The sequence below is a fragment of the Tauraco erythrolophus genome, chromosome 29 (assembly GCF_009769465.1).
Source record: "Tauraco erythrolophus isolate bTauEry1 chromosome 29, bTauEry1.pri, whole genome shotgun sequence".
NCBI classification, from domain to species: Eukaryota; Metazoa; Chordata; class Aves; order Musophagiformes; family Musophagidae; genus Tauraco; species Tauraco erythrolophus.
Window position 1 is genome coordinate 3,324,602 of NC_141493.1, and position 57,640 is coordinate 3,382,241.

The window sequence follows — 57,640 nt, forward strand, 5'->3', positions numbered from 1 at the left end:
TTGAAATGTACTTTTTTTACAGTGTAGTGAAAAAAAGGCCTTTCAAAACCCTTTTGTTGTTGTTTGGCAAACTACAGAGGAAAAAAGAAAGAGACAGCCTTTGCTGATGATAGCCAGCAACAAATTTAACTAGGGCACTGGTTTGCAATGTGACACACCAAGTTCAAGATCTTGGACAGAATCAAGCAGAACAAGAACTTAAATTGAGTCTCCTGTGGGAAACGTTTACTAGGAAAAATCAAATTAAAGCATTGTACCTTATCTTAGATCATTACATGCAGATTACATCCTTTCTTTAAATAAAATGTTATAATTAGCTGTGTCTCTAGGTGTGGTACAATACAATTGCCATCAATGTGTTTGAATAAACTCACTATTGTGTTCATGATATTGATAACAACTGCTGAAACATACTCTCAGAAACCAAATGCCATTTTGCTGAGAGCAAACGTTCTGTTTGAAGCATTGGCTGCAACTCCATATACTTTCATGCTTGGCCTGTAACTGATTTATTGTTCCTGCACCCTTCCTTTTTGTGTGCCCATGTAACTACAGGACTCTTTTGTGAAACAGAGTGCTGAACTCTGCTACTGTCAGAAGCATCCATGCAATCACAGCCTCCCTGCTGCTGAATCTGGACTGCCCAGGACTGGTCAGCAGAACCAGAGTGGTGTTTCTGCAGAGTCTGTGGAGGAAGAAGTATCTTCAAGCCTTTGGCATGGAAGCCAGGGCCTTGCTCAGTTTGGTTTAGAGACACGGATCATAAAGGCTTACGGTGTTTAGCAGCAAGATAGTGATCCTGGTGGTTTCACGGGAAGTGGGATGTAATGGGAGCCCCCTGTAGTTGCTCAGTGGATTGATGTTCTTAGCAATATCCTGCCTGCTATTGGAAGCATGGCGGATAAGCTTGTTGATTCTGCAGAGCCCCTGCAGAGTCCAGGGAGCTTCCAGTTTGTGAGAAATATTTCTAGTTGCTGTCCAGTTTGGGCTGTAACCAAGTTTTGTAGAGATGAAGTTTCTCTCCAACCAGAAAACTTTTCTCTTTTTGTGTGCAGGGTAGTTTTCTAGCGCTGATTATTTATGTGCACTATTTTGTAGCTCAGATTTGCCTGGAGAATAGCCGTGTTTTCAAAGGGTTATGTCTCATTTGCCTTCCACTTTCTTCCAACTTTCTGCAATTATGGTAAAACACAGAATGTGACAAATTAACTTCAACCTTGTGGTTCTCTGCCTTAGAGCTAAGCAGCTTTGGTTTCAATGTCAGCTTGGGTTCAGTGTCACATCCTCTGCTTGCCTTGTGGAGGAAGCTCTGCACGCCTTTGTAAGCAGGAAAATTTGTCTGGTCTCCACGGCAGATCTGCCTCAGTTGGATTCTCCGCTGTCTAGTAGGATGCAAACTTTGGTTAAGGCATTTCCCACAGATGGAACGTTACAATACTACTTTTCCAGTGTGGATTCTCTGGAGTTTTAATAAGGCTCAAACTCAGTGTACAGCATCTGTCAGAGCAGGCAAAAATTCAAGCTCTGTCACGTTTTTTTGAAGTTGTAAGCACTTGAATATCCTTCAAACATCCCGTAATACAAATCCTAATTGGAATTGGTCACTGAGTCACAAGCTACTACGGGGAAGCGGACAGACACAGAGCATGAATACGTAAGCCTCATTTTGGTCTAAGCAATGAGGATGGGAGAAGATTCCTTTTTGCTTCAGTGACCATAAAGGAAAAACAAAGAAACAGCAGAAACAGAGCATTACCCCGTGGTCTGGCTCAGTGCTAGGAGTAATACTTGTAGCTCCATGCAAGCTCTCAATCTGCTGTTAAGCCAAGGAAAAGGAGTCAGCCTGCACCACTTTTTAATAATTAAACCTTCCACTGGTGGCTCAGCTGAACTCATTTCACTTTGCATGCAACACACCAGGCAAGCGTGATGTGACTAATTGTTGCACCTCGGTGTAGTGGCTTGTTAGACCCATCAAGTTGATCTCATGTCCCCGTGACCACGCTCTAAATTCCACACGGTTTGGACAGATGGCTCTTTTCAAAGACACCTGGACACCTTTTGGATCTGTCTGTCCCTGTTCACTATGCTTCGCATTGTTACACAGATACACCATGCACATATTAAAACATCTATAGTTCTTCAAACACATGGTAATACTTACACCTAGCGATGTATGTGTGAATCGTGACCAAGATTTCCTTCAGCAAAGCGTCCTGCTTACCTGTCAACACCTGATTTTAGAGTTATCAGCACCGTCTGTGCCTGAAGCCTCATGTAGATGTCACTGAAACTATTGGAGATTGGTCTATATTGACTTCTGGGAGAGTGGGCGAAAGGCACAACATGCTTTTTGTGCTGGAATAACATTTCTAGTTCTGAACTTATTGCATAGTCGCATTTAAATGCACACTACAGCAGTGATTATATCAAGAAAATGTCAAGTTCATGTGCCCAGTCTTTGCTTGTGTCAGAGAAGGCACCAGCTCCCCTCTCCAAGGACTCCAGAATCAGTGTTTGATGACAGAGTGACGAGAAGGTAGAAGTCTAATTATACATCATAAATGGCTGGCGTGCCCCAGTGCCAGAAGGCCCTGGGGTTGTGCATCCTCATCCTCGGCGATGTGACCTGGAGGAGGGGATGAGCAGTATCTCCTGTGTTTGTGCAGCTGGGGCAACCAACAGCTGAACAAGGAGTGGGGAGACAAGCAGAGAGGTTTTTGGTGGAGCTAAAGAAAATACCGGTGCCCTATGGGAGCGGGACTGAAAATCCATATTTCTGCTTTTTTCTCCTGCTTATTATTTAAGCATGCCAGGAAAGATGAGCTTGAAGTCTAAACCCGAGGGTTAGAACTGTGGTTTTTGGAAGGGCTCGCTATCAGCCAGAACTATCAGCATTTCTACCTCATGTTTACGATACCCTTTTTAGACTATATTGGTTTTAAAACAACAGAGAATAGAAAAACGATAATAAAAATTGACAATTTTATGATTTAGAAGCAGGAAGCTCTAGTATTCTTCTGCATACTTATGTTTGCCCAAGAACAGAATTCATGTAGTTTAAATGAGCGATCATCAAGTATCAGTAAAGGAGTTGTTCAGTATTTTAATTCTCCATCCCTCTTGGAGACTTTTACAAAGTAGCTTCTGGTTTAAAAAATAAATGCTTTTTTTTTTTTTTTTACCCCTGGGATAGAAGTACCCAGATCTCTCTGTTTACTGACGGAAAAAGCAAGAAACTGGATCACATCAAAACCAGTATATACAGGGAACCTCAAAGGAAAATTTGTTCTATTCCAGGTAGTGAGGCAAGAGGATAAAGGCACTGAAAGGGAGGAAGGTCAATGAGCAGAGTGATTCAGGGCTTACTGTTCGGGATTTTTAAACAGTCTCTAGGGTAGGCCAATTAAGTATCACTATTAAACGACTTTCACTTTTCCTGTTTCTCAGGGGTTCTCTGCACAGCTACTGTAAGCCATGTCTTCTGCTGCAGACCTTGAGTGCATTGCAGTTCTGGGGTCTTTGGAGAAGGTTATACGCTTTCCTGCTGGATGGCAGCAGTTGTCTGGGACAGGAATCTCGGGATACATTGGCAGGCTTCATTCCAATAACGGCCTCTTTCATTGGTGTCTCGTAAACAGCTTCACATTTGCCAAGCTGAGAATGATTTTGTCTGAAGCATGAGCATGTGATTTAGTGATTGGAGTTCTGATCCATGAGAGTCACTCAGTCATCTGCGTGCACCGGCACTGCCACGCAGAGGCTTGCACCGGAGAGCCAAAGGGAAGAGAAAACGGCTGGGCCTGCTTGCACTTTTGGTGTGGTTTTGCTTCTCCGAGGATCAAAGATATGGGTTGGATTTTGAAGGGGAAGGGGAGAGATGAAGGAAACAGTGGGAGGAAAGGGAGGAAGTGAAGTAGGGAAATATGTGGAAAAATACATAAGAAGGAATGGAGAAGCATGGGAAAAACAGATCCTGCAAATATTGGAAGATGTCTTTGAACTAAATAGGGAGATTTCCACAGGTCAGGTGGCTTCCTTAAGCAACAGAAGAGAAGAGACTTCTACACATGTAAAACTTCACGGCTAGATTCAGGATAGCATATCAAGCTCAGGACAAATGTCGTGCAAACCAGGACCAAGTTTCTTTAGGTTCTCAAAGTAAGATGTCTTTCAAACTAAGCCTAGTTTACAAAGCTTTTCAGGGCCAGGATTAAATGGGTTTTAAATAAAAGTAGTTACAAATAAGAATACTGAGAAAGTTCTCTGAATTTAAGCAACAGTTTCAACAACTCCAAATGCTTGCAGCTAAGTGAAAAGCCAAGAAGGTTTGGTAGGTAACAGACAACTGTTTAATGAGTTTTCCTTCTCTAATTAAGTGATGGAAGAACATTGTCTCTCATTTCTAGAAACGTTTCCATGGGCTCCTCTGGACTAGCCTGAGTTGTGTGCACTCAGTTAACTCTGAAACTGTAGCTGTAAGCACTAGTTACAGAAAAAGTGAGAAACCTGAGGGAAGCATGCTTTTTAGGAGTCTGGACTTTCGCCTTTGCATGCGGCTATTAGTAGATCCTGTTACCAAAGATTCTCCCTCGTTAAAATAGAGTGATAAAAGTGTGATTCATCACTTACGTGGTGGTTTTACATCAATACAGAGAATCCGCACTAAAAAAATCAGAATCTCTGCCCTGGCTCCACACTCCGCGCAGGGCTGTCACGCCTCCAGTCTCTATGCTTCTTCAATATTCCCAGCCCAGCACCATCATCTGCTGGTTCCAGGACCCTTCCCGTCAGACACAGCTGAACAGCTTGCCAGACAGCTGCCTCTGGTATGGGGGGTCTGGGGGCACGAGTGACTGCCACCCTGCTCAGCAACCAGAGTGTGTGGCTTCTAGTGAGGGCCTGACACGCAGCGGAGTCCTCCTAAAGAACATCCTCTCCTCAGCCGTACCCCGTCTCACGCATCTTCACTTGCAGGCGATGGAACTCCAGGGAAAAAAGTGAAGACATCTATTTACCACAGGCCTAAAGGCAGCCACAGCGTGTGCTGAGGATGGCAGAGCAGGCTGCCCGACCACAGATCACACCAGACCATGGCTGTTGGTTGTGAGGCTGCATTTCCTTATATCCCTGTTAAAGCATCTGCTTTGCATGGTTGTAAGTGAGGAAAACAAAGCCTGTAGGTCTGCACTGGTGGCTTGGGCCCTAAGGGTCCCTGGGCCTCAGAGCAGGGTGGAGAAATAACCTTAGACAAGCAGCTAAGTTGATCTCAAGCCTGTGTGCCAGGAGTTGGTTTTAAAGAATGTTATAAATGTTTTAGCTGAAAGACTGCACCTATGAGCTAGATGAGTGCTATCATCCCCAGTTCATTCCCAGTTAACAAAATAGGAACAGAAAGCGTTTGCTCAAGGTCTCCAAGGGAATCAACAACACAGCAAGGATTAGAACTGAGGATTTCCTGTCCGATGTGCAAACCACACCTCTCTCCTGTTTACAGTGGTAACTTATTCCCTAGCAGAAAGCCGTGTGAATGGAACAATTCATCCTGCTGTTTCGGCCTCCCTTCCTTCCCCTCCCAGTTCAGCTCAGGCGTTACCCCCAGACCCGTACAGACCTGTTACCAGGAGGGCTGTGGAACCAAGCAAAGCAAGCAGAGAACCTTTCAGAACAGTTGCAGCTGCAAATACTTGAATAATGTTTCGTATATTAAAGAAAGTTTGAAACACTGAAAAAGTAGCCCAGAAATGCCGTGCTCTTGTGAATGGAAAACGAAAGCAGAAGGTAAATGAATTCATACATCAAGTTCATGAATGACTAAAGCAAATCCTGCTGGTTACCTGCACACATCGTTTTTTGCACGCATGACTTGAGCGATAGTGTTACTACTCGGAGTAAGTTACTACTAATACTTCCACTTACAGTCTGGCGTAAGAATCAAGAGAGTTTTAATGACATGGTATCATTAGGCTCTATATTTGCTTTCCTTTTTTTTTGGTTTTATTTTAGAAGTCACATTTTCACGTTTCTCTCTGGAGTTAAAAGCTAAAAACTTGAAAAATACCAGCTGAATTTCTTATGTCTTTCTCTGATTCCAGGGCTTAGGATGTCAGTCTGCTCACACCCTTTCAATACTGTGAGAAGTTAGCAACACCAGGCTGACGGAAGGTACAAGACTAGAGCCCAGGATCAAGAGCAAGAACGCTGGAGTTCAAAGACTGCAGTGGCGTTAATCATCGCTTCCTACAATCCATGGTTTTTAAGGAATGTTTCTCCTGGCAAAGTCAGATCATTGATGTGATAAGTTCAGACACTCTGCTAGCACCACACAGAGCTAGCAATTAACTTCTTACTGCAAACTGCTAGTAAAATTACAGGCTTCTTCAGAGTACAAACCATGATTCCAAAGAGCTAATCGTGCTTTTGAGCTCCGCTGGCTTTGCGTGTGTGTTGTAGTAACAACGGCTTCAGAGATACATCCAAGATAACTACAGGGCTTGAGCCAAGACTTGGATTTACGTCTCCCTTTTGAAACGAACCTGAGCAGGTGTAATTCTTCCAGCTAATAGTGAAGGATAATAGCTTGTTAACTTAATTAATGCATACAAGTACTTTGTCCTATTAAGAATCTAAAATAGAAGATGCTAAACCCCACTATTAAAAAGAAGATGGAAATCCTATAGACAGCAGTGTTTTTAACACACTGACTTTCAAGTTCCTGCTTTGTGAAGCAAAATTGTTTAAGAAAATCTCTGAGGCTTCTCTTTCACTTATTTAGATCACCTATGTAGGTTTATTAGTAGAGAAAAATGAACACCCATTCCCTCAATAACACTGCAAAAAGAAGTTTTTCCCCAAAAAGAAACATTTGTGTGTTCAGGCTATGGCAGTTTGGAGGTTTAAAAAATTCCCAGACAACCTCAAAGGAAAACTATTCCAGACCCTTTGCAGTTCTGTATCCTAACCCCTCCCCTTCCTGCAAAGTGCCCCATAAAGGTGGTGACAACTTAGGCTCTTATACCTGGGAGTTACTCTGTGCCTCTTAGAGATGCAGCATGTTAGCAGTTAAGTCTGTGCACGAAGTGCTGGTTTTTTTTCCCCAAAAAATAACTTTTTGTTGTAATTGTTGGTATTGCTGTTATGTTCCTTTCATTGATCTCTGTGTTTGAAAAGACTGAGTAATGTTAATTATCCCCTTTCTGAAAACTAATAGGAGAAGGAAATCTTAATACTTTTAGAAGTATTCTCTGAGTATGGATTTATTGGGTTTGGTGTATTTTGGGTTTGTCACTAGTGCAAAGAACTTGTGTTTTCAAGCTGAAGAACTTGGTTCCTCTGTAGAATGGTGACAACTGGGGCTAGAAAGGACTGAGGCATCTCTTGCCCTCAGGCATGGAGCAGCTCTACTTAGACCATTCCCAGTAGGTGGTTATCTAATCTGCCCTTAAAAGTGCCTGGTAGTGGGTGTGCTGTAGATTTTTTTGGAATGTAGTTCAGTGTTTAATCATTCTTGTTAGAATACAACTGCTTTCTGCGTACCTTGGCTTGTGTTCATGGGGCTTACTTTAGGATGACTGTTCTTATTTTGTTTCGTGTTTTTTTTATTTTCCCTACTGTTAGTAGGTTTCAGAGTTTTAAGTTATGTCCGAATTATCCCAAGTTGGAAGATTCAAAGTGCCAGGTTATCCTGAATGATAGGCTTTTTTAATTTGTTAATTGCAGCTACTAAATTACTGGAAGGGCTAAATCTAGGTCTTGTGAATCTCCTATTTCCTCCTGTGGCTGCAGCTTTAGTTTCAATAGGATTGTTAGCTTCCCATGACAGTTCTCTTATTTTTTTGGTTTGACTCATCCTCCAATAGAACTAACTACAGTTTGGGGGAAAAAAAAAAGTAGCAAGAGACTTGACAATAAGAACATAATTCTTCTATGCATCTCAAGTTATTCCTCTTTTCTTAACTTCTAACCTTAAATTACTGGGACACCTCCTACCCTCTCAAACAAGCCCTCCTACTTGAAAAATCCTTGTTTTCCTCCCTGCAAACAGGTGCTTCCTGTCTACCTCTAAGACCTTTTTTTCTTCTTTTCCAGAAGCCTTGTTTTCCCTCTATCCTCAAATGTATTTTTGCACTTGCTTTAAAATAAAACTCTTGCCAAAATTCAGGTGCATGTCTCTTGTACAAATTGTGCTTAAATAATCCATTAAACTAATATTTTGCAAATTGTGGTTTCAATCATTGTAATTTAGACCTGCCCTAAACAAGTGAACTCTGGAGCTGGTTCTAAACCTGTCTTGCAAACTACTACTTTAATGAACAAATGAAATTATTTCCAAGCCTAATTAGGTTTTCTATGTGCTTGCAGCAGGCTAAAGTGAAGGAAAAAAGCCGTAGTAATTTCTGAAAGAAAATGCTGAGGCTTCCCCTTGCAATAGCAGAGCTTTAATGCGATGAACTTCACACTTCTGAGATAGCACGAGCTGCTCGTTCAGCAGAACTAGTGAGCTGTCGTTGCCTCAGTTTGCTCAGTGATGAGTAGTTTGGGGCACTTGGTTACAGAATCATTAGATAGTAATTGTTTGGGAAAAATGGTTTTGTCTGGGAAATTGCTTTCTAGAACATCACTGGCAGAGCAAAGTGAACTGGAAGTTGTGTACCATTCTCTTCTGCTTTCTATAATTGTTAATACGTAAACTGCCCGGTGACTGCTCAGGGGAGGATGGCGTTTTACACCACTCTGAGTGTTTCCCCAACAGTAAAGATGCTCAGAACTGCTAGAAACTTTAATTTCATTTTTTCTTTTTCTGAAAATAAAATCCAGTGACTTCAGTGGAACTGCTCTAGCAAAGCAGGGTGCAACATCAGTCTTTGTAGTGCTCAAGTTTATGACAGTGAGGCAAGAGCTGGAAATGCTTAAACCTTTGTGTAAACCTTGGATTTAGCTGAAAGTCTCTGGCCACTGGCAGCTGGAGCTTTACAGGAGGGACCTGGTGAAAGTGAACTTGGGCCAAGTCAAGTCTGGCTGTCAGAAAAAGCAAAGGGAAGTCCTGCATGGCCACAGAAGACTTCCTGGCGTGGAAGCTGGCACTGCCTGCTTGAGTGAGGTCGGCGTTGATGTCCCGTGATGAGGTCTGATGGGTTGGGACTCGCGCCACGCGCCGTTTGCCTGAAACTCGCTGCGGAAGCAGGGTCTGCCTGACCTTGGTGGGCATGAACTGCCGTGCGGCAGGCTTAAGACGTGACTCAGCACTGTTTTGATAATGATTGTTAATTAAGCGGTGACATACGTAGAGACAATTGTGTGAAATTAAGAATGGGGAAACACGGGTGAATGTTAGCAACCGTTTTCTAAGAGCAGAGGCTGTTAGGCTGTGAAACGCGCTCCCAAAAAGCAACGGAAGCCTCTTGCTGAAACGCTGCAAGGTAGACAGGCTGAAATACAGGAGAGCAGGCTGTAGGGAATGACACTGCCCTGATGTGAACCTGCACGTCACCTCAGGTGGCTCAGCTATTACTAAATTCCAGATAATTTTGGTGATGATTATTCCCTTTATTTCTAAACCGAGTTGTTGTAATTCATTATAGTCTTGTCTAATGGGTCAAATTATGGGGAAACTAACGCAGATACGAAATGAGTTGCTGATAAAGGAGTTCTCTGGGGCTTTAGTTATTTGATCAGTGATTTTTTATATATATTTCTATCAACTGCCAGTCACATTTTACACCTTGATTTCTGTTTTCTATAGCTCCTGATTTCTGCTGCTGTGAACTGACCACTCTGCATGTAGTTCCCTGGCCCTTAAAAACAACCAGAAACGCTTTTGAGTGGACCCCTGTCCCTGAGTGTCTCTCCTATTTCCTGGAGATGTTCCTCAGTCTGGGCTGAAGGGGTTTGTCTGTAGAGTAAGAATTAGTCATTAAAGCATGATTGGAATAGATAAATGTTCAGTAAAGCTTCGTGCTGCTGGTGGTTGTGTATGAATTTAACCCAATAGTTTCTGTCTCCCCAGAGCACCTGAACAAAGGCTCGAACACTGGTGAAATCCAAGGGGCCCGAGTACGTGCTCACAGACCTGGGATCAGAGCTGTGAAACACGCTCTTGCTGATTTGCACTAACCAGCAACACCAGTGTGAATACTTGTGCTGCCTCAATTAACAAGCAAGCGAACACCCAAGCAAAGGTGGTGATTCCTAAGATGCCTTACTAATTACCCTGGCTGTGATTTAATGTCGATTATTTATTATACTTCATTATATTCTGTAGCTCAGTTAGTTCAAAACAAAAACCTGAAATGTTGGAGTTGTGATCCATCCTTCTGGCACCACGATATTAAACCTTTTCTAAGAGGGATTTTGTTTTAATTAAAAGGTATGTGCTAAAGCTTCATTAATTTATATTACAGAGCTAATTGCAGGTCTTTTTCCTTCTTTTTTTAGCAACAGAAGTTCTTGAAACAATCCTTACTCTACTCTGAGGGCCAAATTCTGCAGGAATTGTACAGAGGCAATGGACAAATTGGACTTTATTTGCAATTTTTCCTGATAAATGGTTGCAGGACAATTCTATTTAGGGCTGAAAGGATGTTTTTAAGGAATCCTGAAAAAGAGGAATGTCAGCTTTGATTCTGAATTTGATACTGACTAAACATGGCCATGAATTTGTAGAGTTGAGTTAATTTGTCCTTGAGCTCTGGGAAACGTGGACCTGGGTGTTAGGAGAAGTTATCTGTAGTTCTGCAGAAAGAGCCTGTCTTGATTGTGCATGTTTTCAAACTTGCCGTGTGTTTGGTTTTAGATTTTTGGATTGCTCTCAAAATGGACTAAGCAAAACACTTGGTTCCAGATATTCCCAAACTTAGGTGAGTTGCAGTTCTTTAGAAGGCCCTGTAAGTGTTGAGTGCTCTTTCAAGCATTCCTGTATTGTTCTTGCCAAGGCTGATTTTATTTGCGTGTGCAATCTTCATCAGAGATGTACAGATAAAGCTGCATCTGTCCAAAGCAGTCGATAGGCTGGGCCAGCTGTGGGCTTCTGGAGTTTACTCTGGAGCACTGGGAGCCTGGTTGGTTTGTTCAGAGGTGTTCAGCTCCCACAGTTCTGTACTTTGTGCTTTTCCTCCACTGGGAATTGAGTGGTCCTGTGTTTAGAAGCAGCCTCTTAGGTGTTTGAGCTGGAAATGCACAATTAGCGCAGGACTTAGGAGACGTGTTCCAAGGCACACTGCGAGTCTGCGGCACAGCTGGGTTTGCAGGATGAGCTCATGAATCTCCGAGTGAAATCTGGATTAGCAAGCTCTACCCGGCCCGAGAAGAGAGGAACGTTTGCACAAACATCTGTGAAGGGAAACTGATGACTTACACAAGATCTTAAATAGATTGTCCTGAGTCAATTATCCAAGTCCTGTGTGTTCACTACAGCTGAGACGTTACCTGAGACCCAGAGAGCTTCAAGAGGAGCCTTCATCCTTCTTAGCCAGCAGGAGTTGTGCCAAGCTGGGCTCGGCTGGGAGTCGTCTGTGTAGAGCTTGTTGGCTGCGGGTGTGAAGGTGGAGGAAGGCTAAAAATGGCTCGGGAGCACGGCTGGGTGCGCGGGGAATAGCGGTGAGAGTGGCCAAGAGGCGCTGGGTTCTCCAGCGAAACCAGAGACCGAGGCTATGGACGTGATGGAAAACATCGGGCGGGTGGAAAACGCACATGGAACAGGTGCTGTGAGGAGCTGCTGCACCAGGAAACGGCACAGCAGCGAGGGCGTGGGGGAGCGGGAAGGAAACGAAACCGAACGGCGGCGGCAGGCGAGGGGGAGCTCGGGGAAGGAGCAACACGCCGGTGAGCCCGTGAAGCGCCCTGCCGCGCGGGTGAGGGCGGCGGGCACCGTGATGGCGGCCCCGGCGGGAGCGCTCCCTGCCGGGGACGACCCCCCGGGCGAGGCCCGGCCCGCGGCTGCCGGCAACCCGAGCGCGGGGCGGGCCTGCGGCCCGGGGCGCGGAGCGGCTCCGGCCGTGCCCCCTCCGCCCGCCGTGCCCCCTCCGCCCGCCGTGCCCCCTCCGCCCGCCGTGCCCCCGGGGGTGGCGAGCGCCCCGCCGCGCCGCCCCGCCCTCGCGGAGCACCGCCCCCCGCCGGGTGACGTCACCCCCAGCTCTGCCGGCGCCATTTTGAAAGTGGAGCGTTCCGGGGGGGCCGGAGCGCGGCGCGGAGCGGGGGCAGCCCCGGGAGCGGAGCCGGCCGCACCGCCGCCGCCATCCGCCGCCATCCGCCCCCCGCCGCCGCCCCCCGCCCGCCACCGGCGGCCCCGCCGCGCAGCGCCCGGACCGCCCGACCCGCCGCGGCCGCTCTCGCGAGCCCAACATGGCAGGTAAGGGGCGGCCGCCCCGCGGGGCACCGGCCCCGCCGCCGGGCACAGGTGCGGGGGCGGCAGCGGCCCTGCCGGCCGGGCGGGGGTGGCGGGGGCTGCGGCCGGGGGCAGCGGGCAGCGCCGCCTCCGCTCCGCGCCCGCTGGGCTCTCCCCGCGGCGGGCGGAGCGCCTCGCAGCCCCCGCCGGTGCCCGAGCCGCGGCTCCCGGCCGCCCCTCCCGGCCCCCGGCCCCGCGCTCCCGTTCCGCCTCGCCTGCGCCTTCCCCGTTTCTATTTATTTTTTTTTTCCCCTTCTGGGAAATCGCGCTTTCCTCCCACCCACCCCTTCCTTTCCCTCCCGTACCGGGGGAGGGAAAAGAAAGGCACGAAGGCGGCGAGGCGGGGGGGAAGCGGGGCGTTCGGAAGTTCGTGTGCGGGAGGCTTGCGGGCAGCGTGGCCCTCTGCTTTTTGTGGTTTTTTCCCTTTTTCCCCCCTTACAGGCTTTTCGTCTTGTATACGCGGTCGTACGTTGCGTTTCTTTCCCAGGCGGAGTTCGTGGGGACCGTGCAGGGAAGTGCTGCTGTGCACGGAGAGGTGTGCCAGGGTGCAGGTGTGCCAGGGTGCAGGTGTGCAGTTGCACCCTTCTGTGGGGTGCAGCTTTTGAGCATCGACAAATGAGAGTAAAATTTGGCCCAGGTCTCTCGGTGTCTTCTTTCTCGTTCCTTCCTGTGCTTGCTCCCCATTTTGCATCCTAAAGTGCTCTTGGTAGGCTGGAAGCGTGTGTGCATAAGGTGTCTCTTCCTCCTTACTTTTCCTTGCAATTTCTTAATTTGGAAATATATTCATCCTCCTCCTCTGCAAATGAATTGTCTTTTCAGCAATTTGCATTTGGAGGAGCAGCGTCAGAGGCCGCATCAGGCTTCTGCTTTGCCTTTTTCCCCTCCGCCACACGCCCGTGCTCCACCCTCCTCTTTTTGTTCCAGTCGGGGAGGGGGAATTGCCGACTTGGTTCAAGTAAATTGGATGAAAAATAGAGTTTCAGCCTTAAGCAGGAAGAGCTGAGATTTTTTTTCTTACAAGCCGTCCCCTTTAAATGCTGCCATGGTGGCAGCTGCTGAATGACAAATGAAGAGGTTGGAGAGAGGAGAGGAAGTGGGTTGTACAGGTTTTGGGGAATGGTGGACGTGTGTGGCAGACCTTCCAGCGTATCTATAAAAAGCGTTTTGACCTCCCTTGCCTAGATGGATGCTTGCACTCGCCTCCACCGTGTCAGGGTCTGTGGCTTGCGTGTCTGTGATCCTTCAGGAAAGAAATGAAGGCCAGCAAAAAGTGCAAACTGGACTCTTGATTGTATTCCAGCACTTAACACTCTGAGACACTTGGTCTTTTTTGGAGAGATTATTTTGGAGCTTCTGATTTCCATGTCTTTGACTTTTCCCCCCCTTAGTGTGGAAGAGGGAAGAAGTCCCTCCTGTATCCTTGGTTATCCCAAAAGCCATAGCTTAATGTGTAAATGCCATCTGTTGCTCTGTGTTAGGGAAAAGTTCCATTTTGACAGTGGCTTTCCAAAAAAAAAAAAAAGGGGGCAAGCCCATTTGAGTCTCTTCCTGTACGTCCTCAGCCCTGCAGTGATTTGCTTGGAACGAAATGCAAAAGAAATGGGTGGTGGTTTTTGTGTGTGTTTTGGTGGCAGGGTTCAAATGAATCACTGCCTTCCGCCGGGGCGGTAATGTTCCTGAAGTTTTCTCTTCGATCCGTTTTCTACGGTAGTAGAACTTGTTAACGTCCGATTCCTTTGTTTGCTTTTCTGCTCGGATTTGCTGCTTTCAGGCTGATAATTGCTTTTATTACTGCTGTGAAGAGACTCTAAAGTTGTGGTAAAATTCTTTTTCTTTAGCCTTTGGTATGTAGGTTCGATTTGATGTTTTTTGTAAAAGAAGGAAAGGAATGGTGGTTTATATGGAATGAAGGATTGAAACTTTCTGGAAGTGTACAGCTTTTTCTGATTGTTTCTGTTGAAGTTGTTTGTGTGTGTTCGTGGAGAATCCTGGCTTCTCAAGTGGGAAGTCGTCTTACGTGGGGTGAAGTTAAGATCTTCTGGTTTGAGACGCGCGGTCGAAGTTGGCACCAGCACGGTGAGTTGGTGCAGTCGGCTGGCAGTGCTGGAGCGTTCGGCGCTGCCGACACTGGTTTTGACAAACAATACCACAAAAACAACATCTGTAAAGGAACAAGGTGGGGAGGGGCGATTCCTAACGGTGCCGACGGCGAGGCGGAGGAAGCAGGCGTGCGCCGTGTCCGAAATGTTCGTTTGGCAACTGTTGTGTGCTCTTTGTGTTGCTGTGGGGGGGGGTGTCTCATTTTTCCAATTGTGTTTTTTAGGAGCTGGAGGAGGAAATGACATTCAGTGGTGTTTTTCTCAGGTGAAAGGCGCTGTAGACGACGATGTAGCAGAAGGTAAGAGCGATATTTTTTTATTGAATGTTTTCTGACTTTTTAGCTGCCCCTCAGGTAGGGAGATGTGAACAGAATCGTACTGAGATATCCCAGTGTTGCTGTGTGCAGCTTGAGCAAAGCAAACAGACTTTTAACGTGTGTTCAGATACCCAGCTTCAGGATTAAACTGTGGTTTCAGAGTACTCTTCAGCACGCTTTTAAGGAGGGCTGAATTCAGGCTTCTGAAGTATTTTGCTGGAATTGTTTTCCAAGATTGCTAAGATTTTTCCGTCACTCAGTTCTTGATTTGTGTTTTTGCTTAATCTACAAAATGAGGAATGCGATTCTTGCATTCCACAGGCAGGTGTTGTGAGAATTAATTAATGTTTGTACTCTTTGAAGATCTAAATACTAGATAAAGATCAAGTAATTGTCCCCATCTTTCCAGCTTCTGTTATCCAGAAGAGGAAGAAATCTGAATATTTGTGCATGGTTACTTATTAAGTAAGGAGGTGTTTTGTGTTTGAAATAATACTGGGTATTGCCTAAAACTTTTCCAAGCTGGCAGTGACAAATGTCATCTTATACTAAGATGGCTGCCGGATTGTGACTGCACAAAATGTTATTTTCTTTGATTTGGATTGGGGATCATTAGGGTAATGGTGCTTTCTCTGTGCTGGAGAGCAGCATTTCTGCTCTCTTCTGAGGAAAGTCCCACTGACTTCTGAATTTCTTTGGCCATAAAGTTCTGTTTGCACAACACAGCCTGTAAGATCACGAGTTAAACTTTCTATTTTGTAAGCAGTTGGCCTTGTCACTTATGTAATTCCTGGAGCTTTTTCTTTTTTTAATGTATCTTGAATGCTCTGACTTACAAGTGAGATTAATGTTGTATTTAGAAAAGCAGTAACTATAGTTTCCATTATTTCCCCGTTTGACGTGTGGTTCAAATTAGCTTCCAAAGGCCAAAAAATCAGTATAAACACAAGTGACTTGTTTTAATTTATTAGCTGCAACATGTGGCAGATGATGCACTTTCAGACTCCTGTCATTTACAAGCTGAAAGATGACTTTTGGAAACAAGAAAGCTCTAACAATTTTTTTTTTAAACTCTAATTTGAAGTTCTTCAGGAAGCATGTTTAGAGCTTGAACTCAAAACTACTGTTAAATGTAGTATTGTTTTTTTTCCCCAGCAGACTTTAAATTCTGTAACTTTAATTGCATATCAAACGAAATCCTTAATTAAGTACAAATATTGAAGAAGTTGCGGTTTTGTGGCTGGTGCTTGCAAATAATTCTTCACTAAAACAGACATGTTGACATGTGTGTAATAGTAATGAACTTTCTATCTATAGATATGGTAAAGTGGCTTTTCTGGGGATCTGGCAATGCAGAAGTGAGGAAGTTGCCTGTCCTGAACTTCCTTCGCTGTTCTGAGGTGGTGTACCTCATGTTGCAAAGATGACTCCATAGCCTGGTGCTTCCCAATGGGTTGGCAGCTGCGCTCTGTGTTGCTGGAACCACAGTGGGTGGGGTTGGGGGAAGCCTTTACTGTAACTGTGTTCATTAGCTTCAGTTTCAGCTCTGAAAGCCAACCAGGATGGCTTCCAAAAAATTGTAAGAGTGTCCATTTTTGTCATGGAAGATGTGGCCGCCTGATTTTTGTGACCCAGAGGGAAGTTTTGTCTCATTGTCAGCTGTAGCTGATGTAGGATGTGTGAAGGTGCAAACCCCAGAGCCTTGACACACTGCAGGACATGCTGAAATGTAAATGCCTAGATCCTGGACAGAGGTCCCGAGGTTGGTATTATTACACTTGGTTGTAATGGATTTGTCAAGCTGAAATTCTCTCCTCTTCCTGTGTGTTCGGCTCCCACCATTCATGCTGGGCAGCGTTGAAAGCCAGCTGTCTAATCACAGTGCAAGTTGAGCTTCCATGCCATCCTTGGGGTTCTTGTTCTGCTTAGTGACGTTTCCCTGTGATGCTGTTGGAAGGATTAATAATGAATCAGCCTGGTCATGTTTTTCCTTTTATTAGCCGTGTTTCTGGCTTTAAGGTTCACTTTAATAAAGCGGAGCCTGGAGTGGTTCTGCGGAAACGGGAACAGCAGCTTCGCATGCCTCTGGTCCTGCTTCAGAACACCCAAGGACAAGTCGACAGTGGCTCCAAGTGTGGTCCGAGGACATTTTTTCCTCTCTGCCTGCTTTCTTGTGGCAGGCACGGTGGTGAAAGCTAAAGAAAATGTTGCTGTCTGACCCTTAATGATTGTTGAACCCTGTGGTTTGCGAGCTGACAAGTAGGGACTCTAATCACGCCTGTGACTGAGGACAGTATTTGTGCATGGTAGTACCTAGGGGGTGGATTTTTGGTTTTTGAGTGGCTTTAGAGCTCAGATCTTAAAAACTAACTTTTGTCGTGAGTGCTGGATCTTGACTAAAAACAAAGTGAAGAGAACAAACCTGGAAGAAACGGGAGGTTTTGTTTTCTGTTTTCTTCCTGTTCCTAATGCAGTGTTGCAATGCTCATATGAGACACTGGCTTAAACAAAACTAACAGAAGCATTAACCAAAAAACCTGCATCCATTTAATTGTGTTAAGCAGCAGAAAGCAAAACCAGTGGTGTCTCTGCAGCGTTGCCTACAAAACTGGCCAATGCAGGGTGACGTTTTTAATACAGTAATAGTGGCAGCAACTTTCAAAAGCTTGCGAAGAATGCGAGTACACAGCTTCCAGTGTGTCTGAGGTCAGAGCTGACCTCGGAACCTTCCCCTAATGTGCACAACCTGTAATTCTTTAGATACTTGGGCTAGAATGGCTATTACAGAGTCAATATTTGGTGGCTTCGATGGCTGAAACATGAACTCTGATACTTAATTTTCTGGCTTGCGAAGCACTGTGTGATAGACGGACGTGACGATGACGATGGTTCTTTTAGAACTAACGAGGCTGGAAGGGAAAGCAGGGAAAGCTGTCACAGAAGCTCGAGGAAAGAAGATGGCAATGAGTTTATATCTGGGGCTTGCCTATGTTGTTCTGCTGTGGCAACGTTTTTCCAGCTTGAGGAATATGAATGTGTGAAGAGCAGAGAACTGGCTTCTCTCCTTTTGGTATGTATGGAATGTATCCTTGGTCGTAAGCTGTGGCCTGGCCCTGTCAGGTCACAAAGTTGAGCACGGAAGTCAGGTTATAAGTTGAAATTTGATTATCAGCTGCATTGTAATTGAGTTCCTTAATGTTAACCGGTGGTAGAAGTTTGCCTTTTTGTGATTTAGCAGTCCATTGCGTAAGAGCAAGGGTGGTGTCGCTTGTGCTGCCTCTGCTTCCAAAACAGCCGATTCTTTGCTCAACAGAAGTCTTCCTCCCTTCTGAATTTTGTGTTTGTCTTGCTGGAGTCCAGTCCTGCAGCATATCTGTGTCCAGCTTGTTGTGTGTGCTCTGGAGAAACCAGAGCCAGAACATTAGATCAGCAGGACCTCTCCAGTGGAGAACACAGAGTCGGTGTCCTTGGTGAGTTCAGTGATCAGGTTATCAAAAGCACCTGTAATCCATGGATTTTTTTTTTCTTTTGCACCTTCACTGTTTCAGTGCAAGTAGGACTTAAGTGCCCAGAAACACTTGAGCAGACATTGCCGTGTTTTCTCAGTGGAAGTTTCCTTTATGGGAATGACTCTAGAAAAGGATTACAAAGATTTTCTGCAGCAGTTTCGTTGTTTTGAGACTTGCTTTTACACTTCTCCTGTTATGTTCTCCAAGATGTGGCATAATGGCAACTCCGGTTGGAAACAACTAAGAACTGCGAGTTTAAACTGTCTCTGAAAACTAGACGGTGTCTTAATGGAATGAGTCGTACTTCAGAACAAATTAAGTCAAATTTGTTTAATTACTTGGCAGAAGGAAAACAGTCAAGCTGCTGTATCTAAATGTTCTTTCAAGTGTAATCCAAAGATATGTAAAAGTCTGATAGTCTGGGTCCAAGGCTGGAAGCCAGGGACTTAAGTCCTAAGCTTTAACCCTGAGTGATTACTGCTCATCTTTGACAAGTTGTTTAACTATTTCGTGCCTGATTGTCTCTGAAAGAAGCCCGGGAATATCTGCTGTGGGTGCTGATTACTGACTTAATTTTGAAGTCTGATGCTTAACCATTCCATGCTGCTTGGTTAATAGTCTATGACTTGTTTCATATTTCATCTCTTAGAGCCAAAACACTGCTGTAGTCTGTTTCAGCTTGTGCAGATGATGAACAGATGAAGTCTCTTATGTTTTTGTACCTACCTGACTCGGATCTGTGGTCAGAGGCATAAGAAGAATTTAACTTTTCTCTTGTTCAGGAATGCTTTCTGTATTTGATTCTAGGTGTGTTGTATCTTTCAAGTGTAGTTTCATGTTTATTTTTGGCAGGCTTCAAAATTGCAGAGCAGCTATGGGAACTGTTGTTGCTTCAGTAATGGTAGTTTGTCTTAAATGCACAAAAATAGTTACCTCAGAGTAAGGAAAAACTGAAGCCAGGAACGCAGACTGCTGGAAAAAGCAGTTTACCACCATCTGGAGTTCACCATCTTCTCTTGCCTTACCAGGAAGCTTTCTCTGTGCCAGGTAACATCTATCTGTAGCAGTGGATGAAAGCTGCTGAGCCTTCTTCAGAAAGCTGGTTAGCTCTGACCTACCAGTCTTACTCCTGGTGGCACACCAGGTTCTGTGGGCTTACCAACCACTAACAGGGGCCTGTACCTTGTAGGTGGAGGGATGTTGCCAGGATCAGTTGGGAAGAAGGGCTTCTACCGAGCTCTGTTTGTGGGCAGGAGTCACAGAAGAGAAACAGTTGCAGAGAAACAACTACAGAAGTCACTGATGGGCTTTTTTAATGGGAGTGGATGGAACAGGAGGGAAGAAAAGTTTGCAGGGGAAAGTAGCAAAGGTGTGAGAGGTTGCCATAATAATGCTGAAGGGGTGTAGTTGTGGGAGGGAGCTTAATTTGGGTTTTTGAGGGCTGTGGTTATGTTCTGTGTGCTCACAAGGTAACACCAGTTAGAAGGAGCAAGGACTAGTAATAGGTTTGGTTTTAAGGGGTAGTTTGAAATACGTTGTAGATAAATAAAAAGACCCATGATTTTAGTCTTATTCTGTATTCCTAAATCTGCCTCTGTATTTTAGCTCTTATTTTCAGCCGTTTGTAGAATGACTGTCTGTATCTAGAGAGAGAAATAGGCTACTGTGTTCTAGGAACTGCTGGTCTAGATTGTCTAAATGATGCATTTCAAGTGTGAAGTTCCCCAAACAAAGAGCGTTCAGCAAACAGCTAAATAGTAAGTGGCTGTTTAGCTCCCTAGGAGCTATTCAGTCCTCTCTCTTGACAGGGGTTTGCTAGCTGGGGCACTTGAGCTTGGCAGTCATGCTGATCAGTATTGTTCTGTTACTTCTGTGGTGCTTTGCTGTTCTTGGAATCTTTTTTGCTTGAATTACAAATTAGTTGGAAAAAAAAGGTTTTTTTTCTCGTAAATACGGCAGTTACAGTGATGGAGCTGTCACACTGCAACACCACGAATGAATGCAACTTGGCTACCAGTGGCAATCCTGGTGGATTACAATTCTTGACCAGCTTTGTGGAACTTCATAGCTTTCAATGTTAAAGGTGTTACCTAAACAATTCTGGTTTGGGTGTTTCCACCCTAGAAATGGGGTTCTGTGGTAGCTGTAGCTTCATAGAACATGTTTTGGGAGAACTAAAATGAAGAAAACAACTCCTAGTGGATGGATGCTGAAGTGAGAGGTAAGAGCTGGGTGTTCCTAGCTGTACTGTCTATTTTTTTTTTCCCTCTTTCTGTTCTCTTCTGGCTTGCCTATTTAGGCCATGGCTACATGTTTGGCAGCATTTCTGCTTAAAGAGGCACTCCTTCCCACTTTGCTGGCACAAGTGTTCATGTAATTGCGCAGTGAACTAGTCTGGGAAGCTGATCCAGCTGAAAAATATTCAAAATTGTGGTTTTGACTGGATTGTTTTCATCTGAATTGAACCCTGATCTGGTTCTCAGTGCTCTGTGTGTGCTTGTGCCAGCATAGTGTGGAGAGTGATCAAGTGGCTCAAAGGAACACGAGGAACTCTGGAAGAGGATCGGTCTTTTTATAAGACTTTATGTACAGTCAGCACAAGACCCTGGTATCTAAGTGCTATGCTACTACAAATAGTAAAATCAATTGATAAAAAGGACTTTAAACCTTTGCTGCTCAAGATCTATACTTTGAACATCTGAAGGCCAGCAATAGAGTATATCTAATACTGATACTGTAATGGTAATCTTAAGAGACTGAACTAAAATACTGGACAAATAAAATAGCTGAAGCTTTGGTCTAGTGCACTAATGCTCGACAGAATTCCTGCAGAACTACCTAGGGAGCAGCACAGATTTAGGTAGGTACAAGCCAGTCGTGCAGTTTGACAGTTATAGATATTTTTTTTTTGAATTAAAACCCACGTACACATGTGCAAACACACATGCAGGGACACACACACATTGGCATTTATCACTATGTTGTAAATAACGTTTTGACTTTGTTTTTTCAGCAAAACTAGTACACATGGGATAGGTTTTCCTCCTTCAGTGTCCTCACAAGTGCCATGTGGAAATGCGATTTGTTCAGAACTGTTACTAGCTCTGGTAGTAAAAAGAGCTGTGGTGTTATCAGTACAGTTTAGATTCTCAGGAGTTGTAGAAAAGCATACCACTTAACTGGGAGACGGATTACTTACTGATTGCTTTACTGTAAAGCACTTTGAAAAGATAATCTGACAGATGGTAATCTTCTCTTATCGTGTCTTATCACTCTTAATATGATTTGAAAAATGGATCCCTTGTTTGGGGTTTTGACTTCACCTACTGTATTGTCTCAGATTGAGGTGCTGTAGAATTAGGCCTCCTTTGCTTTAGGTGCTGTTTAAGTGTGCATATAGTTAAATCTGCTTTGTACTGTAAAACCAGGACTTACTGATGGTACTAAATTAAGGCTGCCATTTGTTCTTTCCTCTTTAGGCAACACCGTACTCCCAAAGCAATGTCATTAGTATTAGATGCTTTTATAACTGCCTTAAGGGTGTTCTCCAGACTTTTTTTTCATATTTTCAGTGCTCTGTGATATGCAATACCATAACTGTGTCTACAGCTTTTTTGGTGTGGAGCACAAAGTTTTGCAGAATAAGTCAGTGTTTGGTAATTATGTGAAACCCAAGCTTACCCTTCTAAAAAATGAAAGTGACTGAAATGAATGAGAAGTCCTGGCATAGGTAGGCACTTACGTTGTGAATGTGAATAGAGACAACGAGAGAAAGTTGCCATCTTTCTGTGAAAATAAAAGGAGAAAAATGCAGGAAGCGTGATACTTCATCCAAAGCGGTTTAGAATGATCTCTTTCAAGAAGCAGTGGTAAGTCTTATAGTCAAAATTACTACATCTGGACGTTTTTCTAGATTTTAAACTTGAGTGGAAGATCTGTAATGACAGCTTTGCTGTATTGCTTTATCGCTCAGTTGTGCTCTGAAAGGATGCACGAGCTAAATGCTGCTGTCGTGTGCTTAGTATGGAAGGAGGTTGTCATTCTTTGATGCTGTTGCATGAGCCTTTGACAAAGAGAGGGAAGCCTAAAAAGGCATCTTGAGAGGTAAAGTACTGCTGCTTTGTGCATGTGTGCACTTGTTAATGATCTCCTATAGCAGCACTTCCTTACCGAGTATCCTGCTGCTGGCCTCTGGCTCCCCGGGCAGGACTGTGTCAGGACAGTGCTCTGGGCAGCAGGCCATGTTGGATGAGGGTGGTCTCACCTTGTTCTGTGTGACTGGAAGGTTTGGCGTTGTTGCCTTTGCCTTTAAAATGAAGGTGACAGCTAACGAGAGGTCAGGTAGGGTGATGCTACTGTGAGCTGTTAATATTACTGAAAATAATTAATTATTTGAGGCTTCCGTGCTTGACTGTGATGTGGTTACAGAAACAGAAGTGGCTGTGAGCTTCTCCCTTACAACTTACCATGCCTTTGTTAAGCACTGGAGGAGAAATTATTAATTTGGTCAGCCATTCTTTATAAAAATGTATTTTCCTCTTAGTGATCCACAAGTGATGGTGCCATTAAGAAAAGCAGCATATTTAGGTCACATGTTAAACCCCTTAGGGGCAGTTATGCTTGCGTCTAATTTTGGAAGAAAATTTTAGGGTCAGGAAAGGAGGGTTTAAAAGACTTGTGTTGTGAGAAGGATTGATTTCCCAGGTATATAGAACGCATTTTCTGTGGAAATGTTTCTCTCTGCGTTTTCAATTGCAGTTCTTAAATTAATGCTCTGTGAATAATGTGATCTCCAAACAAACACAGTTGGCACTCTGTTTTTTGAGAAGTTGATAAAAGATAATTGCATATATTCAGGAACAGTTAAGGTAATTGAGACTTCAGACTATAGCTGCTTATTTAAAATCTGGAATAATTTATAATACGTTATTGTCTGTTAAATGCTAGTAGCTGTATTTTCCTTTTTCCCTGATGAATATAAGAAGTATTCCAGGGACCATTCTTTGATTCTTAAAAGTAGTGGTTTCAGCTGACCTTTCTGCTGTTGGTAGGTTGGAAGATGATTTGCAGAATTTATGACCTATGTGTGTTCGTGTATAGTGCTTATAAATGTAGTCTGAAGGAGTTCTTTTTTCCAGATAACTTCAAATTTTGAAGTGAATTGGTCCAACAGACTAGAGATATATAGTGAAATAAATATTCAGCTTCAACTCTCATAAATACATGGTGACTCTCAAAGACACTTGAGATTTATGGAACAAAACCACCCGAACTTCTCAGGTACTCTTCTTGGCACATTGTGTAAGGATTCATTTCTAGAAATACTGGAGATAATTTAAACAAACCCTTGGATTATCTTTTAATAATAGCCCTGTTCAGTTTGTTTGGAGTGAAGTGTGGCCTTAGCACGGAGAGAAGAATTAGAATTAAAATTACATCCTGACTGGCCTGTAGGTTCATTGTCACTTCAAGTAGCTGCAGCGTCTGGAAGAGATGGTCCTTCCTGGTGCCTTCACCAGTTCCTGCTGTGAGCTGACACAGATGTTCATTTAGCTGCAGAGTCATCACTGGGGGAAGCTGACCTGAAAAAAAATTATGCATCTTGGATTATTTGTTGTCAGATGAATTTTATTGTTAGTTTCCCCAGAGGGATTTGTCAAACGGTAACAAATGTTTGTGATGGAACAGGTTGTGGTGCTATAGGAACGGAATGAGAGATGGGAGGTGAATGGATGGATTGCTTCTCTTGGACATGCGATAACGGTTTTAAGGCAACGTGAAACTGTGGCATTGGGAATGACTTGCTCAGCCTTTTCGTGCTCCCAGTTGATGCGTGCTTGTTCAGGGACTGCCTTTCATATGGAAAACTACTTTCAGTGGATTGAGATCCATGTTTGAGGGCACCTCTTCTAGAACATCAATATGAACAAACAGCAATTGAAGTTGTAGCTCACAAACTTTTTCATTATATAGTCTAGCAGTAAAAAATGGCACTGCTTTATGAAGATAATAGTGAGGCATTTGTAAGTTGTTTTAGTGGAATGTGGCAGGAATGGCTTTTGACCAAAATTAAAAAAACTTTCTGTATAGGCCTTCTGCCTTTTCTTAGTCTGTTCTCATGCTTCATGTTTTTATTTTGGAGTTTTGTTTGTTTCGTTTTGTTTTTCTTTTGCTGAACCTTTCTTTGTTTTCAAGAAATATCCAGAATCTTTGATTTTACTTGAGACCCTTTTCCTGAGTGGGTTATCACTTCCAAAGGGATGGGGGCTGGTAATGTACCAATTTCTGTTATTGGAGCAGAGCACACGCTGTGCTTAACCCAGCAGTTTTGTCTCTAACGATAATTAGATGCCTCACAGGAAGGTGCAGCAGGAAGACAGAGCATTTCAACCAAACCAAACCACTCATAGATTCTGCACGTCAGGTTGCTGGCTCCCTGGAGCTCGTGGATTCTTTTCCTCGATTTGACCTGAAGAAACTCATACCAAACCTGGGAATAAGACATCTACATGTTTTTGTAGCGTTCCCATCTTCCTGCTGTTTCTGAAAATCAGAAGTACGTTCTAAATCGTCGCCTACAGCTGTGCTGCGAGGTCATCTCTGTGGCTCTGTCCCTGCACAAGGGTGTGAAGCAGGTATGTTGTTAGAAAAAACGACATGGTTGAGTGGTTGCATCCTGTGTAGGAGCACTCTGGCTTAATCCTTCCTTCTTGCTGGTTGCTGTTATTTTGAAGAAGTCAAGAGAAGATTGTGTGCGCAGCCCTCTGTGGTCTTGGAAGCTCCTTTACATTATATGTTCAAGTTGTTTTTCCAGAAGTTTTGCAATTATGTAACATTCAACTGGAAGTTGTTTGGCACCTTCCAATTCATGCTCTTTCAGATCAGTGTCTTTTGACTGAGGCTCAAGTTTCTTAGAGCTGTTATTACTCTTTTACTTTTTAGCAAGTTTAAAGTTTAGATTTAAATTTAATTATCTGGGGAGGTGGGAGTGGTGGGTGCAAGATTGACAGAAAAGAGAAGACTAGAAATGGAGATAACTGAAAGTAATCATCCAGAGTTGTTTCATCTGGAAGATCACTAAGTTATTTTAACCCCTCCATGCTTTGTCTTTCCTGTCTGTAAGACTAGTGTGCCTATTTCCCAAAATAAAGTTCCAAAACTTTAAAAAGCTATTGCAAGGAACTTACAAGTTCCTTGCAGGACAATAACACTACTAAATACTCTCTATCTTGTTTTCAGCTATTATACAACTCTTCCAAAATCCAAAGAAAAGGTCCTAATCTATAAAAAGAGAAAGTGAGAGATGTAAAATAATTAACTTAAAAATAAAGGTCAATATTTTGCTCAGATTAGTAGACTCTGTATTTATTTTTAAGATGTCCTAAAAATATAAGCGTCTGGCTTACAGAGTTGTCAAGATTTGTAGATCCATTTTGCATCATTTAGAGAAGTGAATGTTAAGAATCTCTGAAAGTCCAGGCCAGAAACTAGTATTGGCCTCTGTTTAATAAAAATTTTTTTTAAGAAGCTGAGGCATGTATGCTCAGGCCAGAATAGAAACACAGGAAAATACTTGCCAAGTATGAGCCGGGGAACAGAAGAGGCAACTGGCAAAGGGAAGACCATTTTTTCAGGTTCCAAGTGCCACTAAATATGCACTAAGTATTAAAATGAACCGATAAAGGAGGGAATGGCCACAGTGAGTGAAATAATCAGGATTTTTTTTATTCCACGGGCACTTGGTAGTCAGAGCTGTGCATTCATCTCTGCTGGAAACTTCAGTTGTGCTTGTGACCTTCACGGGCACCGTGCTCTCCAGCAAGCTGCCTGGAATTCATCCCTGGTGAGTGTGCCTCCCTCCCTCCCTTCCATTATGGTAGGTAAGAGGGATTTTTGCTTTCATTTTCCTTCCTCAGGAGGAGGCACTTTACATGTTGTCTGAGGTACAATGGTCTCTTGCCTTCTACACATGAAGATTAAAAGCCTTAGAAATTCTTGGCCTTCGCTTTTGCACCCGAAATAAAAGCTTTGGTCAAAGAATGCATGAAAAGAGCCTAAAACAGCACGATAGTTTCTAGGAGTTGTTTTTTTTTTAAATATCTACAGCAGAAATGCACAACAAATCACTGAATTCTAGTAGCTGATTTTGAAAGGCATTGCCAAACTATTGTATTTTTCTAAAATACTGCTACCGATTTTTAACTCACAGTGTATGTTTTGGGCTGGCTTCAGCAAAAAGAGGAAAATCAAGATATTCCATTGCTCTTACTCTGTAGCATTCTCAGTGGCAAAGGCATCGCCTAAAGGCTTCTGTTCTGTACGTGCAAAACAATAGCACAGTATGTTATTTCCAAATATATTGTTTTTTGCAAACAGAAAACTAACCCCTGGCTTTTCTGTGCTGTGCAGCCTATTGAAATTCTGGCTGTGATTCCAGCAGAGATTTTTCCATAAATAGCTCTGTGCTACTTCGGAACACAAACAAGCCCCTGCTAAGATCTGAAGTGAGGTCTTAGAGGGGACTGTTTAGCCTGTTACTAGTGTGTACTTCGGGGTGGGTACTATGGGGGGGAGAGGAATGTTTCTATAGGTTGAGGTGGGGGGGCTGTCAGCAGGAATTGAGAAGTAAATATTCAAATTAGTTTCAAGGACTTGTGAATCACTGGGCTTGAGCATAGTTAAAAAAAAAGGATAATAAAAATGAACAAATGTAAGCAGAAGCAGGTATGTTTTCCTTATAGTATTGATTATTTTTTTAAATGAAAGCCATTAGATAATGACTGTAGGCATTAGGTCGTAGTTCAAGTAAATCCAACGTGAAACAAATAATTCTTTCAATGAGCAGATATCCAAATTAAGCATCCTTTTAAAATTTTTACTGATTGGATGTGAGGTTATGCGAATTAATACACAGCTGATTTTGTAGTGCAGGTTTTCCAGTGCTATGTAGGTGAATGTCCTCTTGAGTAAGTAAGATGAGGAGTAAGATGAGGCAACTTTTGTGTAGATACGTTCAGTTGTGATTGGTGTCAAGTAGACTAATCTTGAGAAGCAGCTTGTAAACTTTCTGTGAATTAGAAGAAGAGGTGAGCAAATACTTCCATGTTTTGCCTAGGTCACAGGGCTGATTTTTCTGCTAGTCTTGTTGCACATAAGTATTCTTTTTAACAAAGCAGAAATCCCCTTTTAAAGGGAATCAAAGGGCACGGAAATAACTTTGACATTTGTGAAATCCATGCTGAATGGTAAACTCTTCGTTGTCCTTCTCAGCCCCTGGTTATCGAGCAAACGTGTTTATCAGCTGTCACAACAGTGAGGCTGGTCAGAGAATAGGGCTGACAGGACCTCGGGAGCTCGTTAGTGAGCTCTCTAAATGCAAATCTTTCAGCTATACCTATTAATCCCATTGGACATTTATTAAAACACCTTCATCTGTGGAGATTCTACAGTCTCAGAAGCATATATTTGAGAACTTAGCTGCTCACAGTCTTGAATTACTTTTATTTTGTAATGTCTAAAATAACTTTTGGTGAAGGAACACCTAGAATTTCTGTGTGGGAATTGCTGACTGGTCTTGAATGGAAATGAGTCCCAATACCCATCCAAGGCAGTGACTTCGTGCTATTAACAGGATATAACTTAGTGGGAAGACAGCTTAACTGTTGACACTTTTTTCTTTTTTAAGGCCTAGATGGTATTTCTGAGCTTGTTGAGATGTTTTTTTTCCTCCAAGAATATTCTTTTTCGTTCCTCGTGGGCATATTGAGAACAGTTCCCTAAGAAAATGGAAGTCTAAATAAAACAGCTAGGCAATACAGCAAAGCACTTAGCTACAAGGGGTAATTAGCCTGTTTTTGGAAAATAGATAAATTGCGAACATGTTTATCACAGTAAGAAGAAATAAAGCTTGACTAAAACTTAGTCCAATTCTTTTAATCCATTTTGGGGGATCCTCGTACTATGTATAACTTGCATTTCATAGCGTGTCTTATGAGAATTACGGAGCACTTCCTGAGCATTATGTATGAGTCCTGAAGGGGCCCAGTGAGTACGTAGTACTGCGACGTAGCTCGGAGAATACAGCTTTTCCAGAGAGCAGTGGCCTGAGATGGAGTTCTGGTCTCCTGAGTCTTCGCTCTGCATATGGTGAATAGGATGTCCTTTTATCTGCAGGTCAGCAGGAACGTTTCAGAGAGGTAGATTTCAGAAATGGCAGTGCTGTTCTCGCTGAATAAAGGCTATTTTGTTTCTCTGTTCCAGCATAAAGTTTATTCTGGAAAATGCGTAAACCTGGATTTTTGTCCTTTTTTTCTTTCTTGTGATTTAGTCAGTTATCACTGTCTGCAGCAGTACTTCACGTGCTTCCTCTGTGGTATCAACTGCAGAAGAGAGCACTGATACCACCAGTTTCCCCCTTCAAGCAAACCACAGGCTTCATATTCTACTGGGCGTATGTTTTAGCAAAGATTTCACTTGGGGTGTAAAAAAAATAAAATGTTGTTTTTAGCTAGTTTTATTGCTGCAGCACCAAAGAACATGTGTGTTCCAATTTTTTTAGCGTATTTTAAACCAGTCAAGGAAGGCTTGGTTATCTGACTGTTCTGGGCTGTTGTGGACTTTGCTGGTGGCCAGAATTCTGTGGCACTTGATAGAAGCCTGAGGTTTTGGGCTTCTTTATTTGCATCTAAACAGGGACACTTAATTTTTCCAGGTTAGATGTGACTGATGCATGCCGTGACAAGAGTGGGGCACAAACATACCTAGGCCAGCTATCTAAGATGGCAGAGGGCTTTTTATTTAGTAGATGATACTTTCAAAAGGAGGAAGTTAAGAACTATAAGGCATTTAGGCTTTTAAACACAGATGTTGCATAGGTAGTATGTTTTCTCTACTTCATGTTTCTGTTGTTTTTGTTTATATTTCACATCAAAAACTTCCTTTCTGACAGTGACAGACAGCAACTTACTTTAGGAGTGTGTGTCCTCTGAAGGTGATGCCAGCCAGAGGCTGGAAACTACTGTGCAGTCTTTTTTGATGCTCCTAACCTTGAGTGAGGAGGAGTTTTTATTGCAATTGAAAGGAGATGGAGGCAAAACTAGGTGTGACGCATCCTCAGTGGGAGGGCCGCTCTTCTTTTCCCCTTTCCCCCCCTCAAAATAGATCTGAGCTTCACAGGTTGGAAGCACTCTGCAGCTGAATTTTGCGATATTCGGAAAACTGAACCCCATGATAGCTTTCACACTGAACAGCTGGCTGGTATTTAAAAATGCTGAAACGCTGGATTTGCTGTCGATTACCTTTTTGTTGAAAAGCAGAACAATTCTGCTGCTTGGAGAGAGGAAAGCTTGTGGGCAGACTTGAGCCTTTTTTTTTTGTTACATAGTATTGGAGTGGCTGCAAATAACAGGCTGAAGGAGAAGCTGTGACCTTTAACTGCTTGTTCGTAGTTGTGAATAAATGTTGTAGTTCCACAACCTGTGAGATTATTCACCCGCCTTTCTAAGGTTATTCAAGACGGATACCAGGAGTGGCTCTGGATTTCTGCCACTTATGCCTCTTATGTTTATGATATTAATAAACTGGTGTCAAATGTCCTGGGAACGGGTGATGCAGGTTGAAAGACCTTTGTTTCAGCCAACAATAGACCTGAATTAGTGTGAATAGGAAAAGCAAATAGGCACTTCCTGTCGTATTTTTAAGGAATACTTGAGTTTGGGGAAGCATGGGTATTAAGAGATTTGAACTAAATGCTCATCATTGGCTTTTTTCTCCCTGGTAAAATGTTCCCTGTGTTTGTATGCATATCTATTAGTCTTTCTAAATATGCTTGCAGTACTAATAAAGTAAGGTAGAACACCATTTGTTTGGATAGATTCTTGAGAGTATTCCTCAGGGGGAAGAACTCTAAACTTTGTAATGAAAATCTAAAGAGGGGATTTGCCTTAGTTATTGGTTTGCTGACCAGGTTTGTTCCTTAACTTAAGACATAGAGGCCTCTTGCAAAGAGTAGAAACTATTTGAATTAAAAATGCATGGGTGGTGCTTGAGACCACCTCGAGGTTCAGTTACTTTTCACAGGGTACTGTAAAAGTCCAGAACAATGCTATTTGTGGTTCCAAGGCAGAGGATGCCTTTAGATACTCAAGGGAATTCTTGTCAGGTATTAGATAATCCCTTCTTACTGATTTTGAGATATTTTCAAGCTGATCTAGCTTGTGCTGAGTTGAAAAATGGCTCTGTCTTGAACTGGCAGCGTCTCTGCTTTGCAGTAACGTGCGGATTGAAGTATTTGGATAGTGGTGGTCTTCCAGAGTTGCAAAGGACTGTGAGAAGTTTCACATGCCCCTCACCCCCCTGATCCAGGATGGCAAGGATCACAGGGTAGATCAGCGTAGGTGTACGTGTGAAATACACCCTCAGAGGTCCTAGTAATACATAGGTGAAGGCAGTTCCCGGAGGAGCTGGGAACTGTACCGACAGGGCTACAACTCATGTTTTGCTAGTTCTGTGTGTTACGTGTTTTACTCGGCGAATGCTGAAGCTAAGTGAACGTTACTAGTTAAATACACAGTGCCTAAGCGTGGGCAGCCAAGTCAGCAATGTTTTTTTTGTGGTGTTTGCATCTGGACTGATCTGTTGTAAATGTATTTAGTTTCCTGCTCCTTTGAATATGCTCTTTGCTCTGTTCTCCCAACTAGATGATGTCTAGCTTAGGGGCCAGACAAGGTACTGGGAACTCCTGTTAGTTTGCAGCTTCTTGTGAACTAAAGACACTGCTGTGCTCAGTTTATTTTCTTGCACCTGATGGAAGAAGGGGATTTGCCTATTGGTTTCCTAAGCACAGTGTTCTGAAAGAAACTACAGTAATGTCTTGTCTTAAGGTTTAAAATAGAAAGCAATTAGTCAAGGTGATGAGGGTTAATGATTTCTATCCAGAAACCAAACAGCTTTGTGTTTGTTTATGTAGAGAGAACGTTCTTCTATCTGCTGTTACAAGTTTAATATAAGAGGATTTCTCATAGTAATTTTTGAAGTGCTTTACTAACTAATTTGGTGTTAAAAAAAACCAACCAAAACTATTTAATTATCTCATCAGAGAAAGTGTTTTCAAGGCACCAGTTCAAGATTGGTTTTAGGTAACATATACTAGCATTATAGGTTTTTTTCCTCTGTAGGTTTATAATGAAGTTTGCATGAAAGGATTTACAGAATGCAGCATTGGATTTGGTGGGCAGATGTGAAAGCCCAGTGGTTACAGTGGTTGTGGTGCAGGTAATAGCTTCACCAATTTCATGGTGGATCACAGTTTTAAATCAGTTTAAAGTGTAAAAGTTCTTTCCCAAAGCTCACGCTGATTTTTAACGTGAATGCTTTAACTCCTTTCACAAAGATCAAACTTTAAAGCAATTTTATGTCATTTTAAGTGGTAGGAAGCACGGACCAACCAGTTCACGTGAGTCTGACACATCTGTTTTCAGAGTGCTTTGACTTGCTGCTGTTTGTCATCTCTTTTCTCTATGCCACCACAGGTGTCTTGGAGTCATGGATACTGGAGACTGAATTTCCTACTATAGATGGAGACAGGAAGCCAGTGGTCTAAATCAATTTCCTTTCTCTTTTAGCAATGCCAAATTCTGACCTTGTTTAGGAAACCATTGTAAGTGTAAGCTTGTGCAGACTGTGCATATAGACAGAAATGCACTTAATTGTCATTTTGCTTGTGGGCTCGATAGCCTTTTGCAGATACCACTGAGCTGTCTGGAGATGTGGTTGCCCCTGAGCATGTTCCTTTCCCCCACCCCCCACCGCCAGAAAATTTGCTCGTATAATGCCTTCAGGTTAGTCTTAATGAACTCCGTTAGCTTAGCAAAAACCAAACTGCTTAATGTAACTGAAATGTGTTAGAGATCTGAGGTGGTGGAAGCATCTCTTGGAGATGGTGATTATAGTATTCTCTGTAGTGATTTCTGCCACTTCTGAAAGTTGCTGTTGTCTTAGTGTGCTGGTTTGTTGACATCTTGCCTTGGTCCGAAAATGGACCATGGGGGAAACTGATGATAAATTTGGTGGTGGAAACTTGACCTGAATAGAGATGTTGAAGCTTATTAACGTTGACCCATAAATAGCAGTTGCCCAGTGAGGCACAACAATTGTTTACCAAACACAGGAATTAAAATATTTAATATGCTCCCTGTATTACTTAGATTGTAATATTGTGTGCTTTCTGTGAATCGTGTTTAAATGAGGAAGTTGCTTTGATATCACAGTGAGCTTATTAAGATCACTTAAAGATTTCTGAGTGTGTAAGGAGCTGCTTTTCCAGACGAGAGGCAGTATATTCTGGTGGATGGTGATTCTGTTCCCTGCTTCGCTATTACCTTGGTAAAATACTTCATCTCCATGTTTAGTATTCCAACTTGTAAAGGGCTTTGTTAGTCACTTCTGTTTCAGTTCTGTTCTCTGCAGTTCTAACGCTGTCTTCTCACTATTGCTTTGCAAACAGGAGCAGCTTCTGTTGCGTAGGGCGCATGGATTTGGAGTTGCATTCTTCTCTGAGCATTGGGCCTAGTAAGTTATTTAGGAGAACTACTAGCCTTACATAAAACCAAAGGCAATGAGATTAAGGCTGGCATCGCTGTATTATTTCAGTGGGAGGGAATGGAAGTTTGCTGCTCAGTAACTGTTGTGTTTTCTAAGAGGGCTTAACAAAAAGTTGTTTGCATAAAGTTGAAAACCACAGAATAACATTGTTTTGAGGTTAGTACTTAAGTTGCATTATCTCTAGGCTATCTAAGAACGTGTCATAAATAGATCTCTAAATTCAAAGCCCTCTTAATACGTGTATGTCCCATAAAATAGCTGTCTTACAGTTCTAGTTCCTTCCCTTAGCTTGTATTGTTCCTGCTTCCGTTAAAAAAAGTGACTGAATTCAAGCTCCTACTTCTGACGGCTGGTGATAACAGGGTTCTTGGTGTCACTGCTAGTATGTAGATTTGACAGCACAGAGTAATCTCAGAGGGCCCTGTCATACTTAAGGATACTCTGTGAGCCATGCTTTGCCACCTATTGGCCCACTGTGAACTGAATCAGAGTTGCGAGGTAGGCATCGGTCACGTTCATGTAACTTAGGAAGCTACAGGAAAAAGCTTTATCAGGAGGGGTCTCGCCTTTGTTTTAGGGAACTGAATAGAAAGTTGAAAATAAGATGTGTAATAATGAGTAAATCGCTCCGGCTTTCAAATTCCATGCTGAACTCCTAGTTGAACTAGGACTTGTCTTTCTAGAAAAGTGATTTTTTTTTTTTTTCTCAAAGATGGCAAAGGAGGGCAGAAGAAAGGGTGAATAAAAGAAAATGGAATATAGGAAAGTCCAAGAAATGGAGAGAAAGTACAGGGTTTTGGGACAGCTTGGTAAGATTTATATTTGGTTATGTTACTTAGGGCGAGTAGTTTATGCAGTGAACTTCAGATGTGAAGTATTCACGATTTGGAGACTGGTATCCTGTGTGTGTATATTACACACAGATACCTGTGTAAATAGTACTGAGAGAGTCTCAACATTTAAATACATCTTTACCAAACAGGACTAGAGTGCTTTCAAACTGAGCATCACAGGGCCTGGAGCATTTGGAATGACCATGGATGCTAGAGAATACTCCATAAATCTTTCTCCTTGCGTGTAGATTTCCCAGATTTGCACAATCTAATAAAACCTAAAAATTAATTACTGTCTGCTGCTTGAACTGCGTTTTGGCCTGCCGCATGTGTGTGCTGCAGCACTGGCGGGGCCAGCAGCAGTGTGAAGCTGGCTGGCCATCCTGCAAATTCCTCTCCCCTCCCTGTTCCTGCGCTCTTTGTGTGCAGCAGCATGGCAGGACTGGGACTTGGGAGCGAACAAGTCACCAGCAGGTTCTTGCAGTGCTTCACGGCACAGGAGTGAGAATCTTTGCCACAAGGCTTATCCCTTTCTGTACTTGTGTTGTATGGATTTCATCCTGTCCCCATATTTCTAAGGAATTAATATCTTTTTAATGCCCTTTCCTAGTAAATGAGATCTATTTAAAGGAGTTCTGGAATGACTCTTGAGAAGTACGTTGAACAGTAGGAATGCCTTATCCCAGCTGCCTTTGGATTTGTTGCCTAGTCACTTCTGAGAGACGGAATGAATGCAGAGAATTGCTCTTGAAAGTGAACGAAGAAAAGGGAAATGAAGTCAATAGTAAAACCGGTCATGGTAACTTTAAAGTATACAATTCTTGTGTTCCCTTCCCCCTCCCTGCATACATAAATTAGGGATGAGGCTGGAATGCAGAGGATGTTTTCTTTTATACCATCGGTGCTAAATAGTGCTTGCTGTTTTGCTCTCTTATTCCTTCCCTGGTGCACACAGTTGTGATGTCCTGTGCTGGGAGCTCTCTTCTCTTTGGACAGACACGCACAGTCACTCTTTCTTAATATTAATGTAAACGGCCTTCCTGTTCACTTTGAGGTTAACTCTTCACCATCTAGCTTCAGAGGCTTAATACACAATGTATTAGGACTCTTGATGAGTGTGGTAAATCAAAATCATGCAAACAATGGGGTGATGTTGGCATGACTCAGACATTCAGAGTTCATTGTGTAGCTTCTTAAAATATTTGAAGCCTTGGAGGAGCTTTTGTTTTCTCTCTAGTGTTTTTGGTTGGTTGTTGTTTGTGGTTCCCTCCCTGCCTCCCCCAGCAATGAAGTACATAACTCCAAAACAAAATCATTACTGGAACAAGAAAGTCCAATAAAAAAAAAAATCACAATTTGCTGTCATTAGCTGTGACTTGAGCTTGATTTGTTGGAAGTTGCATCTGTTCAGTAGTCTGAAGCAGAAAGGTTTTGCTTCACCCTGGATTAGAAAGGACCAAACGATTCACGAGTGATTTCCAGACACTTAAGGTCTGCAAATTCTACTGGACAGATATTTTTGCTCAGTTTTGAGCGTGTTGACTTTATGTTTAGAGATCATCTAGGAAGACCGGCTCAGGTCTGCACAGTAATTGTGCATTGAATTCAAATATTTCACTGTCTTTATTCCCCATAATGTTTATCCATTCCCATGCTGCCTTCTCGATTTGAGACTTTTTGAGCTTCCTTGGATTTTAATAATAATCCTAAAAGTTGGTTTCTTGATGTTTCCTGTTCCAGACTCTGAAGTATGATTTCTTGGAATGATCAATTGATGTTTAGTTTGATCAAAATAGCTGCTTCTATACTTACGGCTGGCAAACCGAGGAAGCGAGCTCCACATTTGGTCAGTGAATTGCCTTTTTGCTCCTTAGGACAGAATTACCAACCTATAAGTAATCTGCTGTACATTATGGCCAAAACTTATTGGAGTTGCTCCTTTGGAAAATTCAAGAAATGGTGTTTCGAGCCACCCCGAAGGTGTATAAACAGTGAAGGAGTACCAAAATGCTTTTTAAATACTACAATTCTTTGTTCAGTCCTTGGAAACATCAGGAGATTGCTCCACTTGTGTAAACATACTGATTTACTTGCGCTCTGCTTAGGCAGCAGATCAACATGATTCCAAAAACTTGCACAGAAACCTTTTAGGTCTGGTGAAATAAAGAGGCTCTTTGTTCACTGCCATGATTGACTTGCTGCTGTAGAGTAGGTGACACGTTTTGCCTACCAAGCGTGTTTTATAAGCAGAGTTTATATAAAGTTCATGGTACATTAAAATAGATAGCCTCTTCTGTACTAATAAAATACCTTTCATTCTGTTATTGGAAACATTTAATATAGAATTGCTTTTCAGGTTCACAATGGGCCTTCTGGAACTAAGTCACTGGATTACAGTATTTTTTTGCTGGTTTGGATGGTTAAAGCTGTTTTATTCCCTTATTCCGTAGACTTGTCGATAGGGTAGTGCTGAAGTTCTACCACTTTTTCTAATGTTTCAGAAAACTTGCTCCTGATAGTGCATGTGTGGTTCTTGTTCAGCATTATTGGAAAGTGTGGAAGGCCCCCAAAGTGTGAAAATGCTTCTTAATATCTTCACTTAGTTTTTCTTACTTCAAACATTGCTTTCCTTTAAAGGGGGAAAAGGCACTTGAAATCTGTCGGTCTCCTGTATTCATCTATCTTTGAGCAGTGTCATCTGCCTGTTTTCATTTGAACTGGTCATCTTTCCTAAGTGCGCTGGCCCAGCGCCTCAATTCTTCAAACCATCTGTATCCTGCCTGACACGACAGGTGAATTACTCAAAATGGCAAACGTTGGTGTAATGAATATTGACTAAAAATTCTGAAACTGAGATGGTTATCTTTAGAAGCCCACTAGGAAACAAGTTAGGTTTGTGTTGAGTGGCTGTTTGGTCAGCAGAAGTGTGTGTGCTGCTGGTTAAGAATTGCCTGGGAGCTTCTGGTATTTCTCCCTCTAACATGGTGAACCGCGAACATGTTAAAGCATTATAAAAACTTGGAGATAAGTATCTTTCTCCTGTCCTGTTCTCTGCCAAAGCTATACACCTTGTTTTGATTCCTTTGGTTCTTCAGGTTCCTGTCTCTGTGTCTGCCATGGGAAAAAATCTAGTCTCACTTGAATCTAGTAAAGATAAGTGTCCAGACCTTGCGGTGGTTTTGCTTTCTGTTGGAGCACTTAAAGTGAAGACGTATCACTGAAGCAATACATAAAATCTTAAAGCAGGTTGTGAAAATAAAGATCATGTGCAGAAGAAGCAGCAACCTTGACAGCAGTTGCAAGAAACTAGACTGTAGCTGCCTCACCTGGGAGAGCTGTCGGGGGGTTTGAGGACTCCAGGAAAGCAGACTGTGCCCTGTTGGCGTGTGCTGATAGAGCAGGGACCAGAAGCCTCTCTTTACAGTTTGGTGGGATTTTTTAGGATCACTGGTGTGGTTTGGCTGTAGTGTGTTTTGTTTGAGGTAGGGATACAACTGTACAGTAGCTCTGTGTGGTTCACTCAACCCCCTGCCAAACGTTTTCCTTCTGTGATGTACGTGCGCAACAACAGGAAATGGACCTCAGATTGTGTAGGTGATTTTTTTAAAATATTTTGGTTTTTTCTCTCTCTGCTTTTTGATCTCTGAAAACCATTATTTGAAATTATGTAGTAGTCTCAGAAGTGTTTCTACAGTGTTAACAACAAGTGTGTGTGCAGGGATGTTTACATGGAACTAAAGGACAACTGTATACATCTGTGCCAAGAAGTACTTTTTAAAAACTATGGTAACCCCTTAGCTGTCTATCCCAAGTTATGCAAGAGGGAGAAACTTAGTGTAGGTATTGTAGGTACACTACAGGAATACTGATACACCTTTCTGTCCTGTTTTTTGCTTTTGTCAGAATGACACCTGCATCTTGTGTGTTTGATGTTGCCCTGTAGTGTTTTAAAAATCTCAGTGCTTGAAATGTCGTGCTTCATCTTTGTCTTGATGTCAAAGATGTCTTGAGATGCTTGGGGGGAGGAGAGAGAGACAAATCTCACCTCCAAGGCGTGGGTAACTTTGTGGAAGTCTGTTAACAGATAATGCTGTCTAACAGCATCCTCTGAGGGGCATGGTGATCAGATAAGGTTTGGGTGGTTAGTTATCTCTGATACTGGTGCTCGAAGAGGAGGGCGTTGAATTCCGCAGTAAACAATAGAACTGCATCATATTGCCAAAAGCCACTGGTGTTGGTGGCAAGAGAGCTCTGTACATCTGCTTCTCCCTCAGATGCTCCTCCCCAGTGCTCTTTGCGTGCAGAAGGGATCATTTACGAGCTGCTGGGCAGGGAGAGCAGCCCTCGGTGCTTGCAAGACTCCCACCTAGAGACTGTAGCAAAAACAGCATGCACAACAGGGAGGAGGAGGAGGCAGAGAGAAGGCAGCGCGTTCTCTGGATGCTCTGTTGCCCGTTGTGGTGCTGAAGGACTGAAAAAACCCGACATGTAACCATCACGGGAATTACAGTTACCATTGGGAAAGAAAAGGATAACACTGACCTTTTTTTTGGCAACGAGAGTGTTAACACAGACGAAAATACACAAGCGAATCAGTGCACTGCAGAAGATGAAATGCTTCCCCTGTCAATTCTCAAACACTATTAAATCCGCCCAGTTCAACACCAGTGCCTTGATGTCTGTCTCTTTCTTTGAGCAAGGTATGGGATTACAATATTCTTAATGGTGAGTTACTGGAATTAAAACGTATGATTGGTTGCTTTGTCCTCCAGTAATGATTTTTGTATAAAATGTGCATCTCGGCCCTGTTTTGGGACTGGTTAAGCAGAAATAATTTTTCTGCCTACTTTTTGAGCACGTTTGTTTTGTCCTTGGAAAGGGAACAGTCCAAGATTATAGTGTAGAAGGCATGTCAGATTCTATAGACATAGCTTGAGTTTGAAAACTAATAATTTTCTGTAGTGATTTCTGCTAAGGAATGTATTTTGTTTCTAATTTAAAATTGATCCAAGTACTTGAAAATGTCCTTTGCATCGTGTCAGTCGGGCGCTGGAGAGTTCTGAGCACCTTGTCACTGCTGACTGAGGCTGCTGGACTTTTCGGAGGCGTGGGGATGTTAGTACTGAAAGTTCGTCCACGCAATTGAGCCTGTAAACAAAGCAGGACTTGTGTCAGCTCGGAGATCACGGATCCTAAGCTGGGATGATATTGAAAGTTAAAATAAATGCAAAAAGTGAGAATGTCTAGAATTGTTACAGGAAAGTGGCTAGCTTTCTGCTATATATGAGACTTGTATCATTAAATACAATATATATTGTATCAGACTGAAGGAGGTTTTATCCCTTCATTTAAGGCTTCTCTGGCTGTTTTTGCTGCCTGTTCTAATGATAAGGCCTAAAAAAGCCTAAAGCTTTTGACCTTGTAAAACTTTTCAGTGACTTCCACCAAATAAGTACTATGATGAATTTATCCATCTATTCTTAGGTAGATATGTAAGATTTCTAAGGCAAATCCTTCTTTGCTGTTCTCCCTCCACATAAATGCACATGCTTAGATCTGCTGATAACTTGCTGTATCGTCTTCTCTGTTGTAAGACTGGCTTAGCTTGCAGTGTTAAATCTGTGTTTTTCAAAATACTAATATTCTGTATTTTTCTCACTATTCAGAGGTGAGATGTCTTGTTTTTCTCTGATCAATTGATAACTTCCTTAAGGTTGTCTTCTATGAGAGGATTACAACAACGTGGTTTGCGTTCTATGGAATAGTCAAAATTAGATGGCTTGGTTTGCACTTCACTCTTTCTGCATACTGGGTTTGGTTAATAGTGTGTGACTTTTCTGCCCTGTTCACCTGTGAAAGGTACATATCAAATGCCATACCTTCATCAGAATTGTATGCAGTCTTAAACCTTACCAGACGTGAGATGAACCACTTCATCTTATAGCGGTCTTCCAGTACCTCAAGGGGGCCTACAAGAAAGATGGGGAGAGGCTGTTCAGGAGGGCCAGCTGTGATAGGACAAGGGGTAATGGTTTTAAAATAGAGGGAGGTAGATTCAGGTTGGATATTAGGAAAAAATTTTTTACCATGAGAGTTGTAGAACACTGGAACAGGTTGCCCAGAGAGGTGGTGGATGCTCCATCCCTGGAGACGTTCAAGGCCCGGTTGGATGAGGCCCTGAGCAACCTGATCTAGTTGGAGATATCCCTGTTCCTTGCAGGGGGGTTGGACTAGATGACCTTTGAAGGTCCCTTCCAGCCCTAACGATTCTATGATTCTATGATTCTATGATCTTGATCACAAATACTTGAACGAATGGCTAAAGGAACTCTCACCTTCCGGGGGCAGCAGGGAGTGGAACATGTGCACTCAAATCAAGATTTTTGTGTGATCTGGATCCTGGTATATCTACGTACCAGCTTACATCATATTTGTGTCCTTAACACAGTGTTCTTGAGAAATTTCAGCCTGTTGGTGTTCCAGCAGTGCCAGATAATCATGGTAAGGGAGGTCGATGGAGATGGGATAATCGTGTGCTTATCCTTGGTTGTATGGCAGTTTACACTGTGCACTGGAAAACACAACTGAGCTGTCCGTACCCCATTGTGCCAAGAACCTGGCTCTGCATCTTTTGCCTCAGTCTGAGGATTTTGCAGCCCAGTTTGGCCTGCCTGTCTAGGCTGTCTTTACACTGTGCAGCTTTCAGACAGACGCTGCATGCCTGTAGCTGCTGTGTAATGCAGTTGGTAAAGAACAGCTTGCTCACGTCCTCGGAGGCCACTGCCCATGTGTTTGGGGCAACCTGAGAATGATGTAAGCTTTATTTTGGTATTAAAATGAAAAAGAGGAAAACCCTGCATGTTTCACTTCTTCATAACCTTATTGCTGTCTCTGATAAGATAGCTGCTGTGATATGCTGCACAATAGCATCTGTTCAAATGCAGACTGAGCAGCTTTTGTTTAGCCGTAGCTTTCAGTCTGTAGAGGAGGTACCAAACCTTTTTTAACTCTAAAACAGAGAATGAAGAAACCATCCAATGGAAAATGGGGCTGCACTGTTTATCTACGTGATCCGACGTGAAAGCAAGATAGCCTGAAGACCTGCATGTATAAAAAATCTTGCATACTTTCTTCTGCAGAAAATTAGATTATATAGTTGTGTTGCAATTTGAAGTTGGCGTTCTGCCATTTGAAAGTGGGGGAATGTGTGCGTTTGAAAATGGGAATTGGTGTGCCTGAGCTTAACTCATAATTTGTCCTCTTTTTTTCTGCATAAGCAGATCAATTTGATACTAGGCATGACTGGTGGTTTTTTTGTCTATGTACATTCATAACTTAATTTTAGTGCTCCATATAAAAGAACTTGTGGTGATGTAAACCTTCCTCATCCAGAAAAGATACTCAAGTTTTTTAGAGACAGTCTGTTGAATTTATTTCTTAATCTTCTGTAGCTGTTTTTGTTCCACATCCTTGCATTCCTTAGGCACTGGTGTCTGAACATCTCCACCCTAGTATGTTTTGCGCTTAAGTTGTCAAATCTTTGAGGTCATATGGGTAGTGATTGTATTCAATTCTACCAGAAAGAATGGAAAAAATAGAGGTATAAATATGTGTATATTCAGTCTTTTCTCTGCTGTTTTAGTACATACTGAAAACCCATTTATATGCTCTACTAGTAGCAGTCATAACAGAAAAAGAGTCAATCCTAAGAAGCAGTCAATCCTAAGAAGTGACGATATAAAACGTTGAAAAATAATTTAGTGTGCAACACTGAACTTACAACTCTGGCATGGTGAACTTGTAATGGGTTTTCACATGTATGGATTTAAAAAATTACTTCTATATTTTTAAAGAAACCCATACTTGTATTTTATAAGTATACGTAAACTGAATTGAAGTATACATTTTCTTTTTTACTTATAATTGTAGCTTTCTTGGCCACTTAATATTTAGAAAAAATGATTAACTTGCAGGGTTTATTTTTGTTCCTATGCAGCGGATATAATTTCTACAGTAGAATTTAACCATTCTGGAGAGTTGTTAGCAACAGGAGACAAAGGAGGTAGAGTTGTCATCTTTCAACAGGAGCAGGAGGTGAGTGCTAACTACGTAAAGTATATTTAATTTTCTCCTCTGTTCCCATTCATTCTCGTTAAAGAAAAGGAGCATACTTTTATAAAAAATTGGATACAAAGTGCATGCCTGTGTAATAAGTGATTAAAATAACAAAATTTTAGAGTGAAGAAATTACTGAAAACTTTGTGACATTGTTAGAAATTAATTTAGAGATTCTGAGCTTCAACTGTAGTCTAAAAGAGTACTTAAAGTGACAAAAAAAAAGAGTGGGTGAAAAGACCTTGAGGAAGCTGAAGTTGGTCATTTTACAATGACTAGTTGGCCGTGATTATTATTTCAGATTTCAGTGTAGTTGGGGAAATGAAAGTTGCCCTTAAATGAGTATATAACTGTGACCCAAGATGTCCTTTTCAGTTTTGATATCAATCAGATAAAATAGTTTAAGGTTCTGTCAACACTTATTCCTTACAAGGATCTAGGGTTTTCTGCTAGTTGAAATGTGTCACATGAAAGTCTGGGTGCTAGAGGGAATTCTCTCTTCAAACTATAGGGCTGCATCCCTCCTGCTGCTTTGGAACTGGAGCTGTGGTTTCTCTCCATGTCTGCAGTAAAGTTGCTTGGTTTGAAGCTGGCGTTCAGATGGACTAGCTCTCTGTTACACAGAACAGTGTTTGGTGCTGTTATTTACTGTATAATTTAAAGTACGGCAGTGGAAAACATCAAAGGAAAGCAGCTTCCAGTGTAGTGGAGGCAAGGCTTGGAAACAAATTGTTTTTTTGCCACAAAGTATGTTTGTGGGTGGGTCTGCGTTGCTGTTTCTGAACGTAAACAAAGTGTGAATTGCTGCACTCAATGTATTTACTTTTAATTTTACGCTGTAAATACTTTGATTACAGCTTTTTGTCCCCCATGAGATCTGCTTTCTCTGATGTATCCCATCTCTGCATCAGGCACAGACATCTCTGCTTTTAGGGTGCAGCCTGTTTCTTTACACATGTGCTTAGCCAGCTTTCAGATGTTTCCCCGTTTACACAAGCACTGTGTTTGCCTAAAACCTGAGTTAGAAAAGTGTCCCCAGTACAACAGGTGTGTTTCTATTTCTCAGCAAAATAATACAAAATCTATTGCTTTACTCTCTCTTGTTTGAGCTTCAGAGGATAAAGCATGCCACTGTCCTATGCTGGTCTCTTTAGGTGACTCTAATACTGGAAGCTGGTGTATCTATATTAAAATAAGCAATCAATATTGGTATTTGCTTATGAGCAACAGCAAGGCTTATTATTAATCTACCTGACAACAAAAACAATCTGTTTTTATCACTAAAGATTACTAAATATTTTCTGCTACTTCTATTCTCATGTGATATTTCAAAATGTAAGCTTAAAGTTAGGTTTTTCTAGTTTTGTAAGCTGTTTAATGCAGTGAGTACCTTAGCTAATCCTAAAATCAGAGATGAGAACTGAATCCACTTAGTTCCCTTGTGTGTGAACAAAAAAATGCAAATTCAAGGAGAATTAAAGGTTTGATCTTGGGAAGTGTGTTTTAAGTTTCATACTAGTCTCAGACCATTGTAAGATAACTGCAGTGCCAAAGTGAGTTAGGAGGACACCTTCTTGTTGTTATGAAAACTAATATAACTTAAGTCACCAAAGGATTAAAAAAACCAAAACCCCCCAAAACAAGCAAAAAAAACCCAAAACAGTCCTCGCAATGAAACCCCCTTCCCTAATACCCATTAAGTTCTAGTAGCAAAGGTATCTTCATTTTATATTTGTTCACTTGGTCTTCGCAGAATTCTACAGACTAATCCTTCAATGCCAGGAAAGGGCCTCTACTCTCAGGTGAAAGGTGGGAAAGCTGCGATGGAGTGCTTGATTTTTAACGAAGTGCATGGTAGAAGTTGACTTAGAATTTATTTCAGGAGAGGATAAAAAGGCACTTCAGTCATCTCACTGCACGGAAAAGTCGTGCTGTTAGTTACGATAGAATCACAGAATCATTTAGGTTGGAAAAGGCCTAATGGAAATGACCTTAAAAGGTCATCAGGTCCAACCGTTAACCCAGCACTGCCAAGTCCACCACTGAACCATGTCCCTAAGTGCCACATCTACACATCTTTTAGATACCTCCAGGAATGGTGACTCAACCACTTCCCTGGGCAGCCTGTTCCAATGCTTGACAGCCCTTGTGGTGAAGAAATTTTTCCTAATGCCCAATCCAAACCTCCCCTGGCGCAACTTGAGGCTTTTTCCTGTCGCTTGTTACTTGGGGCAAGAGACCCACCCTCACCTCACTACAACCACCCTTCAGGTGGAGAGCACGCTGCTTTTCTTAGCGTTCCATTCCCTTCCAGTTCTAAAAATCCTAAACGCTGAGAATTCCCCAGTTGCCCAGAACAAGTGACTTTCTGCAGTGACTCTTTAGGAGTGACTCGCTGTGGTCAGCTGGTGCCATCTAGTGGGGTTTTCTCACTGATCGGCCTCTTCCTGCGTTTCTCTGGCCAGAGTCTGATATGAACATGCAGACTCTCCTTACTGTAATCTTCCTGTAGTTTCAGGCACAAACTCTTGTGGTGTTTTGCTGTTTGGGTTTTTTTTTTTAAACTCTTAAGATTTAGCTTGCATTCTTTAAGGCTCCTTTAAACTGGCTTAAAACTTAAATAGCTAATTGCCTGTACTCAAGTGAGTTGTCTTTAAATTACTAGTTTTGGTTTTCATGCATAACCCATGGCTCATGTCTTCACAATTTGTGAATCTAGGTATACAACAACCACCTGGGTTATCAGATGAAGTTGCACAGAATTGCTTTTGGCATAATTTAACTCCTTGGTGTTCAGGGAATGAACAATGGGGACTGGATTCCCATTTGCATTAGTGATTAGTTATGTCATATGCACACCTGTCTAGAGAAGTTTTCTATGTAAGAGTTACCTAAAAGACAATTGTTTAAGTATTTTGGTTAGATTTATGTACCACCTTCTATCATGCTGCGTTCCAGAGCACTTTACAGACCACACACACAGGAAGAAAAACACTAAAACATACGTGCTCTGTGTAGAGTTACACAAGCTTGTGTAACTTTACCCAGTGCCAAAATCCTGCCACCTCTGGGTTGGAATGTTGCAGCCCTTCTGCAAGGCGAAGCAAGTGGCATTACGTAAGTATCAGGCAGGAAATGAATTCTGGAGCGAGTTGAAACTGAAGGAGGAATTTGCGTAGGCAGCCTGTAATCACCTAAATTGGAATTTAACGTAAGGCACTTGGGCCAACACCTCTTCTTGTTTTGGTATTTTTTGGAGTGTCGTGAGACAGTCTGATGGGTTAAATTTTGTTTTTATCCCAAGGATGTATTTCATACATTATTGGCTTTATATATTATTCTAGTCCAGTAGAGTTTTACTAGAATACACAAGAATGATATGGTAAGTATGGAATTGAATGAAAGTTTCCTGAATCCTGACCAGCATTTCCTAAAGCACAATAGATTTACTTCAGAAGTCGTCTGTTCTATGCAGTGACCCTGCTTAACTTGTTAGCTCTAACTGAAACTTAAAGTTCTTTCCGTTCTCTAGGGTGGGAAAGCCAGTGTAATTGATAGGTGTGGTGCAATATTCTAGTGCCAAAATTTATTTCGAAGCGTTTTGTCTACTTTTTCCTCCCCCACAGCTTATTGTAAAATGTTAAGAATTCCTGCCAGCTATTAATGTAAGGGTATGAAGCAAGAGAAAGCGATGCAAGGAATGTGACAAATGTGGGCCAGCAAGGATCGTATCAAGGAGTATGATTTTGTGAGGTATTAAGGGATGAAATGAATGGATTGACATGAGAGACAAGAGAAGGAAGGAGCCAAGTCCCTAGTCACGAACATACCACAGGAAAGGCATGCGATGGTGCAACCTCTGGAAATGGATGGAACAGGAATATATCACAAAATTAACCTTGAATTAATTTCAGGTACACCTAGTGAGCACTGTTTCAGAAATGGTTCCAGTTTTCTGCCACCATTGGAGGGAACTGAAGGTTCAGTCCATGCAGTGCAATGCTAGTGCCAGGAAGCCACGGCCTAAAACATAACTTTTGGAAAGAGGAATCATGCAAGTTGAAAGGTTTTTCAGTTTTCCAAACCGTTCCACCCTGAACAGGCTATAACCACAGGTGTGATTTTTCATGTCAAAGATGTATTCAGCAGAGATGTTAAGCATTTTTTCCCCTCATCTCCAGAATGAGGAACAAAAAGCTTCTTAAGCAGTTTAGAAGGTCTCGGGAAATGTGGATAGCACAAACCAGAATAGTGGAGCTGCTGGTCTAAGTTCAGAGGTGACATGGGATTTCCCCAGTGTGCCCAACACGCTGAACTAACCCACAGAGTATATTTGCCGTTCATGTGGCTGTGTAGTTCTCTTGGGGAATGTTCTCCTTAAACAAAGGTGGAAAAATTAAAGATGGGAGAATGATGAAGACTTTTGAGTTTCTTAAGAAAAGAAAACTTATGCCTAGAATGTTTAGGCAAAACGTTAGTTTGTAAGTTCAGCTGCTTGGAATTAATATGAGAACTTGCTGAAGATATTCCTTCACATGGCTGAGGGGAGTTTCTGGAAACTTTAGGCATCAAAAGCTGCTCTGATAACTCTCTCTTCTCTGATGCTTTCTTAGCCAAAATAGTAGAAACTCTGATCGAGATCTTGCAAAAGAGATGATCCTCACGTTGTCTGTTCTGCAGGCTTGTTAAAATAAGGCAAGTTGTACACCAAAGGATACTCGTGGCAAATCTTCCGTAGCCAACAACAGAGTGTAGAAGTCTTGTCCTATTTGTATGCTAATTAGCAGTCTGCCTATATATTTTGCTGCATAAATATCTAATTCTGGCTTCTGCCTGCAGCCTTGACGAGCATTCTGTACACTGCATACATATCTTGATCATTTAATTCTCTTTTTAGAACAAAACCCAGTCTCACAGTAGGGGAGAATACAATGTTTACAGTACCTTTCAAAGCCATGAACCAGAGTTCGACTACTTGAAAAGTTTAGAAATTGAAGAGAAGATCAACAAAATTAGGTGGTTACCCCAGAAAAATGCTGCTCAGTTTTTATTATCTACAAATGGTAAGTTATGACTTAATAATTTTGCACAGTAACGTGTTGTTACATAGGTTTGTTGTTAGGATTTTGTCTAATCCTCTCCACTTTTAAAAGGCTGGAAGTAAGTTGGTTTTAAATGCGAGTGTTTAGGGATGTGGCTACACAGGAGTTACGCTGTTTAACTGTTCTGCTGTTCTGGCTTACGTGGATGCAGAAAACCTGCAACACGGGGCGGTGTATTAGTCATTTCTGATTTGGGTGCTTTACAGCAATGGGCTTAAGCTGTCATTCAATAACTACCTGTGTGAGAGTTCACATTAGTCATTCGTAACGATCCTGAAACCTGCTGTAGCTTTTTGCAAAAGAACAAACTGTGGAGGTGGTCTTTTTAATGCATTTCATCTTGTCTTGTTTTCTCCAAGCAGTATTTTTGTCTTTTTTTGGTATGTGTGGGTGGTCTGGTCTTGTTAGAAGGCTTCATGTTAAAGTGCATCAACTGTGAAGAGACTAGGATCTTTGCTGGAGCTTTGATTTTAAACTGTGGCTGGTTTATTTCAGATAAAACAATAAAGTTATGGAAAATCAGTGAAAGGGACAAAAGACCAGAGGGTTATAATTTAAAGGAAGAAGATGGACGGTATAGGGATCCTACTACAGTTACAACACTACGGGTGAGTAGTTCACTCTCTGTGAATTAGCAACATTCCAGTGATTTCTCCTCTCCCTCCTCCTGGCACACGGATTAGCCTGTGGCTCAGTCAGTAGCTGCCCCATCAGATTATTAACTTTACATTTTCTGTGATGCCAGTTGGCAGGCATGTTTACTTCTGAGGTGATTTTGAGAAATTTTAATTGGCTTGCTGTATTGAAGGACTGTGATTGTGAGTGCTAATGTGTTTGTAGTATGTTTGTGTTTCAAACATCCGTTGCTTTGTGTTTTGCAGGTGCCAGTATTCAGGCCCATGGACCTCATGGTCGAAGCTAGTCCACGAAGAATATTTGCCAATGCTCACACGTATCACATCAATTCCATCTCCATTAATAGTGATTATGAAACTTACTTATCCGCAGATGACTTGCGGATTAACCTGTGGCACCTAGAAATTACAGACAGAAGTTTTAGTATCTTTTTTGCGTGGTTTTGTATGATGAGAATGGTTCGGTTACAACAAAACCATTGGGTTTTATTTCCTTTGAAGAGCTTTTTGTACAGCATGTTTCTCCATATCCTGGTTATTTCTCCCTAGTGGTAGTTGTAAGGGCTTTTACTTCTGGAGAGGCAGCTCAGCATGAGCAGTGTAAGTAGTAGTCATGTGCGTGGTGAAAACCAGACTCCTTTAAAGGAGGAAGAAGCTTAAGGTTTCAAGTGAGATGAGCAGTTCTGGAAGGCAGTGTTACAGTACCATCCTCATCTCAAAAATGTTTATTCTTTTTTACCTTTTAACCTAACCATCCAACCCTCTCGCATGTGCACCTGTAAACATTGCAGGCAGTAGGATCACAGGAATATGTATTCAGTCCCATTGCTGGGAGCAGAGATCTGCGGACAAATCAGCAGGACCCTGAGTGGAAGCTGCACACGCCTTCTTTGTAATGTAGTAGTGTCGTTAGAATTTAAGCAAAATAAAGTTCTATGTGGAAAAAACGTGGGTGACATATGTAGGATAGAATTAATTACTGCTAAAATGGAGCAAAAAATTAAGCAGTCTTTTGATGTTTTAAGAATGAACTTCAAACAGATCTAGAATGGAGTGTTATGGTCTTGCTTTCTAGACGCATTGTGGGACTTGATTTTTAACTTGATTTTTAACTGGTACCCAGTTTGTGACTGGGTACCAGTCCTGAAAAAGCATTGCTGAATACGTTTGAAAGCTTATAAAATACATTGTGAAAAATGGAGAAAATTTCTTAACGGAATGCTGTAGATATTGTAGATATTAAGCCTGCCAACATGGAGGAGCTCACAGAGGTGATAACAGCTGCAGAGTTCCATCCAAACAGCTGTAACACATTTGTATACAGCAGCAGTAAAGGAACGATTCGTCTCTGCGATATGAGGGCATCAGCACTCTGTGACAGACACTCAAAGTGTAAGTTCTGCCCTGCATCACTTAGTCTTTTTGGGGAATATGGTATCTTGCTGTTAGATGAAGCTAAGCACTCAGTAAGAAGGTGTTAAACACTGAATTGGGTATGTGTGTATTTGTATTGGATTTCTGTAGTATATGGAATAGATCTAAACCCTAAAATCTAAATAAATCTTAAAATCAGATTCGTATTTTGCCAGAGTAAAAGTAGTGAATAAAATTATTAGTAGCTTAAGCTGGGGAGTCTGCCTGGACAACAGGACTAGGAATGGCTTTCTGCAGACTTCAGGAGATGAAATACTAGTTATTTGGTTTGTACTTGGTGCTTGAAATTTTGCGTGTGTGAATGAAGGCTCTGAGTATTAGTGAGTAGTTCACTTATTTAAAAGCCAACCTTGCTACGATAACAAAATATTTCAGAGTATGGCGACTGTATTATAAGGCTTTCTCTTTGGAAGTTATATACCACAGGCAGAGTAGCCCAATGTGGCAAGCCTACTGAGCAAACGTTAACCTAATTTGGGTGTATCTTGTATTGGAAGGGACATAAACTTACCTCTTGAAATGCCTATCTTCTTTTTATACAGTGTTTGAAGAACCAGAAGATCCTAGCAACAGATCATTTTTCTCTGAAATCATCTCTTCCATATCTGATGTCAAATTTAGCCATAGTGGTCGATATATGATGACTAGAGATTATCTGTCAGTGAAGATCTGGGATTTAAATATGGAAAATAGACCTGTGGAAACATACCAGGTATTCAGTGAAGACAATGTAGGCTAGAACTTAACACCTTGAAGGCTGCTGAGTCTTACTAATAGTCTTGATGTGGCAGTTAAATTTTTGTCTATAGATCACTATGCCCAGGCAAAGCATCTCAATGAGCTTTGTGGGTTCCACACACATTCTAAAGGATCTTGGCTGATTGCAGAACCCAAAACCATGTTTGGGTATGAAAAAGGCTCCCTCTTACACAATGAAAATGTGGAAAGGTAATCTTCAGCTGTGAGACAGCACATCTCTCTCAGACTTCGCAGTTAACTTTATACTGTCCTGTTCTTTCCTGGAGAAAACAGGAGGTAAAATGTTTCCTTTGCAGAAAATGTTTTTAGCTGGCACTGGAAATCGCTGTTGAAAATTTGTGAAGGGATCCTCTTTATCATACATAGGAGGAAGATCAGTCACCAAAGCATGGTTTTTTAGAAAGAAGCAAAGTCTGATAAATCCTTTCAGATACCTAAAAAGGTAGTGAGGGTATGACAACTGCTTAGAGAGGGAAAGCATTCTGAAGAATTGCCAAGTTCTGGGGGATGTCTCTTTCTCCTCCCCAAGTGACTTGCTATTGTTTGAGTTCATTTGAAATCTCTGCAGAGCAGAACATGTGAATTCATGCATCTGTTCGTTTTGTTCTTTATCCATGCAGTCAGAGGAGGCAGCTGTGTGTGTGTGCTTGTGGGTAGCGTGTTAAGCACTGTCAGTTACTTTTGAAACAGAATCTATGAAGGTTATTTTGAAGGTATGCAAGTTCAATATTCACTCAGTTTATCTGATTTTTTCCAGGTGCATGAATACCTCAGAAGTAAACTTTGTTCGCTGTATGAGAATGATTGCATTTTTGACAAATTTGAATGCTGTTGGAATGGATCAGACAGGCAAGTTGAATTCTTCTTTATATGCACTTAAGACTTTTCCAAGTTATTCTTAAAACACGCAACTTGAAACATGACCTCAAATATCTGTCTGGTTTTATTAATGGACTGGCTTGATAATATTTAGTACTTGAGTCGACTTTAACTTCCCTATGTTAGCTCTTAACCCATGATGATGTAGCATAAGATCATAGAGAATTGTCTTCGTGTATGAAAGAGACATGATTTGACTACAAATTGAGTTGTGCCACTTTGCCAGAGTGAAATATTAATCAAATGTTCCAGCTGCTTAGACTGGAGAGCTGCACAAAGCAGTAGGATTAGAGATGGTCTTCTGCAAACTTTAATTGGTGAAATACTACCGATTACCCTAATCTACTAGGTTTATTATCCCTGGTGTTTATCTTTTTTTGGTGTTTGTTTTGTTTTGAGGTTTTTTGATGGTGTTTTGGTTTGGGTTTTTTGCTGTGTCATCTGTTATGATCCAACTTCAGAATGACTTGTATGGGAATAAGGCTGAAATAAATACTGAAACCCTGTTGTCTGATTGTGTGCTCTGCCTGTAAGAGTTTGCACCAGGACTGTTGGGGAACCTGCGTGTGTGTTTTCTAGTTAAGCTGCCTTGTCAAAAGGTAGAACACTTGGGAAAAACCTTCTAGGAATTTTCTTTCTTGCATTGAGTTATCAAGTTTGCATTGCTTAGGCATGGTTGACTAACCAGTAATACCATTTAAGACAGCTATTGCTTTTGTTAATCATGTCATTAACTGCGTATTTGCTAAATCTAAATCAGGTCATTGTATCCTTATCAGTATCATCAGGCATAGCTTTTTTTTAAACTTAGTATCTGTCTGTTCAAATATTTTGTGAGGCAGAGGAAGGACAGGAAAACTTCTAAGTGTATTTTTCTTACCAAAAAGCTGATAATTAAGTTCTCCTATGAGGTATTATTACAAACTAGGTATGTGAGTACCTAATTCATGCAACTTGTGTGTGACCAAAATTACACGGCTAAAAATGCAATGTATTTCGCTTCCGTTAGATCGCTTCCCCATGTGTGCATGAGAAGCAAATTGATTGATGACGTTTGAATTGAAGTGCTTAGGTAACAAAGTGTGTACCTTAAAAGGTCCGGTTAATGAAAAAGATAACCTTTTTTTTTGAAAAATCTATAAAACATTCAAACGCCTTAGTTTCACTTCAGATTGTAGAAGGCATGGGCAAGGATGCCTGCTTTCTGCTTATAGAATAAGGCCCGATCTTACTTGGGACTTGCAGGTTTAATAGAAGGAGAGTTTTTTTTCAACTGAACCATTACTTTCTTCCTTCCCCCTCTCTGCAGCATTGTCATGACAGGATCTTACAACAACTTCTTCAGAATGTTTGACAGAAACACAAAACGAGACATCACCTTAGAGGCATCCCGGGAGAACAATAAACCCCGTACGGTTTTGAAGCCACGCAAAGTATGTGCGAGTGGTAAGCGAAAGAAGGATGAAATCAGTGTTGACAGCCTAGACTTCAACAAGAAGATTCTACACACAGCCTGGCATCCGAAGGAAAACATCATTGCTGTAGCTACCACAAACAACTTGTATATATTTCAAGACAAAATGAATTAGGGTTGGCATTCCTAACTGAAGAGTCCACTTCCTGCATAGTCGAAATAGTTGAATCTAGCATTTGTACCTGTAAACGAAAGAGAACGAGAGGTCCATTGTGGCACCCCTTTCCAGTGTTTAAAAACGTGCCATATGACAACACACTTTATAGCTACATGGAGAAGGCTCTGTCCATCTGTCACAGCAGGGTTCTCCATGTCTGCTAGCCATTTAGGTGAGGATAGGGCACTTTGTAATTTAAATGACTACTTGCACCATCTTGCCTAATGGACTAGATTGGACTGTATCAACATCGGTTTACTCCACTTTTTATGCCTTCCATTGTGATGACGTCCAACACAGGGAAAGCCTTCAATCATGCTATGGGATTTAATTGTGTAACCTCATTACTGTATCATTCGTGGCCCCCTTTTTTTATTAAATACAGCTCGTTCTTGCTGTGGCTTGTAGCATTCCTCCTCCTCCTGGCCTCTTGGACTCCCCTTTTCCCTTTCATCCCCCCCACCTAGCCTTGGTGGTGGTGTATAGAAAAAGAAAAAAGAAAAAAAAACAACAAACAAACAAAATAAAGCACATGAATGGGTCCGTTTGGGGTCAGTGGTAAAGGGGGTCTGTGTTGCAACAAATGTTTTAATAACAGCTGACTGTAATCACTCCTTGCCATGTCTGGCACCAAAAAAGAGAAAATAAGGAAAAAAACAAACTACTGAATAAAAGTGACAAAGAATGGAGAATCTGTTTTCTTTTTTTTAATCTACCTCTTTATACAAATATTCTGTGTTTTACCTTAGATGCATGAAAATAAAATGATGTTTTTTGTAATGATTTTAACCAGTATTAATTATTTTTCATGGGAATGAAGAGAGGGAGGGATTTCACAAGTACCTGCATTCATTCACGAATGACAAGAACACCAGCTGTGGTGGACGTTGACCACTTCCACTTCAAAAACCACAAGCCGCTGTCAGATTTTGCCATAATTGGAACAGGCCAGTTACTGTTCCAGTATCCTTGAAGGCTCTTTTTTCAAACCGTCGCTTAAATTGGAATGGGAATGGAATTTTCAGATTTTAAAATCCATTTTGTGGGACTAACATCTTAGTGTTTCGATTCGTCCTGGTTCCTTCAATGCCTTGTTTTAGGATACGATACCTTTAATGCCTTGGTGAGATAAGAACTCCCCTGTGGCTTTTTCAAAAGTTGACTGAATTCTTTCTGGTGGTATGATGTCACGTAGTACCAAGTGATTACGTAGATCATTACTGCACTGCATTCTGAGATGCTCTATTTTCTGTATTTTATTGCTACCAGTAACTGAGTGGAAATGTAGTTTCACCATGCAAGTGTTTCTTCTGGCTTTTGGTTTTGCAAAGTGATTGCACTTACGAAAATGTTAAACGGTGCAACAGTCAGAAAATACGTGGAGTACAGGAGCTGCATGAAATAAGTGTTCGTAGTTATTTGAGAGATTTAAACTCTTCAGCAAATAAGGCTTATCCAAAGATGAACTAGATATTGATGCTTTATAAGGCTCATGAGTTTTTACCTCCAGGTATTTTTGCTAATTGTGCTTTTAGGTTTACTCTTCCTTCACAGAAATGGTCAGAATGAAGTTTGAAGTCATAGTGAACTTACTTTGACTGGGAGAGTTTTCACTTTTCAGTTACCTGTATTTAAATGATTTCTGTGGCTTAGTTTATAGGTAGTTATTATAATGCCTCTATTATTTGATCAACTAAGATACTGTTTCTGCTGTAAAATTATGGCTGAGTTAGAGGTTGTTAACAAGACTACTTACTGCAATCATACTTTAATTTCTTTAAGTCCTTGTGCAGTGGTTTGAAAATGTAAAAATTCTAGTATTTATTAGATCTGATACTCTTAAATACAGTATTTGTCTTGTAACATGCATGCCTGACCATGAGCCTTTGTAAGGATTTTACTTTTTTTTTTCACCTGTTAGCCTTGTAAAAAACTTAACTGCCCCAGGGACAGCAACTGTTTTCCAACGGGGGAATAAACTAGTGGGCCCTACTCCTACTTACATAGCATGTGACTAATTTTACTCAAATGACCATACGTGCTAATAGTTACGGAAACAACTTGTTGAGTAATGTTAATCATGTGTATAGGTGTTTACAGGATCGGGGCCAAGGTTTATTCTTTATCTTATCGCAAGGGCAAAGAGGTAACGAGATGCTGCTTTTGCATCAGCGTTGGTATAATTCCTCTCCGTTTTGCGAAGAACGGCGTGGGTTTAACAACTGCTATTTTTGGGAAGATTGAGGGTCATGGTATTAAGACTGCTGCTCTTGTGTGGATCTGTATCCCGAAGGATGCACGGAATACCTGAGAAGTTGCTTAATGCAGACACGGAGTGAGGATGAGAAGACCCAGAACTGCCCCAGTAGATTTCATGTAGACCGAAGTGCAGCCTTCTAGCAATACTACATTCAGCGAAACTGCCTCCCGGACCTCGGCTGTGCACGCTGGGATGGAAGCGAGGTTTGAAAGCTAGTCTTGGGCAAGATTTTTGCTTTGTCAGTAGTGGTGATCCCTGGCATGTCATCTGAGGTTTAATTGATCCTCACCAAAACCAGCTACTGACTGGGGTGTCATACTGTCCAACTAGATAATTCTCTAAGCACACTGTCCATTGACATATGCTGTAAATCTTATATTTTATTAATAAAAGTATGCATAGAATACCTTTTGTCAGGTTGCTTTTTCTCCCCTGTCCCTCTCCTTTTCTCTGTTTACAGGTATTTTTGAAATTGCTGATCCCTTCCCTGCTGCGCGTTGAACAGTACACCATTTGCGAGCTGCTTTGTTGTGATTTCTGGGCCTTATCCTGGACAGCTGCCAGGCAGGGTGGGTGTTGGGGTAATTCTGCCCTCCACCAGCCAAGCTAAACCACGACACACCAACATGCACAGTTAACAGAAAAGCAGGTGCTCCATTTAGTGGTCTCTGCCAGTGCCCAGTGAAATCAATGGAAATTCTCAGTCCTCAGTCCTTGAACACTGGACTAAAGGCAGCAGTTCTGTTCCTGAGTGTCTTGTGAAGCCAGCGATGCTACCTAGTGCCAACAGCTACCATTTCAGCGGTTAGGATCTGCAAAATGACAACCACACTCTGAGCCACAGCGATGCTATTGTCCACAATTAGGTTCAGTGTAAGTTGGGTATTGTACCAACAATGCTGAGGTGCACACAAGTCCTGTGGCTGAAGTCCCTGCGTTGTTTTCCTGCTGGGAAGTGTCTGCTGCCTCGAAGGTGTTGAATATGCAGCACCGTCCTGCTTTCCTGTACTGTTCTGCTGAGGCAGGACTGTAACTCCTACTTCAGCATTTATTATTTAAATACATAACTCTTTTATTCTTAGCCTAATTGGAAAAAGCTCACATAAGCAAAAACCTGAACTTTTTTCCTTCTTGGAGAGGGGCTGCTGGATAATGGAATATCTTTTTTTTTTTTTTTTAATTGGTGGCTGTGGAATTGGTTGTTTTTAGGCACAACATGGAAGTAATTTCCCTTGAGCCTTCATTTTGGGCTGCAGACGTGTATAGTCTCCCAGTTCACAACATACCCTCTGACTTGCGTTGAACAGGAGATGTTTCCTTTTGCCCTTTCCCATGTAATTAGCTGTTGTAAATTGAAGGAATGCTGTTTTGAATCAGAGTGAGGAGAGGTGTGCTGGAAGGGAGGTTTCTGTGTAATGACTGTTAGTGGCTCAAATGATTTGTGTATGTTTCATCTTGGGCAATCATTTAACCTGGTACAGAAAGGTCTGGGCTTGTAAAAATGAGTGGTGGACCAGCAGTCGCTGGTGTAAAAACAGTCAGCATCTCCTTATACTGTGATACAGCTGAGAGACCAAGATATGAATTTCGTTTCTCTACACAATCTACCCTTCAATTTTAAAAATCTCAACCTTGTGCAAACAATTCATCTATTATTTCTCTTTTACAAAAACCAGCGCTCGCAGTTTTTTCTGATGTGGGTATCTGTTGTAGTGCTCTCTGCTAGGAGGAACAAGGTTACTACAGAAAGGTGGGTGCTTCAAAAACAGAAGGGATCAAGGTGAGATGATGTGACTACCCCTCAAAGTCATACTTGGAACCACCAGTCATTGGCAAGGACTGTATTTTTGATCAGTTGTTGCTAAATATATAAATAGAAGAAAAGCATTTCCAGTAGACATCACCACCATCTCCAGCAAAAAGGAACCAAGCAGGGCGTGTAAGGAAAAGACTGCATTTGTGCTTGCTGGGTGCTGGGGTGGCATCTGTCTCAGCAACTGGTTAATGTTTTGGGGTTTTTTTTTTTTCAGATTTGAGGCATAGAACTACTAAATGAAGAAAATAAAAGTAATTGCAGCATGTTTTTAAGACTTTACATCATTCTTTACTTAAATTGCTTCACACATTTAGAACACCTAGGAATCAGGACCAAAAATCAGTGGGATTAGCTTTAAATCAGGTGGCTTATTACTTTTTTGATTTCAATCACCTTCGAGGCTTTTTATAACCTTGTAGAAGAAAAGCCCTTTTATTGCACTTGCGTACAAAAGGCCTTTCCCAGGAGTTTATGACCATTGATCCTCTTCTATTAACATGTGGTTTTCTGTCCCTCCAACCTGGCTATTGTCATAGCATTTTCCATCCAAGGATCCAAATTACTTTACAAACATTAATTACATCATTCAGCTGCCTTAAGGAACCTGTGTAGTGGTTGAAGCGCAGGGCTGAAAGTCAGGACATGTGAATGCTATTTCTGGCTCTGCATTGACTCACTCTATAATCTTGATCAATTTATTTCTGACTCAGAAATTTTAATAGTCCCACATTACTGATAAATATTCATGCCACAAGTATTATGGCAAATGCTTCCTGAATGATGGAGATGACAAATACTCATGATGCTAGCCTGTGATTCTCAGGGTTGCAAAGCAGGACAGGGTTACCTGGGCAGGTTTTCTACTCAAAATACTAAGTGGCTCATTGTTCTGATTCTAATCTAGAATGTATCTGCAGCCCTTCTACCTGTAAACAGCTGGTTTATTAAATTATTTAAATTACTGCTTTCTCTTTACTACATGTAGGTAATTCTGTTCCGGTGATATCCAAGGGTCCTCCAGATTTTCCCCAAGATCAGATGTTGGATACAATCATGCAGGGTATGCAGTCAATTTGGCAGGAAAGGTCAGCATTACGAAAGGCGGATTTCAAATGTCCACACTTGAGTATTTGGATGCTTGACAACATTGCATAGATGGATAAAAGATTAAAAACGTTTGAAACCAGTATTCTAGTATGGGGCAATTGTGGCAGTTGTATGTACAGGCTTTTCCTCTAGCTTGAAACAGTTCTGACACAAACAGGACA

The 57,640-nt window shown here is 41.9% G+C and overlaps 1 protein-coding gene and 1 non-coding gene across 3 annotated transcripts; both read left to right on the forward strand.

The window, feature by feature from the left end:
* Positions 1 to 12,321: 12,321 nt before the first annotated feature.
* On the forward strand, positions 12,322 to 53,297 carry PPP2R2A (protein phosphatase 2 regulatory subunit Balpha). Of its 2 annotated transcripts, none has more exons than XM_086628058.1 (10): positions 12,322 to 12,346; positions 14,706 to 14,780; positions 41,738 to 41,835; positions 46,754 to 46,919; positions 47,454 to 47,566; positions 47,840 to 48,017; positions 48,821 to 48,985; positions 49,570 to 49,739; positions 50,544 to 50,635; positions 51,975 to 53,297. In XM_086628058.1, the coding sequence occupies exons 1-10, from the start codon at positions 12,340 to 12,342 to the stop codon at positions 52,252 to 52,254; spliced, it is 1,344 nt and encodes a 447-aa protein (XP_086484184.1). In that variant the 5' UTR covers positions 12,322 to 12,339; the 3' UTR covers positions 52,255 to 53,297. The 2 variants fall into 2 exon arrangements, with proteins under 2 accessions (XP_086484184.1, XP_009984573.1); XM_009986271.2 differs by lacking the exon at positions 12,322 to 12,346 and adding an exon at positions 14,053 to 14,089.
* LOC147526673 (small nucleolar RNA SNORD36) lies at positions 46,000 to 46,066 on the forward strand. Its single transcript, XR_015222917.1, has one exon. It is a non-coding gene; the product is annotated as a small nucleolar RNA SNORD36 (small nucleolar RNA).
* Positions 53,298 to 57,640: the final 4,343 nt, after the last annotated feature.

Excerpts from the sequence above, each read along its gene's own strand:
- PPP2R2A (XM_009986271.2), top strand. The coding sequence starts at position 14,053 with ATGTTCCTGAAGTTTTCTCTTCGATCCGTTTTCTACG. Across the intron at positions 14,090-14,705 it reads TCTTCGATCCGTTTTCTACG|GAGCTGGAGGAGGAAATGAC; the intron begins GTAGTAGAACTT and ends TGTGTTTTTTAG. Across the intron at positions 47,567-47,839 it reads CTACAGTTACAACACTACGG|GTGCCAGTATTCAGGCCCAT; the intron begins GTGAGTAGTTCA and ends TGTGTTTTGCAG.